Source organism: Oncorhynchus clarkii, chromosome 20 (genome assembly GCF_045791955.1).
Source record: "Oncorhynchus clarkii lewisi isolate Uvic-CL-2024 chromosome 20, UVic_Ocla_1.0, whole genome shotgun sequence".
Lineage (NCBI taxonomy): Eukaryota > Metazoa > Chordata > Actinopteri > Salmoniformes > Salmonidae > Oncorhynchus > Oncorhynchus clarkii.
In genome coordinates, this window is record NC_092166.1 from 14,822,139 (window position 1) to 14,880,077 (window position 57,939).

The 57,939-nt window shown below is 42.7% G+C and overlaps 1 protein-coding gene across 1 annotated transcript; it reads right to left on the bottom strand.

Moving 5' to 3' along the window:
- Nucleotides 1–21,056: 21,056 nt before the first annotated feature.
- LOC139377295 (phospholipid phosphatase-related protein type 4-like) lies at nt 21,057–45,686 on the bottom strand. The gene is made up of 7 exons (XM_071120310.1): nt 45,609–45,686; nt 37,912–38,097; nt 33,105–33,234; nt 32,674–32,872; nt 28,433–28,490; nt 26,564–26,737; nt 21,057–22,685 (listed from the first exon to the last, which is right to left on the bottom strand). Exons 1-7 carry the CDS (start codon nt 45,684–45,686, stop codon nt 21,057–21,059), a joined length of 2,454 nt encoding a protein of 817 aa, XP_070976411.1.
- Between the last annotated feature and the right edge of the window lie 12,253 nt (nt 45,687–57,939).

Genomic DNA, 57,939 nt, shown 5'->3' on the forward strand with positions numbered 1-57,939 from the left:
TTACGTTCCTGGATGACCTCTATGGAAGGGTTGTGCCATACAACACCGAGCGTCTCATTACGTTCCTGGATGACCTCTATGGAAGGGTTGTGCCATACAACACTGAGCGTATTTCATTCCTGGATGACCTCTATGGAAGGGTTGTGCCATACAACACCGAGCGTCTCATTACATTCCTGGATGACCTCTATGGAAGGGTTGTGCCATACAACACTGAGCGTATTTCATTCCTGGATGACCTCTATGGGAGGGTTGTGCCGTACAACACTGAGCGTATTTCATTCCTGGATGACCTCTATGGGAGGGTTGTGCCGTACAACACTGAGCGTATTTCATTCCTGAATGACCTCTATGGGAGGGTTGTGCCGTACAACACTGAGCGTATTTCATTCCTGGATGACCTCTATGGGAGGGTTGTGCCGTACAACACTGAGCGTATTTCATTCCTGGATGACCTCTATGGAAGGGTTGTGCCAGGTGAGGAAAGGGTTGCAGTGAGGCAAAATTGGCCAAAGTTTGTAATTGTATGGGACAATGTGGCATTTCACCATTCCCATGCAGTCACAGGGTTTGCTACCGATCCCAAGATGGTGTCACTTTTCCTCCATCCTTACTCTCCATTCCTCAACCTCATAGAGGAATTATTTTCCTCATGGAGGTGGAAGGTTTATGACCACCATCCACATGATCAAATGTCCCTCCTGGATGCAATGATCGCTGGATACCTGGACATATCTGCAGAAGATTGCCAGGGACGGACCAGGTATGCCAAAATATTCTTTCCTAGGTGTATTGCCATAAGATGTGATGTGGATGAGAACCTGTGGCCAAATGCAGAAAACAGGGTTGACTAGCATTGCTACTGTTTCTGTATCAGTAGATGGTGTATATACAAATTATTGCATTTTGAAATCATTCAATGCCAAAAAATGACATAAAACATATTGAAGCATATTGCATCATATCTGATTCATTCCTGTAACATATACTGTATCCTGTAGAGCACCAGGGTCCTGACATGTTCAATCAATCCCCTGTCATCTCCATCACCTTCAGCCTCGGTTACCTGCCTATAGGGGGGCATCTCCATGGGGAATTCCACCGATGCACCTCCCCCTGAGGAACTCCTGCTATGGAGCTCATCCTGTGGAGATCACCTGATTACTGAACACAAATGCTGACCTGGCTGTTTATAGTCAGCCCGTAAGCCATTGCTTTAGTTTTCCTCACTTTTCCTACTTCCAACCTGGCCATGCAGTTTGACTGGGACGAAACCAGGGTTAGTAGTAACGCCGACATACCTATTTATAGTGACAGTGTGGGAAACTGCTACTACTCACTTACCCCTATCACTTACATTCTCTTTTTCCTCTTACAGTATTATTCTAGCACTCCTGCATTGGGACAGAACTTCACTTTCACTTCAAACCGTCCCGATGCAACTTCGCCCCACAGATCCCCAGAAGCAGCTCTCCACAGGGTAGTGTTTGAATCTCTGCCAGCCTTATGTGTAATGAAGCTTGAGCATCGAACCTTCATTTTGCCCTGTGGGATGAAATTCAGCTGAGGTATTAGTTTGTGAGGGGCTGTTGAGAAAGTCACGTTGCATTACTGCGGGCAGAAGACATTCTATAGCCGTGGGAGCATTTGTGTTAATTTCATGTCTGCGGTAAAACCTGGCTGAGCGCTGAACCGTACATGAACCCGAGCGCGTTATGTCGTCACTGGTGTCTTGTGACTGCTATCGGCAGAACATGTCACTCGATATACACAGTACATTTGACATTGATGTGTGGTCACATTTCACTTGTCACCTTTCCTAACCTGTATTGTCACCGGTGATATTTGATATTGCTGTCAGTGGTGGAAAAAGTACTCAATTGTCCTACTTGAGTAAAGGTAAAGATAACTTAATAGAAAATGACTCAAGTAAAAGTGAAAGTCACCCAGTAAAACATTACTTGAGTAAACGTCTAAAAGTATTTGTTTTTAAATATACTTTTAAGGATCAAAAGTAAATGGAATTGCTAAAATGTACTTATCAAAAGTAAAAGTATAAATCATTTAAAATTCTGTATATTAAGCAAACCACAGTTTTTTTTTTATTGATGGATAGCCAGGGGCACACTCGAACACTCAGACATAATTTACCAATGAAGCGCTTGTGTTTAGTGAGTCCACCAGATCAGAGGCAGTAAGGATGACCAGGGATGTTCTCTTGATAAGTGTGTGAATTGGACCATTTTTCTGTCAAAATGGAACAAGTACTTTTGGGTGTCAGGGAAAATGTATGGAGTAAAAAGTACATTGTTTTCTTTAAAGATGTAGTGTAGTAAAAGTAAAAGTTGTCAAAAATATAAATAGTAAAGTACAGATACCCCAAAAAACTACTTAAGTAGGACTTGAAAGTATTTTTACTTAAGTATTTTACACCACTGATGGTTGTTATACTATGTAGTAACAATGCTGTTTCATAGTTGTTGAGTTGTTTTATTGTATTACATAAGGGCAATAAAGTAAGGTCTTCCAGCTTCTGGGTAGCATGTATCATTGTACTGTGCTCAAAATCAAAATGGTTCACATTCTCTCTCTGTTCTCCGAGTTGTATAACCAGTGGGAACAAGAACAGACAAACACTCAGTAATTTAACCCACAAAGGGACCAGGAACAATGATTGTAATGGCTATATTAGCGGTAATTGAAGATCAGTTAACGGATGTGCAGATTTTTCCTTCTTTCTCTACTCATTCACAGGATCTCTCTCTCATGGCCTGACCTACATTCTCTAGACCAACCCTCTTCTTCGTTTCAGAGAGAATAAGCCCCCGTGAATTTCTCTGCCAGAATAAGACATGATAGCGCTATAATAGAGATCTCAATAGGAATAGTTTTCCATTTATTTTATGGAGAACTGAAGTCTATGGGGGGGTGCTTCAGGGCAATAGAAAATATGTTTGTCACAACAATTGCTTATAACGATTGCTGTTTTATTCCACCAATACTGAATATAGACACCAGTAACACAACATCTCAGTTATAGCACCCATAACACCCCTACCTTTGACAAAATTAGGCTATAGCTCACAATGCAGCGATGATCTATCGGGTCTGTCTCAGTCTTTATTGGTAGAGAGCAACCCTTCTCTTTCTTTCTTTCTTCCTTCCCTTCTCTTTCTCGCTCTTTCTTTCCCTCTCTTTCTCTCTTTCTTTCCCTCTCTCTCTCTCTCTCTCTTTCTCTTTCTCTTTCCCTTTCTTTCTCTTTCTCTCTCTCTTTCTCTCTTTCTCTCTCTTTCTCTCTTTCTGTCTCTTTTACTGTCTCTCTCTTTTACTGTCTCTCTTTTTGTGTCTCTCTCTTTCTCTCTTTCTCTTTCTCTTTCTCTGTCTCTTTCTCTTTCTCTCTCTTTCTCTCTTTCTCTTTCTCTTTCTCTCTCTTTCTCTCTCTTTTTCTGTCTCTCTTTTTCTGTCTCTCTCTCAATTCAATTCAAGGGGCTCCATTGGCATGGGAAACACATGTTAACATTTCCAAAGCAAGTGAAGTAGATAATATACAAAAGTGAAATAAGCAATAAAAATGAACAGTAAACATTGCACTCACAGAAGTTCCAAAATAATAAAGACATTACAAATGTCCAATTATGTATACATACAGTGTTGTAACGATGTGCAAATGGTTAAAGTATAAAAGGGAAAATATATAAACATAAATATGGGTTGTATCTTCCCACAGGGCCGTGGGGTGATATAGGGATGCAGCTTAACCCCCACCCTCTCCAACATATGTATCAACGAATTGGCGAGGGCACTAGAAAACTCTGCAGCACCCGGCATCACCAAATGTCTACTGTTTGCTGATGATCTTGTGCTTCTGTCACTAACCAAGGAGGCCCTACAGCAGCACCTAGATCTTCTGCACAGATTCTTCCAGATATGGGCACTGACAGTAAATCTCAGTAAGACCAAAATAATGATGTTCCAAAAAAGGTCCAGTCGCCAAGACCACAAATACAAATTCCATCTAGACACAGTTGCCTTAGAGCACACAAAAAACGATACATACCCTGCCCTAACCATCAGCGCCACAGGTATCTTCCACAAAGCTGTGAACGATCTGACAAGGTAAGAAGGGTGTTTTATGCCATCAAAGGGAACATGTAATTCGACATATCAATTAGGATCTGGCTAAAAATACTTGAATCAGTTATAGAACCCATTGCCCTTTACGGTTGTGAGGTCTGGGGTCTGAGGTCTGCTCACCAACCAACAATTCACCAAATTGAGACTCTGCATGCAGACTCTGCATGCAGAATATCCTCCGTGTACCACGTAAAACACCAATTACCAAATGCATGCAGAGCAGAATTAGGCGAATCCCCTCTAATTATCAAAATCCAGAAAAAAGCCGTTAAATTCTACAACCACCTAAAAGGAAGCAATTCCCAAACCTTCCATAACAAAGCCATCACCTACAGAGAGATTAACATGGAGAAGAGTCCCCTAAGCAAGCTGGTCCTGGGGCTCTGTTCACAAACACAAACAGACCACACAGATCCCCAGCACAGCAACACAATTAGACCCAACCAAATCATGAGAAAACAAAAGGATAATTACTTAACACATTGGAAAGAATTAACAAAAAAACAGAGCAAACTAGAATGCTATTTGGCCCTAAACAGAGACTACACAGTGGCAGAATACCTGCCCACTGTGACTGACCCAAAGTTAAGGAAAGCTTTGACTATGTACAGACTCAGTGAGCATAGCCTTGCTATTGGGAAAGTAGGCAGATCTGGCTCTCAAGAGAAGACAGGATATGTGCACACTGCCCACAAAATGAGGTGGAAACTGAGCTGCACTTCCTAACCTGCTGCCAAATGTATGACCATATTAGAGACACATATTTCCTCAGATTACACAGATCAACAAAGAATTCGAAAAAACAAATCGAATTTTACTAAACTCCCACTGTGAAATACCACAGTGTGCCATCACAGCAGCAAGATTTGTGACCTGTTGCCACAAGAAAAGGGCAACCAGAGAAGAACAAACACCATTTAGAAGAAATGTTTGTGCCTATTTTGCCTATTTTAACCACACAAATGTGTGTTTGTGTACAAGGATTTTATAATGTCGTATGTTTTTCCCCCAACACCACTTTCTATCAGTTTGTATAGCAGACTTTTGATTTTCTAACCAAATGTAAAATGTTCCTGTTTTGATTCATTTAATGGATTGAGTTAGGTCTGCTCTATACCAAATTAGCATACCCCCTGAGCCTCTTCCCTGTTTCACACCTGATAGTTTGGTGGATGGGACTACCAGCTCTCTGTAACCTAGAGGGCAGCCTGTGGGTCCGTCTCCTTTATACCAGGTTTCTTGTAGGATGACAATGTCTGTATTTCCAATTTCTTTGATGACGTCTGGGTTCCTGCTCTTTAGGCCAAAGATAAAAACGTTGTGTTCCATAGTGTCTAGTGTTGTTTTTGTGTGCTTTAGGCCTGGACCATCACTGTAGGTGTGAGCAGAGCATGTTGAGCATCTGATACATACCTCTTAGGTCGCAGGATAGGGCTTGGGCGGGTGTAATAGTATGGGTTGGGCCTGTTTCTCTGCACTCTCTCTCTCCAGCAAGTCAGAGTTGAGCTTGATTGACGTCTGATAGAGTGTGCCACTTCATTACTGACTCAGTCTGAGGCTAAACAACAGAGGACTGGACTCTGAGGCCCTTATCTCTTATAGACCTCACTAAACAACAGAGGACTGGACTCTGAGACACTTATCTCTTATAGACCTCACTAAACAACAGAGGACTGGACTCTGAGACACTTATCTCTTATAGACACCACTAAACAACAGAGGACTGGACTCTGAGACTGAAATGGCTCCACATAAAGTGTCAGACAAGTTCAGGCAATGATGTAATGTGTGTGTGTGTGTGTGTGTGTGTGTGTGTGTGTGTGTGTGTGTGTGTGTGTGTGTGTGTGTGTGTGTGTGTGTGTGTGTGTGTGTGTGTGTGTGTGTGTGTGTGTGTGTGTGTGTGTGTGTTTCTGTAAAATGCATGCAGAGTGGACTGTATTTAGGGGTCAGCAGACACCTGCCTTCTGTAAATTTATATTGTGGATTGGGGGTTAAGAGGTGGCAGACATGGTGCCACACGTCTGCCCAGAGGGGAGCCATCTTGGAAGTGGAAGGATCATATTCTCAGTCATGTCTGTGTTGATGACCTCACACTGAGAGGGGAATAAAAAACCTGGTCTTACAAGAAGCTAGAATGACTACGCATGCGGAGGATTCCACACTCTACATGTCAGCACCCAAAGCCAATGAGCTCACTGAAATTCTAAGTAAGAAGTAACAGTCAGTATCAGAATAGGTGATTAATAACAAACTGGTCTTAAATACATCTAAAATGAAAAGCATATAGCCAAGAGCAGCAAAGAAAGCTCAAAACAAAGCAGCACATCTTGCCCTTAACTTCACATATAGAACTAACATCAACAACATGCCAGTCTTTCCTGGTTGAGGATTGACGAGAGATGAACTGCTTCTCTTTTAGTTTTTATGATAAATATTACTGTGATAAAAATTACAGATTGTCTGCATAATCAAATAACATTCACCCGTAAATACCCCACCAGACATGCCACCAGGGGTCTCTTCACAGTCCCCAAATCCAAAACGAATTCACGTCATGTCTTGGAAATTCGAACCAAAAGGAAGAGATACTGTAGATTCTTCAAATAACAACTTTATTATAATATTTCCAAATCTGGAGCAGTTAACAATCACTCAATCACACAATCACAGAGTTGATACATGGGATTTAAAGAGCCTTTCAAGAAACCCAAGGACACTCTACAGCACATATGTCAGAGTCAAGGCCCGCGGGCCACATCCGGCCCGCAAGAAGGTTTTTTACGGCCCCTGGGATGATCTTGATTTATTATTAGAACCGGCCCGCAGCAAGCCGGCAGCCCGCAGATCTTTTACACGCACCAATACTACATTTCCCACAATGCAAAGGTGACGCACCGAGCAGTAGGCTGCTTCATTTCAATATTTATTGGCACAGCAGTCGTCAGCATCACAGTAAAATTAACTTTCAGATACCCATCAAAAATGGCAAAACGGAAGGTGGATACTGAGAACCGGGGGTTTCAAACAAGGTGGGAGTCGGAGTATATGTTCACGAAGGTAGCTGGAAAACCTGTGTGTCTTCTGTGTGGAGAAAGTGTGGCGGTACTGAAAGAGTATAATCTGAGACGACATTATGAAACGAAACACGCGGACAAAAACAAGAATATGGACATGGAACAAAGGCTACAAAAGGCAGAGGAATTAAAACGAGGCCTCAAATCTCGACAGGCTCTGTTCAAAAAAGCCAAATCACAAGGCCAGGCTGCTGTCAAGGCCAGTTTTATTTTGGCAGAAGAGATCGCTAAATCAGCCCGGCCATTTACGGAGGGGGATTTCATCAAAAACTGCATGATTAAAGTTTGTGACGAAGTTTGCCCAGAAAAAAGGCAACTCTTTTTAAATGTGAGTCTGAGCAGAAACACCATTGCCGAGAGAGTAGACCAGTTGTCCATCAATCTAAAAGAGCAGCTTGTGAAAAAGGGAAAAGATTTTATTGCATATTCCTTGGCTGTGGATGAGAGCACCGACATTTCTGACATTGCCCAGTTGTCAATTTTCATCCGCGGAGTGGACTCCAACCTAAGCGTGACAGAGGAGTTTTTGGCTTTACGTCCTATGCATGGCACAACTACGGGGCATGATTTGTATGAAGAGGTGTCAAGATGTGTAAATGAGATGGAGCTGCCTTGGGAAAAACTCGTGGGTTTGACAACCGACGGAGCACCTGCGATGTGTGGACACAGGAGCGGACTGGTGGCGAAGATACGGGAAAAGATGCAAGAGGAAAACGCGACAGGTGAGCTGACAGCTTATCATTGTATCATACACCAGGAAGCGTTGTGCGGTAAAGCCTTGAAAATGGAGCATGTAATGAGCATCATCACGCGCACAGTTAACTTTATCAGAGCCAAAGGTTTGAATCACCGCCAGTTCAAGGCATTTCTGACGGAGTTAGAAACGGAGCATGGTGATTTGCCTTATCACACAGAGGTGCGATGGCTAAGCCAGGGAAAGGTGCTTCAAAGATGTTTCGAGCTTCGTGAGGAGATTTGTCTGTTCTTGGACAGCAAAGGGAAAGACACAACACAACTCCGAGACGAAATGTTTCTGTGTGAAATGGCTTTTCTGTGTGACATTACGAGTCATCTGAATGCAATAAACTTGCAGCTGCAGGGTCGGGATCGTGTCATCTCTGATATGTACAGTACAGTGAAGGCATTTAAAACCAAACTGACTCTGTGGGAGACGCAGATGCGGAAAGAAAATTTGAGCCACTTTCCCAGCTGCCAGACCATGAAAGAGAAGCTCTCTACCAGTGCGTTCCCGAGCACACAGTTGGCTGATAAAATAGGTATGCTTGCCGCTGACTTTCGACGCCGATTTGCTGACTTTGAAGCACAAAAAAGCAGGTTGGAACTGCTCGGTAACCCATTTGCTGTTGACGTGGAAAGCTCACCACCAAACCTCCAAATGGAGTTGATTGACCTCCAATGCAATGATGCACTGAGGGCAAAATATGCGGCAGTGGGTGCTGCGGAGTTCGCCCGTTTCCTCCCCGGCACAATGCCCCAGCTGCGCATCCAGGCTGCTCAAACGTTGTCTATGTTTGGCAGCACATACCTGTGTGAACAACTGTTTTCTTTGATGAACCTGAACAAAACATCACACAGAAGTCGACTTACTGCTGAACACCTCCACTCAATTCTGAGGATTTCTTCAGCTCAGAGCCTTACCCCGAACATTGATGAACTTGTGGAAAAGATGGGACACCACCAAGTATCACCCTCAACCTCAAACAAGTGAACATTACTGTGCAATCACATATTTAGAGTTTTTACTCAGTTCAAGTTTAAAAGTTAAAATTTAATATTTGTTTTCACTGCATGTTACTTCTCCTTAAACAAAGTGTTGTTTTTGATTAATAGATTTTTGCACTTTATTTTTTTGTATTTCAATCCAATTATATTTTAAAAATATTTCAGTTGAGTGGATGATAGAAAATTGCTATTATTGTTTTTTCTTTGAAGTAAATTTAGCCCACTTTTGCTAAAATAGAAAATATAGTCTACTGATGGTGCCTTGAATACCGGTTTCTTTCATTTAATGTTCATGTTATGGGGATATTTATATAAAGGAAATTTGTCTTTTGTGTCTGTTGAAAATTAAAGATTACTGACAGAGCCATAAGAAAATATTGCTTTATTTATCTGATCATATTGTAATATATTTGTTAGGTTTTCAGTAGGTTCAATTAGGTTCACTAGACTATATGCGTCATTTAAAAAATTTTCAATGAACATTCGAACAGTCCGGCCCTCGTCTTGTAGCTGATTTTTTTATTTGGCCCTCCGTCCATTTGACTTTGACACCCCTGCTCTACAGCAAGAGAGTAAAAACTAAAAAAGGATAAAACAATATAAGCGATAGCTAAGCGATAGCTGAGTAAGGTCTGAGCTAAGCTAAGAGGAGAGACAGACTGAACGGATGATGCAGTGGTGCATCAAAGTTGCAGCATAATTTAAAATTAGCAGTAAAAATCTAACAAGGACATGCATTACTTAAATACGGCTGTTAAAACCTATTCACAAAGACAACGTGCTTTATCCTAACATATTGAATTACATTTGGACCATTTTGGGGTTCCTGGACTCATAAACCTAATCCTGGGCCAAAAAGTGATTTTATTGGAGATTCTCCATTGGTTTTTAGTCAAGGATAGGCTTAATCCAGTTCTTTAAGTTCAGAGCAACATGTGTGCTAACATAAAACTGTTGAAAGCGAGTGAGTAATTAACGACCATAGAGTTGAACCTAAAGACCTTCCAGTACAGTGTCTTCAACTCTCTGACAGGAAAATATACTTTAATGGTTCTGTGTTGCACCCAGGTCACACCCATAGAATGACCCCTATTGCAGAGTTCTGATGATTTCACTCAGCTGTTCAGCAGCTCACAAGTGCAATGGCAAGGTCATAACTGCGTATCCTACACTGTAGTAAACTGATTCCACTACAGTGTGTCATGTATGAGAGAGAAATATCACACTTGTGCACTGGCTTTAATCGAAAGATGGTTCTCACCATTTCCCTGTACATTTATATTCCCACTGATCACTTAGCAATGAAAGAAATGATCCATTATTCACAAGCGTTAAGGAAAAGCTATACGATACTGACAGTGAATGCTGAGATATTTTGTTAGGCTACGTTTTGTATGTTTGTGGCCGACCTCCATCAAATTACCTTGAGGAGAACACTAGATATATTGGAAAATTATTTTGTCAGTGGAGCATAGTATTTCAATATTAGTGCCAACTCTCTACCTGGGAAGAGAAGTCTCATTGAGAAATGAGTGGCTAGATTTTTCTGACCACATTTGTTTGGCTCAGAGGTCGTGGGTGGCTAAATATAGGGATAAATAAATAAACATGTAAAGAAATAAATATTAAGAGAAATAAATAAATAATTGGGTGCATTAGCAGACCCACCCACATTAGCAGTTCCAACATGTCGACTAATTGGAACATTTGCCTTAGTGCTCCATTTGGGAATACCCGAGAGAGAGAGAGAGAGAGAGAGAGAGAGAGAGAGAGAGAGAGAGAGAGAGAGAGAGAGAGAGAGAGAGAGAGAGAGAGAGAGAGAGAGAGAGAGAGAGAGAGAGAGAGAGAGAGAGAGAGAGAGAGAGAGAGAGAGAGAGAGAGAGAGAGAGAGAGAGAGAGAGAGAGAGAGAGAGAGAGAGAGAGAGAGAGAGAGAGAGAGAGAGAGGTAGATAGAAAGATAAAGTGAAGCCTGCAGTGTCGTATCAACCATTCATTCAACATTCAAAGGAATGCCCCAGACACATAAAAGCAGTGAATGAAACAAACTAATTAGAGTAGGTTGTCATATCGACGCCCCTGGCCTTGATCTAGCCATCACTATTATGCTTTTATGACTTGTCTACGCACCAATATCCTTCTGTTTATATACCTCCCTAGGCTCCAACATTATACAGTACTTTGTAGCGGCTTGTCAAAAATTCAGAAACTAAACAACACATCCCCTCAGGAGAGATATTGGACATGGGTTTTCATTTTGTTTTCCACCTCAGGGCCAGAGAGCACATTAGAGCTCTTGGGTTGTTTTTCTCTTTTCCCTCCCTTCCCTCCCTGCCTCTGATTTTGAAAACCACATAGAGTTGGAGAATAATAAGCCACAGATGGATCAGGCTAATACAGGGATGACTGTCTGGTTCTATTTCTTGGTGACATCAGCTCAAACACACATAGCAACACAGAGAGACTGACAGCTCCCCCATCTTGAACTACAAACAACAAGATAGTCTTGGTGTTTTAATACTGTGTGTTGACGGGCATCCAGCTTTAATCACAAGGATGTAATGAAACATGATCTACTGTCAGATTGTTTTGCTTTTGGATGTGTGTGTGTGTGTGGGACTGTCTAGTCCACAATGCTGAACACTCATGCCCATCTTTTGACAAAAAGCATTGATTGGTAACGCTTACTCTCTTCTATCTGGAGAACAGGGAGTAGAGCTCCCGCTCTCGCCTCTCCGGAATTACCATGGCAACGCGGGTGAGACAGCAAAGTTGCGGTACTTCTCTCTGCACAGATTCAGAGGCTGCTGGTGATGGTTAAATAGGACACCAGCGTGTGTGTGTGTGTGTGTGTGTGTGCGTGCGTGTGTGTGTGTGTGTGTGTGTGTGTGTGTGTGTGTGTGTGTGTGTGTGTGTGTGTGTGTGTGTGTGTGTGTGTGTGTGTGTGTGTGTGCTCTGCTGGGGAGAGAAAAAAGAAAGCACACAATGCGGTGAAGAAGAGTCCTGTCCAATGGAGCTCCATGTACTGTAGATTGGGTATTAATGTTGTACATTATTACATTCATGGTTTTTCTTGTTCCTCTATGATGTAGACAGGACTAAATTGTTCCACACGGCTGATTCAGATACTGGAGCCAACTAATCATGTACTGGTCCTGACAGAATAACCCATTTGAAATCGATCTGAAATATGAATGCATGATTTAGACACAATACCCTCCCACTGGGGACACTGGTTGAATCAACGTTGTTCCAGTGTCATTTCATTGAAATTATGTTGAACCAATGTGGGATAGACGTTGAATTGACATCTGTGCCCAGTGGGTTGTGTCTATTGCAATGTTGCTGCAATCATGGAATCCCTACTGTCACGCCCTGACCTTAGAGAGCCTTTTTATGTCTCTATTTGGTTTGGTCAGGGTGTGATTTGGGTGGGCAGTCTATGTTCTTTATTTCTAGGTTTTGTGTTTCTATGTTTTGGCCGGGTATGGTTCTCAATAAGGGACAGCTGTTTATCGTTGTCTCTGATTGGGAATCATACTTAGGCAGCCTGTTTTGCCACCTTAGGTTGTGGGATGTTGTTTTTTGTTAGCTCTGTGTAGCCTTCAGAACGTGACGTTCGTTGGTCTTTTGTTGTTTTGTTTGGTGTTCGGGTTAAATAAAGAATCATGAACACGTACCACGCTGCACCTTGGTCCACTTCTTCTGACGAACGTTGCACCTACAACAGATTTGAAATAATAAAGCATTCATCTATGTTATATGATGTTGATGTGTTGAGAGGACATACCGTATGCTCTTTGCAATTGTCCTGTTGCTACGCCATTTAATGTGCCTGAGGAAAAAAGATGGCAAAAATGTTTTTAACACAAGGGCAGTTATCACTGTCTTTGGTTCCATGAGAGGACCTGCTATTGCTCTGTCACACGTTCCATGAGAGGACCTACTATTGTTCTGTCACAGAGTTCCATGAGAGGACCTACTATTGCTCTATTACATAGTTCAATCACAAGGCATGCTATCGGGCCGACTCTTTTCTCTGTATATATCAATGATGTTGCTCTTGCTGCGGGTGATTCTCTGATCCACCTCTACGCAGACGACACTATTCTGTATACTTCTGGCCCTTCCTTGGACACTGTGCTAACTAACCTCCAAACGAGCTTCAATGCCATACAACACTCCTTCCATGGCCTCTAACTGCTCTTAAAAGCAAGTAAAACCAAATGCATGCTTTTCAACCGTTCGCTGCCCGCCGGCCCGACTAGAATCACCATCCTGGGCGGTTCTGACCTAGAATATGTGGACAACTATAAATACCTAGGTGTCTGGTTAGACTGTAAACTCTCCTTCCAGACTCAAATTAAACATCTCCAATCCAAAATCAAATCTAGAATTGGCTTTCTATTCGTAACAAAGCCTCCTTCACTCATGCCGCCAAACTTACCCAAGTAAAACTGACTATCCTACCGATCCTCGACTTCGGCGATGTCATCTACAAAATAGCTTCCAATACTCTACTCAGCAAACTGGATGCAGTCTATCACAGTGCCACCAAATCACCTGATACCACACACCACTAAGACCTGTATGCTCTAGTCGGCTGGCCCTCGCTACAAATTCGTCGCCAGACCCACTGGCTCCAGGTCATCTATAAGTCTATGCTAGGTAAAGCTCTGCCTTATCTCAGTTCACTGGTCACGATAACAACCCCCACCCGTAGCACACGTTCCAGCAGGTATATCTCACTGATCATCCCCAAAGCCAACACCTCATTTGGCCGCCTTTCCTTACAGTTCTCTGTTTTTATTTACTTTTCTGCTCTTTTGAACACCAGTATCTCTACTTGCACATCATCATCTGCTCATTTATCACTTCAGTGTTAATCTGCTAAGTTGTAATTATTTGCTACTATGGCCTATTTATTGCCTACCTCCTCATGCCTTTTGCACACACTGTATATAGACTTTATTTTTTCTACTGTGTCATTGACTTGTTTATTGTGTTATTGGCTTGTTTATTCCATGTTGTTCCATGTGTAACTCTGTGTTGTTGTCTGTGTCACACTGCTTTGCTTTATCTTGGCCAGGTCGCAGTTGTAAATGAGAACTTGTTCTCAACTAGCCTACCTGGTTAAATAAAGGTGAAGTAGTTTTATTTTATTTTATTGTTCCACCACAGAACCCACTCCTTGTCCCCAAGCGCCGTTTCAGAGCCCACTACCTGTCTTGAGAGGTGGACATAGATTTATGCTTCTCTTCAAATGCATGCACATCTGTTTCACGCTGTCTCTCTTTTTCCCATAGTTGTCTATCACCAGGCTCTCTCACTCTCTCTCTCTCTCACTGTCACGTTCTGACCTTAGTTCCTTAGTGTCTTTGTGTTAGGGTGGTCAGGGCGTGAGTTGGGGTGGGTAGTCTATGTTCTTTTTTCTAGGTTGTTATATTTCTATGTGTTTGGCCTAGTATGGTTCTCAATCAGAGGCAGGTGTCGTTCGTTGTCTCTGATTGAGGACCATACTTAGGTAGCCGGTTTTCCCGACTTTGGTGGTGGGTGTTTTTTTTCCGTTTTAGTGTTTTTCACCATTCAGGACTGTTTCGTTTTTTCTTTATTTGCGTGTTCGTTTGTTTCGTTACCACGCTGCATATTGGTCCGATATTTCCTACTCCTCCTCAGAAGAGGAAGACGACAACCGTTACTCTCTCTCTCTCTCTCTCTCTCTCTCTCTCTCTCTCTGTCTCTCTCTCTCTCTCTCTCTCTCTCTCTCTCTCTCTCTGTCTCTCTCTCTCTCTCTCCTTCTCTTTCTCTCCCCTTCTCTTTCTCTTTCCTCTCTCCCTCAGCGCATTCCATTTGGTCTTCAGGGATGCTGTTTAAGCTGGAGATGAGCAGGATATCTCTCTTTCAATTTAGGTCAACTCCTTGCCCTACTTAAGACCTCCTGATGATTATTACTCCCTCTCTCTTTCTCTCTCTCTGTGCCGTGATAACAAGGCCCATTTCCACCATCACATGTCCGCACACGCATGTGTTTCATATATACAGCAATGCTATTAATTAGTCATTATAAAGAGTTGAAAATAGGATGTTAAGGGGTGAACAGTCAATATTGACTATGGGGTCATGGAGATGCAGAGGCTTGAACAAGTCATGGCAGTGAAGAGGATCACCATTGTTTATGGATGAAGCAGTGTGAAACGGGGTCAAGAACAACGCATATCATTTTCACTGTCCAATCACAAAAGCTCCACTTTCACTTAATTTTAATATGATTGTGATGCGTTCTGCAGCCATTTTGATAAGTAAATGTAGCTATACTTATTTACTATTTACTATTTACTATCCTCCATCTGAGGACAAAAACCGGACAAAAAAAACACAATACTTTCATCTGTGCGAATACACTAGTCAACTGAAGCCACAAACTCTACAGTTGGAAGGGCAGCAAAATAAGTGTCTATTTTCATTGCTTTTCTATTGCCATTTAATTAGATATAGCTATCCATGATAATAATATTGTTGCATGATTTTGTCTGGATAAGAAAAGTTTGTCTCGTCCGTGCACAGCATTCTCCGTAGATGGGCAAGACCGCATTTCAAAAGTGAGAAATTGTTTCCGAGGTCAGAAAGGCAGACAGCAAGGTTTACAAACCTTCACTGTTGGAAATAAAATGCTAGGCTAGAAGCAAGAGGACATCATTTGTTAATAAATGCCTTACTTATAACATTGGTCGCATGGCAGAGATAGATTGTTGGTCGCATATTGTGTTTGTCCGTTAGCCCAGGGCTTTGGAATACAAGTGTGAATCCTTAGCCTAGGGCTAAAGCTTAGCGCCAGGTTAACAAATGCTTGTGTGAACACAGGATAAGCTAGCCCAGGACCAGTCTTAGCCTGGGGCTAAGAACAATGCAGTGTGAAAAGGCCTTACATGTCAACATACTGTCTGTGCTTCTGTGTCACAGGGACCTGAAAGTTTGAAATGCCTGTGTGACAGAGATACATTACATTATGATGTGCCTCTGCGACACAGAGACATCATATCACAATGTACCATGACACAGTGATGTCATAATTCGGTCCTGCTGTTACACAGAGAAATCACATCACAAAGAATTTGATTCTGTGACACAGAAAATTTACATCACAAAATGTTACTGTGATGCAGAGATATACCATTACACCACAATGTATACCTGTGAGACAAAATTATATTATATCACTATGCATCTCTGTGACACAGAGGAAGACAGAAAAATACATCACCATCAACAAACTTTTCTCTAGTTTGATATCAAACATTTATTTCAATATTTAGACATAGTCGACCTCATAGAATGGTGAAATACAGAGTGACTTCTGACTGAGACGTCTGTTTCGTTAGCAACCACGCTATCCACCAATCACCACGTCTATTCTGAATGCACACAGGCCAATCTTACAGATGTATAATAAAGCCAACTGACCTAGCAACCATGGAAATATAATGACTAGATTATATTTCTATAAATTCTATTTCTATGCTCTCAACTCTATACAAATACATCCTCTGCCTAAACGTCAAACATCTTCTTCTGCCAAACCTGATTTCTTTCTGTAGATATGTTGTCCTACCTACTCTACACTGTAACAGCATTGTCTGCATGGCAAAGTTACAAAGATTGTATTTACAGTGATAGAAAGAATGAAGAGTTAATCAATTGGTTGATTGATTGATGAATTGAGTAGGTATAAATCAAGGTACCAGCCATAACTTTCAAAAGGTGTCATATACAGAAAATAAGCCTTTAGATACAGTACATATCAAATTACCATGCAGATATGACCACAGTTTAAAGCCATCATGGAAGGTACAAGTATACAGGAAAATATACACATTTTTCCCTTCAGTTGTCGCTGCTAATATACCCGTTGAGAAGTAAAAAATATGTGTAATATTTATATAATATCAATTCAGTTTCAATGGAAAAAAAAGAAAACCTTGATTATTTATAGAAATGTTCAACAATATCTAAAATGTATACATCCAGTCTTACTTTTGTATTATTGTGTACAAACCAGGAGTTGGAACCAGCTCAGGGAACAGAACCAAAAACTGGAAATAAACAACATTTTTCAAGGAACAGAATCAGAACCGGGAATGAAAGTGATTTATACTGTTCTGGAACATAACTATTATTTTAAAAGGATGGGAACAATTTAATAACGTTATTTTATGCTCCAGGCATGTTTTTTTCTGTCCCACAAAAAAATGCTACAAAGTGCCTATACAAAGCCCTCACTCTGTCACTCAGAAACACATTCCAGTGTCTGCCTGACTGCCAGCTGAAAGTCTTACATTTTATTTTTTTTACTTTGTGGTATCCAATTAGTAGTTACAGTCTTGTCTCATCGCTGCAACTCTTGTACGGACACGAAAGAGGCGAAGGTCGAGAGCCGTGCGTCCTCCGAAACACAACAAAGCCGCACTGCTTCTTGACACAATGCCCACTTAACCCGGAAACCAGCCGCACCAATGTGTCGGAGGAAACACCGTACACCTGGTGACTGTGTCAGCGTGCACTGCGCCCGGCCTGCCACAGGAGTTGCTAGTGCGTGATGGGACAAGGATATCCCGGCCAAACCCTTCCCTAACTCGGACGACGCCGGGCCAATTGTGCACCGCCCTATGGGTCTGGAGCCTGGACTCAAACTCAGAATCTCTAGTGGCACAGCTAGCACTGCAGTGCCTTAGACCACCATGCCATCGGGAGACACAGCTGAAAATCTTTGTCTGTGTGTGTACGTGTGTAGGCTACCTGCCCCTCCCATCTGAAGCATAGGCTACTGCAGCCTACTTACATTACTAGCGTGATTCATAAATTAGGGAGAAACATTTTTAATTGGAGAAGAATGGATTCACCTCCATAGAAGCCCCTCCTACAATTCTGTAGGCCTAATTCAGATCATGCATGTCATAACAAGATGCCCAGTGTTTCAAGCCAAGCCACCTCCACCCTCTCTCGTTCTCTCCCCACCTGCAAAATTTCTGTCACATCTCGCAACCTACAGTTGTCTGTCCAATGTAAACACCTATAGCTCCATAGCAAACTGCTCTATCCACTGATTGATTAAGTCATTTAAATATATATATATTTTTAACTTTGATTTCAGAGGTTTAAAAAGGAACAGAAACGATATTAACCATTTTTGGGGTTCGAACCGTTTCAGAACTTTATTTAGCTGGTCGGAACAGTGTAAAGGAACAACAAAAAAAGAATGGTTGGTACTGTTCAGAACGAAACGATTGGAAAAGAATTTCAGTTCCAACCTCTGGTACAAACACAAACAAGCTCAATACATGAATTATATTGGTAATCCAAATGCAACTGGCATATTATGACCACTGTAAAAACGAGTGTAAACACTATTGTAGCTATCTCAGGTGTCATGAGTAAAGCTAGTGTTCTATGCACATAGCACTGTATATCAGGGATCTCAAACTGACGGCCCGCAGGCCTCATTAAAGACAAAATGTCTTTGAGACCCCTGATGTATATGAACAGTAAGTTCTTGGCAGTTTTATAAAGGTATCAGCGTATCAGAGGCTGGTGGGAGGAGCTATATGAGGACGGGCTCATTGTAATGGCTGGAATGAAAAAAATGGTTTCCATATGCTTCCGTATGTTTGATGTGTTTGATACCATTCCATTTATTCTATTCCAGTCATTACAATGAGCACATCCTCCTATAGCTCCTCCCACCAGCTTCCTCTGCAGCATAGTATACTATACAGGTCGCAATTGTAAATTAGAACTTGTTCTCAACTTGCCTACCTGGTTAAATAAAGGTGAAATAAATAAAAAATAAATACATATGTACTGTAAAAGCCACACTTTCATTCATGTATTGTTGATTGGCCCTACCTTTGCACAACAAACGGGATAAAAATCATTGAAAGGTTTTCATTGAACAATTATATTGTTCAATGGCAGCATATAACACACATAGAGTAATGTTAGAATTACAGTGCCACTAATCAATGGTAGTGTTTGTAATGTTATTTTTGCACTTACATAGTTTGGATACTGAGTATGACTCACTTGTTTACTGTTCTCTTGTGGGAGGGAGAGGGATGCTATTGCCATTATACAACCTCTCCTCAGTCCTAAATCGTGCATGGTTCATTATCGCCCAAGGAACACTAATGTATGATTGATTTTAATCTAACAGCATAACCAAAGTTCCCAGCACAGGCTCTGCTGCCACATTGTCCAATTGGGAAAATCAAACTGGACAATTAAATCAATTATTGTGCACATATCAATGTACCAGGAAGAGCAGCCTCTACCGAGAGTGGTTTCCCTTTTATGTCACTCATCAATAGATACATTTACTTAAAAAATATTTGAGTAGCATTAAAAACTTGTACAGCTGTTAAACATTTTGCAGAAAAAAACTATCATTTTCTTAAACTACCATACAGGTTGCTAATAGGAAAAAGGTCACTGTATGTATCAAAAAACAGCGAATACTTGTTAGTATACTTCGTCAAAGGCAATACAGGATGCAAAGTGTAAAGTCCCTCTTGAATTTCCAGTCTTTAAGCAAAACTAATTTGATTAAGGTACTGTATCCACTGCTCCTGGTAAGTAATTATCTTACATAGTTAATCCACTGCTCCTAGAAATATATTGTCTTACATACTGTATCCACTGCCTCTATTAACATACTTCATTTGCTGCCCTTGTAAACTAAGAAAAGCATGTTATACTGTTCGAGGGATACAATGTGTGGCTAAAGCACAGGGAAAGACTGGTGTGTTCACAGCGAAATGATGTTCATTTCCCCAAAATTCCCAGGTTTTACAGAAATTCCAGTTGGAAGAACCCTGGAGTCGTGAGGGAATTCAACCAGGATTTCTGGACAACCAGGAAATTTGTGGAAAGTTAACGGAATTTTGCAACCCATGGATAATATTTGGTGATTTCTTAAAACATTGCTCTGTTGTAAATCACCTGCCAAACCAATTCATATCCCGCAAAAGTTCTAAAAACAACAACATTGAATAAACCCATATTTGTTAAAATAGACTATCAATAATTAGTAATAAGCCAATGAAGACATCTGAATATTGTTGCAGATCAATCGGGGGAACTATAAATATGTACATAGCAAAAAATATAAAAATGTATTTTCACAATTGTCATGGTACTGTATGTCGTCTTATGAAAAGCCCCTCCAGCGTTGCTATGCAGTGCAACACCCAATCACGGTCACATTACACAAGGACATTTATATGTTGCTGAGAAAGCGCACAGTACATCAATGGAAAAGGCCTACAAAACATCATGTCCATCAACTTAATACATAACCTGCATGGTTCATTGCCATCAAAGCCTCTTGCAATTTGATAACAAATAGTATCAAATTCGAAGTTAAAACCACTATAGCCATTGTATTAAGAGTTAGTACTTGTGCTTGTCAAATGGAAGTTTACGTTATGAAATAAGGTTTGAAAGGTGTGCGCAAAATGACTTTGTGGCGATTATTCCAGCATCTCCTGCATTCTTAAAGGACCATTGTGTGTGATAGTGTTTCATTTTCAAATCAAAAAAGAACCATGGTGCTTGGCTGGTGCGTAAAAACCACGAATTCAGACAAACAAAGAGGTGTAATGGGTCTGCACTCAAAAATCTGTCACATAAAGCTTACTTCATTATTTAATGTTTAAAATATATATATTTTTACTGCATTTCTCAAAGAACACACACCAATACATTTAATCCGGTCCTATCAAACCAAGTCTAACAATAAACTGCTGAAAACAACAAAAAAAACGGATTTTTGCAGAATGGAAAAACACTGTAGTGGCCTTCCTGTACTAGACACACTGAGCTAGCTAATGAACTATGACCTTCAGAATGGCACTGGAAAAGGTAAGCCAGCCCAGTTAACACCACTGAATCCATGATGGGTTTGATAATATACAGTCGTAGCTGAATGTGTTCAATGGTCCTATTGTGGGTTCCAGACTAGACCCAGTGTAGAAGGCCACTCATGGGGGGACAGATAGGCCACCACATGGGCGGTAAGGGGGAATGGTAAGGGTAAGGGATGACTGGGGCAGCTGTTCACTCTCTATAGGCCAGTCCCAGGGTGGGGGGCGGTGTGGGGGAGGTCCCTTTGAAATAGTTCCTGGAGTTGTCTGGACTCTGACCTCTATCCGGGAGCAGGATGATGTTGCCTTTTCTCCGCAGGGTGGACTCCCTGCTGGAGGCGATGGAGAGGGTCTCGGAGGCGGCCTCACTTCCCCCTCCTAGTCCCTCCACAGGGGTCACACGGATGGTGGTGATGCCTTGGTGGGGGTGGTGGTGGTGGTGGTAGTGAGGGTGGTGCACGTGTGGGTGACCGCCTCCCCCACTGCCACCGCCATGCTCGCTGCCGGTGTCGGTGCCTGTCTGGCTCCTCCTGCCATCGAAGGAGCCGTAGCCGTCCTTGAGCGAGTCGCAGCTCTCCGTGTCGCGGTTGAGGTCGTTGAGCTCGAAGGCCTGGCGGATGCTGCCACGCTGCTCCTGGGGCTTCCACCTCCAGGAGCCACTGCCGTCCGGAGGCTTGATCACAGGCTTGTTCTCTGGATGGGCCTCCACCCTCACGATCCCCTGGCCGGCCTCCTGGTCCATCAGGGCCTTGTACTGGATGGAGCCTGTGCAGCTGACCACGCTGCCGTCCTCAGAGCTCTTGGGGCTGCCGTGCTGGAGCAGACCCTGCTGCTTGGACATGGTGATGACCTGCATGATGCGTGGCTGGTTAGTTAGACTGTTAGTCCTGCAGGGGGCGCCCTCCTTCAGCCACATGGAGCGAACCGAGCCTCCCCCACCAGGAATCCCACCGCCGCCATAGTTATCCTCCCTGTCGTCATCATCCTCGTCCTCCCTACTGGAGGTGCCGCTGTTGACGTGCTCCTGCGTCTCCTCTGGGATGTGGACGAGCTGGGAGGAGCCTGGCCGGGACTGGATGGACACGCGGGCCCCCCCTGCCAGGCCGCTGCTGCCCCCGTTGTGGGGGAGGTGGTTGGACAGTGGCACGGTGCTGGCTGCCAGCTTCATGTACTGGGTGGGGATGTGTCCCTGAGCACGAAGCTCTGCCTCCAGGCCCATGGCGGATGGCTCAGAGCTGCACCTCAGCTCCATGGTCCTCTGAGGCGAGGAGGAGGAGGATGTTGAATGGTGGCGTCCCACAACCACCCCGCTGTCCATCACCTGAAGAGAGAGCTTCCGGTTCTCGTTCTTGCTCTTCCACTGAGACAGCAGCTGCTTGGAGCGCGTGGAGTCCATGGAGGAGTGGATGCTGGCGTGGCGGCGAGGGACGCGGTGCTCCTCGGGTAGTGAGCCACCATGTGACCTGGGTAACGTGCTACTGTTAAAGGTCACCAGACAGTCCTGTTTACCCATGGGACTCGGCGGGGTGATGCACTCCAAATCGGCGCTGGCCCTCTTCAGATTATTCAGGGAGCTGGACTCGCGGCAGGAGGGCACCCGGGTCAGGATGGTCTCGGGGTGGGCCGCGGTGAGGCCGTCCGCTGTGCTCACACTATTTAGGCTGTTCATGCTGTTGAGGCTGTTGGGCTGCAGGTGGCGACCTGCATTCTGGCTGACGTTGGGCACAGTGTTGCTCCTGGGGGGCTCTCGGAGCGGGGGAGGCTGGGGTTGCTGTCTGGATGTGTCCTCACTGGGCTGGAAGTTACCCACTGCATACAGACCCTGAGAAGAGGAGAGACCATGACAGCATTCATTATTGGTTCAACTTATCTATAACCTAAATCTACCTCTACCTACTGTATCTATCTACCTACAACTGTCTAAAATAAGTCTATTTTGGGAAGACAGCATTCATTATAGGTTGAATGACCTATCCTGAACTCCCTCTACCTACCTTTCCATTCCTACTATGTCTATATCTACCTATAACAAAATGGTCTTAGGCGTCTCAAGACAGACATTAGTATAAAATTCCAGGATTCCATGACGTTTTTTCAAGCACTATTGAAGCACAGTGAATATACAGTATCTGACACAATAAGACATAAATAGCCTAACCAAGAGCCAAGAGACATTTGTTCAACAGCAAGATTGTGACAGTGGATTTGTCTTGGTCATTGAGTCAGATAGAATGCAGCAGTCCAAACTAAACTGCATTACTGTTGGGGTAAATTACCAGTAGCACGATCATAGCCTCAAGCACCTCTGATTGAAGAATATTAAATGTGAGGATATTGCATGGGTTTGTGTAGGCGGTGTGTGTGTGTGTGGGATGTGCATATGTGATATTTATAACTTGCTATGATTCAGTACAGTCAAAGATGGAAGTGGATTTTACAGCACATTGCTGAAATGGACAGTATCTTTCCCAATCGTAATCATGTTATGTATCTGCACATTAAGCTAATTCAATGCACATTTTATTTTCTCACATAACCATTACCGTATTGCCTACTTACCATATAGCCTACAATATTGAAATAATGTTCAAACATTGATAAAGTCATAAACTCAGCAAAAAAAGAAACGTCCCTTTTTCAGGACCCTGTCTTTCAAAGATAATTCGTAAAAATGCAAATAACTTCACAGATCTTCATTGTGAAGGGTTTGTTATAAAGGGTTTCCCATGCTTGTTCAATGAACCATAAACAACTAATGAACATGCACCTGTGGAACGGTCGTTAAGACACTAACAGCTTACAGACGGTAGGCAATTAAGGTCACAGTTATGAAAACTTAGGACACTAAAGAGGCCTTTCTACTGACTCCGAAAAACACAGAAAGAAAGATGCCCAGGGTCCCTTCTCACCCGCCTGAACGTGCCTTAGACATGCTGCGAGGCATGAGGACTGCAGATGTGGCCAGGGCAATAAATTACAATGTGTGTACTGTGAGATGCCTAAGACAGCGCTACAGGCAGACAGGGCGGACAACTGATTGTCCTCGCAGTGGCAGACCACGTGTAACAACACCTGCCCAGGATCGGTACATCCGAATATCACACCTGCGGGACAGGTACAGGAGGGCAACAACAACTGCTCGAGTTACACCAGGAACACACAATCCCTTCATCACTGCTCACACTGTCCGCATTAGGCTGACAGAGGCTGGACTGAGGGCTTGTAGGCCTGTTGTAAGGCAGGTCCTCACCAGACATCCCTGGCAACATAGTTGCCTATGGGCACAAACCCACCATCGCTGGACTGGCAAACCTCAATGAAGAGTTGCGGTTTGTCTCACCAGGGGATTTGCGTTTATTGTCACCGAGCGGGATCGATTTGGAGGTGGAGGGTCCATCATGGTCTGGGGTGGTGTGTCACAGCATCATCGGATGGAGCTTGTTGTCATTGCCGGCAATCTCAAAATCAAATTTATTTGTCACATACACATGGTTAGCAGATGTTAATGCGAGTGTAGCGAAATGCTTGTGATTCTAGTTCCGACAATGCAGTAATAACCAACAAGTAATCTAACTAACAATTCCAAAACTACTGTCTTATACACAGTGTAAGGGGATAAAGAATATGTACATAAAGATATATGGATGAGTGATGGTACAGAGCAGCATAGGCAAGATACAGTAGATGGTATTGAGTACAGTATATACATATGAGATGAGTATGTAAACAAAGTGGCATAGTTAAAGTGGCTAGTGATACATGTATTACATAAGGATGCAGTAGATGATATAGAGTACAGTATATACGTATACATATGAGATGAATAATGTAGGGTATGTAAACATTATATTAGGTAGCATTGTTTAAAGTGGCTAGTGATATATTTTACATCATTTCCCATCAATTCCCATTATTAAAGTGGCTGGAGTTGAGTCAGTGTGTTGGCAGCAGCCACTCAATGTTAGTGGTGGCTGTTTAACAGTCTGATGGCCTTGAGATATAAGCTGTTTTTCAGTCTCTTGGTCCCAACATTGATGCACCTGTACTGACCTCGCCTTCTGGATGATGACGGGGTGAACAGGCAGTGACTCGGGTGGTTGATGTCCTTGATGATCTTTTTGACCTTCCTGTGACATCGGGTGCTGTAGATGTCCTGGAGGGTAGGTAGTGTGCCCCCGGTGATGCGTTGGGAAGACCGTACTACCCTCTGGAGAGCCCAGCACTTGCAGGCTGTGCAGCTGCCGTACCAGGCAGTGATTCAGCCCAACAGGATGTTCTCAATGGTGCATCAGTAGAAGTTTGTGAGGGTCTTAGGGGCCAAGCCGAATTTCTTCATTCTCCTGAGGTTGAAGAGCCGCTGTTGTACCTTCTTCACCACACTGTCTTTGTGGGTGGACCATTTGAGATTGTCAGTGAAGTGTACACAGAGTAACTTGAAGCTTTTCACCTACTGCACTGTGGCCCCGTGGATGTATATAGGGGTGTTCTCCCTCTGCTGTCCCCCAAAGTCCACGATCAGTTCCTTCGTTTGAATGGTTTCAATAAGATTAATATTTAGATTAGTGCTCTCCAATCCTGGTCCTAGTAACCTATCAGGTATGCAGGCTTTTGTTCTATCCCAGTACTAACACACCTAATTCAATGAATCAATTTGACCTGTTATTTCATTGACTAGATGAATCAGCGAGGTATGTTACAACATGGACTAGAACAAAAACCTGCACCTCCTGTCGGTCTCCAGGACCAGGATTGAAGAGCCTAGGGATGTGTCCGAAATGTCACCATTTCCCTTATAGTGCACTTCTTTTGACCAGAAAACATAGTGCCCTTTATAGGGGCTACGGTGCTACTGGCAGAGCATCCTATATCTACAATAGTACAATAGTATCACCAGGTAGTGTCTATGGACCAAGACCTAGAAGATCAGTGATCTAATAGAGATATGCTAGATTTACTTGAGATGTACTGCAGATGCTGTATCTTAATTTGACCCAGTTTCTAACAAAAGGAAAATAATCCTGTAGATTATAAATGAATTATAATTAATGGAATTTTTTTGGGGGGGGTTGATAAAATATTTGTTAGGGCTAATCAAGTCTGACATTTTTATTTTAACAATTTTTTTTTTTACCCAATTTCGTGGTATCCAATTGTTACTAGTTACTGTCTTGTCTCATCGCTACAACAGGTCAAGAGTCCTCCGAAACACAACCCAACCAAGCCGCACTGCTTCTTAACACAGCGCGCATCCAATCCGGAAGCCAGCCGCACCAATGTGTAGGAGGAAACACCGTACACCTGGCGACCTGGTCAGTGTGCACTGCGCCCGGCCCGCCACACGAGTCGCTAGTGCGCTATGAGACAAGGATGTCCCTACTGGCCAAACCCTCCCTAAGCCGGACAACGCTAGGCCGTGCGTCGCCCCGTGGACCTCCCGGTCGCGGCCGGCTGCGACTGAGCCTGGGCTCGAACCCAGAGTCTCTGGCGGCACAGCTAGCACTGCAATGCAGTGCACTGCAATGCACTGCGCCACCCGGGAGGCCAAGTCTGACATTTTTAAGGGGAAATTAGCCTTTTTATACCTCAAATGGACTACAAATTTGCATTTCCTGCTGTGCAGGTAAATTCCTGTAACAACAGCATGATCAAATTAAGATACGGCATCTGTAGCTCTACTAGAGATCTACTGGAGCATCTCACCAGGTAGACGGCGATCCCTCCTCCGATGAGGAAGCCACAGTAGACGTCGATGGCGTGGTTCTTGAACTGGATGATGCGGGTCAGCCCACAGATGATGCCACCCATGATGAAGGAGAAGACCAACAAGGGCTTCAGCAGCTTGGAGGATTCTGTCAACGTCGCGTTGAAGTACATCTGGAGAAGAGAGGAGCGATACACTCCGGCATCCATATCAGGAAGTCACCAACTAACTAACTAAAGACTTCCTAGTATGGATTGCATACAGCTAATAATTCAGCTGTCTTCTCTACAGTTATCTATAGACATTGTATATCCAGTTTAATTAAGGATTCTACTCTGAACAAATTGTTCTTGTCTGTAGAGAGGCATGGAATCAATATACTATAAACAAAGGACTTTTAACTTCAAACGGAGGTAGCCCCTTGTTCGAAACTTGATTTGGATTACGACTGCAGTCCAATTCAATCATTACAAGGATGACTCATGTTTTGGAAAAAATTACAACCTTTTACTGCAGTGGGCTGAATCAGCGTCACATGGAGTGTTTCTTGGTAGTCTTAAACCAATCTACTTTTTTAAAAAAAGTATAGACCTCACACACATGGTTATGGGCTTGTACCATGTCAGATATAGAGTTGAAATGTACTCCATTTTGAGTTTGCATCCCAATATTACACTTTATATACACCATATATATAAAATGTATGTATGTAGACACCCCTTCAAATGAGTGGATTTGGCTATTTCAGCCACACCCATGCTGACAAGCGAGCACACCGCCATGCAATCTCCATAGACAAACATTGGCAGTAGAATGGCCTTACTGAAGAGCTCAGTGACGTTCAACGTGGCACCGTCATAGGATGCCACCTTTCCAGCAAGTCAGTTTCTCAAATTTCTGCCCTGCTAGAGAATGGCCCCTGTCAACTCTAAGTGCTGTTATTGTGAAGTGGAAACGTCTCAAAGCAACATTGGCTCAGCCGGAGAGCGCTACCTGCCTCAATGCATAGTGCCAACTGTAACGTTTGGTGGAGAAGGAACAATGGTCTTGAGCTGTTTTCTATTGATCGGGCTAGGCCCCTTAATTCAAGCGAAGAGAAATCTTAATGCTACAGCATACAATGACATTCTAGACAATTCTGTGCTTCCAACTTTGTGGCAACAGTTTGGGGAAGGTGCTTTGCTGTTTCAGCATGACAATGCGCAAAGAGAGGTCCATATAGAAATGGTTTGTTGAGATCGGGGTGGAAGAACATGACTGGCCTCTACAGAGTCCTGACCTCAACCTCATCGAACACCTTCGGGATGAATTGGAACGCCGACTGCGAGCCAGGTCTAATCGGCCAACATCAGTGCCCGACCTAACTAATGCTCTTGTGGCTGAATGGAAGCAAGTCCCCGCAGCAATGTTCCAACATCTAGAGGAAAACCTTCACAGAAGCGTGGAGGCTGTTAAAGCAGCAAAAGGGGGACCAACTCCATATTAATGCCCATGATTTTGGAATGAGACGAGCAGGTGTCCACATACTTTTGGTAATGTAGTGTACATCACAGAAGAATTAAATATAACAAAACCATTTTACATAAACACCAGATTTCCTGCATTTTCTTATTTTTATAATGTTATTTAATTAGGAAATTATGCCCATGAGGCCTCTAGAGGGTGATTTTGTTATTTGACTGCAGGAAGCACAGTGAAAATCATCATAGAGCAGCATCCAGTGCACTTGATGAGAACCAGTTATACCAGATTGCTGTGAGGCAGTAGACAGAGGAGGTATGTGTGTGTGTGTTTCTGTGTGTGTGTATGCGTGTGTACCCCTACAGTATGTGTGTGTGTGCGTGTGTGCTTGAAGCTGGATTACTTACAGAGATATAGACAGCAGCGAAGGCAGCCAGAGTAGCATGCTGCGAGGGAAAGGACTTCCTAGAACGACAGTGGAGGGAGACAGACATTTTAATCTTCTGCTTGAGAGATAGTGAGACAGACTCTGAAAGGAAATCCACCGTGAAGGGTACAACCCATGATCGCATTGCCACAGCAGTGAGTTGGTTTTATTTGCCCCTCAAATCACTGACCATATTATAAGCAGTTTTAGCACATACGCATAGCAGGCTTTTGTTATATACCAAGCCTGAGCTAGCTTTCCAGCAAGGAATAAAGTCAACAAATAGGCCTTTATGTACTTTAATAATAAAATGACAGCCAATCTGATTTCAGGGCTGTGCTGTAGCCACCATTTGTCTATGGTCCAGACCCACTTGTCTACTAGAGTTTTCCAAACCCTACATAATTTGTACAATACAAAAACAGCACCCTTAAAGGACTTAAAAGCGAGTTTTGTCTGACAACTGAGGGACTTTCTAATATTGATGCCGTAGTTAGGGCAAATGTTAACAGGCCAACTTCCCTTCATGAGAGGCTGGACAGAACAGAAGACACACAGTATACATTCCGCATATTGATGAGTAACAGGAAGTGGCAGCCGTGGTAAGATCTGAAAATGATAGCTGTGAAACGCTCAGCTGCCTGGGCTGTGTGTGGGTGCAGGCAGGTCTGCCACAACATTCCCTGTTTCGTAAGTGCACGGGGGATGAACTGAGTGGGTTGTAGAAACACCATCTTCAGTTTTCCTCGCTCTCTTCTCATTGCGGTACCAGCAGACCGTAGCTAGGACTGCTACATTGTTCAGTGAGTCAGACACAGTATTCATTAGGTTAAGCCAGTGACTTGGTAGAGAGTGGAGACATTAAGTGCCTTTAACAAACTAATGTCTCTGAGACTGGTAGTGAGTCACTCCTGAGGTAGAGGCTACTATGGGTGTTTTTCTGCAAGCTAGCGCTGTTATTAACATGACACTGTTGTTAACATTACACTGTTATTAACATTACACTGTTATTAACATTACGCTGTTATTAACATTACACTGTTATTAACATTACGCTGTTATTAACATTACGATGTTATTAACATTACGCTGTTATTAACATTACACTGTTGTTAACATTACACTGTTATTAACATTACACTGTTATTAACATTACGCTGTTATTAACATTACGATGTTATTAACATGACACTGTGACACACATGACACTGTTAACATGACACTGTTGTTAACCTCTTGAACCTCTGGGGGCAGTATTGTGTTTTAAACAAGATATTTTGTCATGAAAAGATGCTCGACTATGCATATAATTGACAGCTTTGGAAAGAAAACACTCTGACGTTTCCAAAACTGCAAAGATATTGTCTGTAAGTGCCACAGAACTAATGCTACAGGCGAAACCAAGATGAAATTTCATACAGGAAGTGAGCCAGATTTCGAATGCGCTGTGTTCCAATGTCTCCTTATATGGCTGTGAATGCACAAGGAATGAGCCTACACTTTCTGTCGTTTCCCCAAGGTGTTTGCAGCATTGTGACGTATTTGTAGGCATATCATTGGAAAATTGACCATAAGAGACTACATTTACCAGGTGTCCGTTCGGTGTCCTAAGTTGAAACTATTGCGTAATCTCCAGGTGCGTGCATTTTTCCATTTTGAACAGAGGAGAAACAAAACTGCCACGAGTGATTTATCATCGAATAGAAAAACACCTTGAGGATTGATTCTAAACAACGTTTGCCATGTTTCTGTCGATATTATGGAGTTAATTTTGAAAAAAGTTTGCGTTGTAATGACTGAATTTTCGGGGTTTTTTCTTAGCCAAACGTGATGAACAAAACGGAGCGATTTCTCCTACACAAATAATATTTTTGGAAAAACTGAACATTTGCTATCTAACTGAGAGTCTCCTCATTGAAAACATCCGAAGTTCTTCAAAGGTAAATTATTTTATTTGAATGCTTTTCTTGTTTTTGTGAAAATGTTGCCTGCTGAATGCTAGGCTTAATGCTATGCTAGCTATCAATACTCTTACACAAATGCTTGTGTAGCTATGGTTGAAAAGCATTTTTTTAAAATCTGAGATGACAGTGTTGTTAACAAAAGGCTAAGCTTGTGAGCCAATATATTTATTTCATTTCATTTGCGATTTTCATGAATAGTTAACCTTGCGTTATGGTAATGAGCTTGAGGCTATAATTACGCTCCCGGATACGTGATTGCTCGTCGCAACAGGTTAACATTACACTGTTATTAACATTACGCTGTTATTAACATTACGCTCTTATTAACATTACACTGTTATTAACATTACACTGTTGTTAACATTACGCTGTTGTTAACATTACGGTGTTGTTAACATTACGCTGTTGTTAACATTACACTGTTGTTAACATTACGCTGTTGTTAACGTTACGCTGTTGTTAACATTACGCTGTTGTTAACTTTACGCTGTTGTTAACATTACGCTGTTGTTAACATTACACTGTTGTTAACATTACGATGTTGTTAACATTACACTGTTGTTAACATTACGCTGTTGTTAACATTACGCTGTTGTTAACATTACACTGTTGTTAACATTACACTGTTGTTAACATTGCTAATGAGCATTTTGTAACATCCCACCGGGCAAAAATTGGTTGAATCAACGTTGTTTCCACGTCACCCCTCATGCTTTAGTATTCACTTTTGTTTTTTTTGCAGAATGAAGTCTACAATATTTACTGTAGTATACTGTAGTATTACAGTTTACTATAGTATAAGTACTGTAGTTAAAGAAATTGTAGTGTATACTATAGAAATGACTGTCGTGTTTTTGCACACTTTAGTATACTGTAATATTTACTATAGTGTTTTGCGGACTGTAGTATACTGTAGTATTTATTGTTGTGTTTTTGCGGACTGTAGTACAGTATACTGTGCTATTTACTTTAGTGTTTTTGGGGACATTACTGTAGTATTTACTAGTGTTTTTGTTTTATTATCTTCGGCATAGAAGTGAGGGGGGTGCTTTCTCCTTGAGGAAACCTAGTGAAGAAATACAAAAAGAGCAAATCTTCCATAAACAGTTGTTCTGAATGGATAGTTCGTAGATTCTGCTCTTTTCTATAACCTGTAGGGAACACAATATATTGTCTATACTTGGCATGCAGGCTTCTCATCTACGGATGGCACAAATTGGGATATGGGAGAGTGGAATGAGCATGGTATATGCAATATAAATACTAGTATTTACTATAGTCTTTCAGTGTTTTTGTGGACTGTAGTGTTTTTGCAGATATTTTATTTTGTGGATAATACTGTAGTGTTTAGTATTTTACAGTATAATACAACATTCTATAATGAGTACAACACATGATCGAGGGATACTACAGTATGTAGTAAAGTATCCTACCGTATACTACAGTTTCTGTATACTACTACAATATTTTTTACTTTCTGAAGGCACTGTATACTGTTTCAAACTTTACTACATTACAGAGGTATGCTAATGACCATATGTGGTAACCCACTAGAGATGACCTTGCAGGCCAAGCTCCAAGGTTAAGTTTGCCCTAGGTTCTAATCTAGGATCAGCTTCCCCTCCACTAGTCCTAATCGTAACCATTAGTGGGGAAAATGCAAAACTGTCTAGGGCAGGGGTGGGCAAATGTTTTGGCTGAAGAGGCCACATCAGGATTTCAAAATTTAGCGGAGGGCCGCACAGATTTATATTTGGGCTGATTTGTTCATCAAAAGCAATTTGCGTGCCAGAAAAAGGGCAGTTATTTTAAAATATACAGGTCCATTATAATTTCTGTCAAGTTTTAGACATTCAAGAGTGGCCTGGAGTGTTTTTCTAATAATACCTCCCCCTTCAAATAAAAATAGTCATACTTCCCGCGGGCCGTATTTTGCCCACCCCTGGTCTAGGTGCAACTTCACCCTACACCTGTTTCCACAGACACAGTGGAGATTATTCATAAATGCTGACTGCCATGGTCAACCACATGTTCTACCAACCATCTAGTTTCTCCTTAGGGTGATGGTGCATGCGTCATTCAAACCTCTATGCATATTTTAAATACATTTTCAGAACAGTCTGGTTTACTGGGCCCGTATCCATAAACTGTCCAAGGGTAGGAATTCTGATCTAGGATCAGATTTCCCTGTCCATGTACTCTTATTTATTATTACTTGTTTATTAATGCAAAAATGATCCTAGATCAGCACTCTAACCTGCCAGAGGTGATGACGGCTGGGTCTGCTCCATCAGAACAGATGTCCTCTATGATGAAGGAGCTGTCGTCACAGGTCATGTTGAGTATGGTGTAGTTGGGTTTACACACTGTCAGGAAGTAGGGGGCATGGTAACCTGTCGACAGCTGGATGATGTCAGTGATGAGAGCCGTGATGCATAAGCCAAATACATGGACTCCTGGTAGAGAGAGATGGGAGGAAGAGGGGAGAGACAACCCGCAAAGGTGGGGACAGAAAGAGGGAAAGCAAGGGAGATATTACTCAGCTAATCACCAAAAGACAAGACAAAACACTATACAAAACATGTGGCTGTTCACTACACAGCTAGGTCCCACAGAGTTTATGTTTTGTGAAGTGAGATACACCATATGTTTTCAAATTGTCCTGATTGAGAAAATATCAAAACTTACCAACAAACCGAACAGCTCGCCGTATATACGAGTTGAAATTGCAGCCGGCTGCGTTGATATTGGCCTCTGTTTTGACCCCACTCTTTTTCCTGGACAGACAGCAATACAGGATACCTTCTCCTATCATTATCTATGGAGAGATTTGACAGAAAGGACAGACAGAGTGAGGGTTTAATTCCTGTATGTTGAATAATTGGACCAAATAATTTATTAATAGGAGTGCAATTCCATTCCTGAATTGACTGGAATTTAAATGGCAATGACACTAACTGACAGATAAGTTATTCATAATCTCAGTTATGAGTTGCCTGTGGATAGCAGCAGCTGTTAGGGAAGGAGAGATAGCTAAAGTCAATGCAGGGCTGCTCCACCACCTAAGCCTTCTGTTGTGAATCAGCTAAAACAACTACAGTATGTGCCTATGACAGCCTGACAATGAGGCAGCTACACTAACTGTCTGCATGTGGGGCAGCTACGCTAACTGCCTGCCTGTGGGCCAGCTACACTAACTGCCTTCCTGTGGGGCAGCTACACTAACTGTCTGCCTGTGACACCTGACGCCATGCTGAGGTAGAGATCTGTTACAACAGGACGGCAGCTGCGACAAACCTTAGACAGCTAGCACGTACCATCTCACCTGCTGGGGAGAAACAACTGACCTGTGTGGAAACACTAAACATCTCGGTCGAACCATCTAACCAGCGTGTGAGATTTCCCTTGGCACATTTTTTAAAATATTTTTTTTTAATTTCACCTTTATTTAACCAGAAAGGCGGCCAAATGAGGTGTTGGCTTTGGGGATGATCAGTGAGATATACCTGCTGGAACGTGGGTGTTGTTTTCATGACCAGTGAATTGAGATAAGGCGTAGCTTTACCTAGCATAGACTTTTTTTTTATATATATTTTTTAAAATTGTTACCCCTTTTTCTCCCCAATTTCGTGGTATCCAATTGTTTAGTGGCTACTATCTTGTCTCATCGCTACAACTCCCGTACGGGCTCGGGAGAGACGAAAGTTGAAATTCATGCGTCCTCTGATACACAACCCAACCCAACCAAGCCGCACTGCTTCTTAACACAGCGCGCATCCAACCCGCCAGCCGCCCCAATGTGTCGGAGGAAACATTGTGCACCTGGCAACCTTGGTTAGCGTGCACTGCGCCCGGCCCACCACAGGAGTTGCTGGTGCACGATGAGACAAGAATTTCCCTACTGGCCAAACCCTCCCTAACCCGGACAACGCTAGGCCAATTGTGAGTCGCCCCACGGACCTCCCGGTCGCGGCCGGTTACGACAGAGCCTGGGCGCGAACCCAGAGTCTCTGGTGGCACAGCTGGCGCTGCAGTACAGCATAGACTTATAGATGACCTGGAGCTAGTGAGTCTGGCGACGAATATGTAGCGAGGGCAAGCCGACTAGAGCATACAGGTCGCAGTGGTGGGTGGTATAAGGTGATTTGGTAACAAAACAGATGGCATTGTGATAGACTGCATCCAGTTTGCTGAGTAGAGTGTTGGAAGCTATTTTGTAGATGACATCGCCGAAGTCGTGGATCTGTAGGATAGTCAGTTTTACTAGGGTAAGTTTGGCGGCGTGAGTGAAGGAGGCTTTGTTGCGAAATAGAAAGCAGATTCTAGATTTGATTTTTGATTGGAGATGTTTAATATGAGTCTGGAAGGACAGTTTACAGTCTAGCCAGACACCTAGGTATTTATAGTTGTCCACATATTCTAGGTCGGAACCGTCCATGGGTGGTGATGCTAGTCGGGCGGGCGCAGGCAGCGAACGGTTGAAAAGCATGCATTTGGTTTTACTAGCGTTTAAGAGCAGTTGGAGGCCACGGAAGGAGTATTGTATGGCATTTAAGCTCGTTTGGAGGTTAGTTAACACAGTGTCCAAGGAAGGGCCAGGAGTATACAGACGGTACACATAGGCACGCCCTTGCTGAACAACTTAGTATTCATTGTCAAATTTTGTTACTGTTCTTTAACAGCCTATGTTTTTTATTTTGATTCTAGGATAAATTACTACTGTATAGCCTATACTGTACAGAAAAACATGTGCGTTCGGCACAGTAGGAGGCACATGACATTTAATAGGGCATTTCCTGCATTTACTTTAATGATGAGAGGATCAGTGAGTGGGAACAAATTAAACAGGCAGTATATATAGTCAAGGCAATCATATCTCCTGCTGCAGTGTAGTGATGTTATATAGATGATACTGCATTTCTTAAAGAAGGGACCCAATATGAAGTTAATGACTCAAGGAGAGCGATAGGAGTTGCATTAACCATCATAGAACATGTTGCTAGGGGCAAAGCCATTATACTGAAAGGTTTTTAGTATGGCTTTGTATTATATGGCTGTCTGTAGTTTTTGTGTGTAATACTAAAGATGACCTAGTGACCTATTTCTTCTCAACGAAAGGAATTAGATTACAAGTTGCAGCTAAATATCTGAACCGTATCCAAGTTGCCTGCGAAGCCAGTGTCATAGTGCGATAACGTTGTCATAGCAAAAGTCAAAGAAAGCAACATAGAGAAACCAAGTGTAATCTGTGTGTTTCGACCAAACATCAAAACCAAGCCATTCAAGCATAAACAAAAACAAGAAAACCCTTCACTGGGAAGCTGTTTTATAAGTCATAAAATCTGTCTGTCTGTCTTTCTGTCTGTCTGTCCCTCTGTCTGCCTGTGTTGATGTTCTGACAGTGGCCCTAGGTGGGCGGCAGTCCAATTGAAGCTGACAGCGCCAGCCAAACTGTACGGGCCTGAAAGACAAGGCATGACACTGCAAGAAGCACCAACCCGCAGGTTGCCTAGGTGATAACAGTCGAAGGAGAGAAAGAGAATGTGTCGCCGAGCGAGACGCAGTCAGGGGAATATTTGCTGAGGAGCATTGAGAGAGAGCAGCAGCAGAGTGATGCTAAGAATTGTACAAATATAACATGTCCAATTAATGGAAAATTGTATGAATATAACACGTCAAATTAATGGAGAATTGTATGAATATAACACGTCAAATTAATGGAGAATTGTATGAATATAACACGTCAAATTAATGGAAAATTGTATGAATGTAACATGTCAAATTAATGAAGATTTGGGGTGATCATCAATCAGCAAAATCAGGACATTATATTTTAGGCCAACACTTTTCATAAAAGTCCATGGGAAACTGTCTCGCAGACACCTTAAGGTTTGCTGTTTTCTCACATTACTAGTGTTTAGAATACAGAAGACACCATAGACAGAACAACATAGAGATGTTATCTTTATAGAAGATTACAAAACTATGACCTTTAGCAAAATGATGACACTTGACCCCTACACCCAAGAGCAGAACACTTCTGGAAGAGTGAGATATTAAATATTAAAACAATGAAAACCTATTCTTAACTAGACCCTAAAAGCGGAACCACTCTACAAGAAAAAACTCTAGGGAGCATACACTTCCCTTAGAAGTGATCCCATTGCCTATGAGCGAATTCATCTGCATGAGTAAACACATCTGAGCATACTTTAGGGAGAAAACCCTTCTGATTAATCCAGGAAAATGAGAATGCTAAATTATTAAATGTGATACTTTTTGGAATGAACCCCAGACATTGTAAGCAAACCCTTCTCCCTGGACCCTTAGGAGTGAACTCTCATTCAGCATGAATAAACCATAAGATGTGAGCACTGATAAGTGGATGAACCCTTTGGAAGGAACACACTGAGTATAAGGACATGCTGGCCGTGAGTAACCCTTAGAAGTGAAATATGAAGAGTGAATTTTGCTGGTACACTAAATATAGAACCCTTAGAGGGGGACTATCCACACTCACAGAGAGTAAACCAGGACTGAGTGAGTTTGCCAGCAAACAGGTCCTAAAGCATTAGATGTGATCCCTTGGTAGTGCAATTAGGGTCCCTTAAGAGTAAGAGCACACTGCTGTTATGAATTTAAGATGTTGACACTATTCTCAGCATGCTCTGGTGAATGGAGAGGGTGAACTCTGATCCGGAGAGTAAAACTGATCCTAATCTATTTGATCTATTGGAATCATGATGCTTGTCTTGGGTCATGTTCATTTGGCACCAACGGAATACATTTAACTTAAACCAGGAGTCACTATCTGGATTTGTCCAACAAGATATGCTAATTTCTGTTTCTGGGATGGAAATAGCTATTTCCACCATGCTGATCCATTAGAGTGTGCTAGATAACTAAAGCTTATTTTATTAAACTCCATTGTTGCATGCACTGCATTATGCATTAAATATGTGCTTTTCACTGTCTATGAAGATATAGCTTTGAACCTCATAATCTGTATGCATCTTATGTTTTTCTTCATGGGTTCGTGCAGGTGACTGTGCATCATGACCTCCCCAGACAAATTGGTAGAATAGTTAGAATATGTGTTGGGGGTTGAAATGGGAGACAGTGCTACATTTCTTGGGAGGAGGCTGAGCCAGTGCTATAGCAGCTGGTCACATGCAGGAACACATGCAATGAGTTATTGCTTTTATGCTTCTTGTTTTATGAAGAATGTATGCATTTTCTACATGTGAGTTAAAATTCTTAAATCCATTCCATACATCTGTTGTTTGTCATCCAGGAGGATGGATTTTGCTATAAAATGCTGTGGCTCAAATCCCATCGTTGAGTTCTCAGTGATCACCTCCAGGGGTGTTTACCGACCAGCTCCATTACTGCACTAATTAAATAATAAAGTTTGATTGTTTTGAAGAAATCTAAAAGTCTCTCCTTTTGATTACAATAATTCCACCACAGGAATGAGGTTTGTGGTTACACTGACCGTGGCTGCAGGTCCAGCGAAGGCCAGACTGAAGAGAATGAGGAAGGGGATGGCCTCCTGAGCGGGCTCGATGTAGGGCATGCTCAGACTTCGGTCATTGCAGCTGTAACCTGACCGCACCGGTTTGAACACATCTGTCAGCTCCAGAAAATACAGACTGACCACAGAGGAGGCCAGGATAGGAAGCTAGAGAGAGAGAGAGAGAGAGAGAGAGAGAGATGAGAGAGAGAGAGAGAGAGAGAGAGAGAGAGAGAGAGAGAGAGAGAAAGAGAGATAGAGAGAGAGAGAGATGGGAGAGAGAGAGATAGAGAGAGCGAGAGAGAGAGAGAGAGAGCGAGAGAGAGAAATGAGAGACAAAGAGGGGGAAAGGTTAGAAGCTGTCTTAAGAACATATGGCAAGCAGCAGACCGAAAACAGACTAGCATTAGAGCACTGTCAGACAAGCCATCCAAAAGACAACCCACTATTCTTCAAAATGACATCCTTACCGAGTAACTCTCATCTTTTCTGAGTGATCCTCATCCTCCCTGTGTGATCCTCATCCTTCCTGAGTAATCCTCATCCTTCCTGAGTAATCTTCATCCTTCCTGATTGATCCTTATCTTGACCTGAGTAATCCTAATCCTTCCAGAATGATACTCACCCTTCCTGAGTAATTCTCATCCTTCCTGAGTAATCCTCATCCTTCCTCAGTAATCCTCATCCTTCCTGAGTGATCCTCATCCTTCCTGAGTAATCCTCATTCTCCCTGAGTAATCCTCATCCTTCTTGAGTGATCATAATCTTTCCTGAGTTATCCTCATCCTTTCTGAGTAATTCTCATCCTTCCTGAGTAATCATCATCCTTCCTCAGTAATCCTCATCCTTCCTGAGTGATCCTCATCCTTCCTGAGTAATCCTCATTCTCCCTGAGTAATCCTCATCCTTCTTGAGTGATCATAATCTTTCCTGAGTTATCCTCATCCTTTCTGAGTGATCCTCATACTTCCTGAGTGATCCTCATCCTTCCTGAGTGCTGAGGACTTTTAAACTATAATTATCTTTCCAGACAGGGCCACAAAGGATCAGAAAATGCTTCCATTCAGTGATTTAATAACTTGAACTACAATTTAATTTGGCAAACTAAAAAACATAAAGGATACAATAGGAATAAGTGGTTCTATATTATACACAATTGTGGTAAGAGTGATTGGACCCCAATTATACTTGTAATGGCTAACATAACAGAATGGAAGTCTCTATATAAAAGATTTACCCCTAGCACCTGTTGATGACCAACTGAGTTACTTAATGTTTGTACTCTTATCTTTTATTATTGTTGTTGCATTGTCGAGAAGGAACCTGCAAGTAAGCATTTCATTGGACGGTGTATACCATGTGTCTCAAGTACATACCACTAATAAAACTTGAAACTTGAAACTGTTACCAAAGCACAAAAACATGACCTGAACATAGAGAACATACAATGGCTTACAGTGGCTTATGAAAGCACAGTGGTTACACAGGGTGGATTTTCCATTCATTCTCCATTTATAGTTCTCTCTACCTCAGCAAAGAAAAGCAATTATCTGAGTGTTCTGTGAGAACTGAATTTCTACAGCAATTACACAGACAGTTTCCATATGCCTCTTGCCAATGGTGATTACAAATGATTACAACAGCAACAGAACGGGATAGCATACGATCTGTTGAGGATCAGTATGGGCAAGCGATCAAAAACGATGGAAATGTAACATTTGAAGGGAAATGTTATCTTACTACAGCTGACCAAAGGCATCTTCAGGAGCTACATTTACAGATCTTACATGAGTGAGATCAATGTTCTCTGTTGGGGACGGGGGTTACAGTACGGAACTCTTTAAAGTAAATGTACACAAATGGGACTTTCTCGCACCAGGAGTTTCTCGCACCAGGTCACAAGGTAAGGAAAAACTCCTGGCCCTATACAACTCCTCCCTCCTGAGGCTTTCTCCATCATGCACTGAATGATGGAGACTAAGGGTTCAATTCAATCAGATCTGCTTTAGCCGATATCCACATGTCGGAGGTGGAACTGCGTTAGAGATGGCAAATCCACAAGGGGCTCTCGGCAAACTAGAATTTGAGATGTATTCTACACTTCCAATAGGCTGATAGAAATCCTAATTATTTCATTGAATGATTTGATCTTCGTTATTAGAGCTCCCGAGTGGCGTACCGGTCTAAGGCACTGCATCTCATGCATCTCAGTGCAAGGGGTGTCACTACAGTCCCTGGTTTGAATCCAGGCTGTTTCACATCCCATCGTGATTGGAAGTCCCATAGGGCAGCGCACAATTGGCCCAGCGTCGTCCGGGTTTGGCCGGAGTAGGTCGTCATTGTAAATAAGAATTTGTTCTTAACTGACTTGCCTAGTTAAACAAAGGTTAAATAAATAACTATTTCTATATAGCCTAAACTTTCTCTTTCTGAACTTGTAACGCGTTTACACGCAGTTACACCTCTGACACCGCCAAAACATCAGCTATGTAGGTGTCGCCTACTGCCCGTTAAATTTTGATCTGATTGAATCACTAGTTCTAAATTAGACTAATTCAGGTCATTTAAGACTCCAACCAGAAGGAATTTGGAGCCAACCCAGTATGGGTCAATGGGTTATTTCTTCATGCAGTTTCCAACCTGCTAATATACCAGCGCTATAAACGATAAGGTCTTGCTTAAAATTATACTGGCATTAACAAAATAATGAAGAGGATCATCATGATTGATATAATGCTACAATAACTGGTTCAACTAATGACCACAACAGCTGACAATGCTACTACTACTACTATACTACTACTAGTACTATTAATACTATACTACTACAACTACTATACTACTACTAATACTACTACTGATGCTAATAATGCTACTACTATACTACTACTACTACTACTACTATACTATACTACTGCTACTACTATACCACTACTACTACTACTACTACTAAAACAACCAAAACCAGAATTTTGACCTACTATTTATGAGCAAAAGAATAAACGGACATAAACAATGGCATCAAAATAATGCCTAGCAAACTATTGGTATGAACCTAATCACAAACAAACACCTTAGAAGCTGTGCTACATGGATGCTGCCTGGTTGCCCACCACACTGATAGCACTTTGCAACCTTGTGCTCGTTTAATAAGAGCTTATCATGCAAGTCTGTTCCTGCATCTGTTTGATTACTGACATCCAGGTTGTGTAGGCTTTCTGCTTGTTGTGATGACACTAGTTAATTTACTATATAATTGAGCTCCATGAAGCAAATAACTGAATGATGATCTGCACGACCATCTTGCCTGTCACTAAGCAGTTGTAAAGGAACATCTATCTGAATAGGCTGAAGGTAAGGAGGAACAGTAGGTTGTCCCCCACCAAAGGGCAAATTACAAAAATGCAATTCCAATAAATCTGGAAGGCTCTGTTTGAGCAACCATTGTATTAGCCACTTCTGCTGTAGTTATGTAGCAAAAGTCGAATACTAACCATAACCATAGAAATAGGAATCCCCATTCAAGTCAATAACGCCATGATGGATGGCATTCTAGCGATTCTATTTCTATGACCATACACTATTTTTAAGTTATTCAACATAACTTGAGTTCATGGTTTCCAGAGATAATGTTTTGTATTTCATTGCAATCCTATGATAGAAGAGACTGGGCCACCAGGGCAGCTCGCAAGATCAAGTGGCTAGCGAGGCCAGTGATTTAGGTCCCAGGGTTTCACACTTTTATAATCCAATGATCCCTCATACTCTCCCTAGATGGAGTCTCTCTCTCTCTCTCTCTCTCTCTCTCTCTCTCTCTCTCTCTCTCTCTCTCTCTCTCTCTCTCTCTCTCTCTCTCTCTCTCTCTCTCTCTCTCTCTCTCTCTCTCTCTCTCTCTCTCTCTCTCTCTCTCTCTCTCTCTCTCTCTCTCTCTCTCTCTCTCTTTCTCTCTCTCTCTCTCTCCCTCTCTCCCTCTCTCTCTCTCTCTCTCTCTCTCTCTCTCTCTCTTTCTCTCTCTCTCTCTCTCCCTCTCTCTCTCTCTCTCTCGCTCTCTCTCTCTCTCTCTCTCTCTCTCTCTCTCTCTCTCTCAGGGAGCAGATCCATTGTCTACCAAGGGCTATCCTTCTTGTTGATGTCACACTTAGACAGAGAGTTAGCCTGCATTCATGTCCTGTTGAGGTTCTTTATGTTTACTGAAGCATAGCAAACACAGTCGACATATTCAGCTAAAGAGGGTAGAGGAAGAAGTAGAGGATGGAGCAGAGAACGCTGCTTGGTGCTCAAATTAGACATCGTGCACCACTGTGTGGTTTCTCCATTTTCATTACTCGTATCTTGTTTTCCTCTCACTCACAAGTTAGCATGACATTTGTGTTGTTATCGAGCAGCATTGACCTTGCTGATAGCTGCTTTATTGATGAACAGTTCTACTTACTATGACTGATATCTTGTTGTCTTACCTAGCTACAGTTGAAGTGGGAAGTTTACATACACTTAGGTTGGAGTTATTTATACTCGTTTTTCAACCACTCCACAAGTTCCTTGTTAACAAACAATAGTTTTGTCAAGTCGGGTTAGGACATCTACTTTGTGCATGACACAAGTAATTTTTCCAACAATTGTTAACATACAGATTATTTCACTTATAATTCCAGTGGGTCAGAAGTTAACATACACTAAGTTGACTGTGCCTTTAAACAGCTTGGAAAATTCCAGAAAATGATGTCATGGCTTTAGAAGCTTCTGATAGGCTAATTGACATAATTTGAGTTAATTGGAGGTGTACCTATGGATGTATTTCAAGGACTACCTTCAGACTCAGTGCCTCTTTGCTTGACATAATAAGACAATCAAAAGAAATCAGCCAAGACCTCTGAAAAATAATTGTAGACCTCCACAAGTCTGGTTCATCCTTGGGAGCAATTTCCAAACGCCTGAAGGTACTACGTTCATCTGTACAAACAATAGTACGCAAGTATAAACACCATGGGACCACGCAGCCGTCATACCGCTCCAGAAAGGAGACGCGTTCTGTCTCCTAGAGATTAACGTACTTTGGTGCGAAAAGTGCAAATCAATCCCAGAACAACAGCAAAGGACCTTGTGAGGATGCTGGAGGAAACAAGTACAAAAGTATCTATATCCACAGTAAAACGAGTCCTATATCGACATAACCTGAAAGGCCTCTCAGCAAGGAAGAAGCCACTGCTCCAAAACCGCCATAAAAAGCCAGACTACGGTTTGCAACTGCACATGGGGACAAAGATCGTACTTTTTGGAGAAATGTCCTCTGGTCTGATGAAACAAAAATAGAACTGTTTGGCCATAATGACCATCAATATGTTTGGAGGAAAAGGGGGAGGCTTGTGTAACCAATGTGAAATGGCTAGTTAGTTAGCGGGGTGCGCACTAATAGCATTTCAATCTGTGATGACACTCGCTCTGAGACCTTGAAGTAGTTGTTCCCCTTGCTCTGCAAGGGCCGCGGCTATTGTGGAGTGATGGGTAACGATGCTTCGTGGGTGTCAGTTGTTGATGTGTGCAGAGGGTCCCTGGTTTGAGCCCAGGTAGGGGTGAGGAAAGGGACAGAAGCTAAAACTGTTACATTAATGCTGTTGACCCGGATCACTGGCTGCTGCAGAAAAGGAGGAGGTCAAAAGGGGGGTGAGTGTAACCGATGTGAAATGGCTAGGTAGTTAGCTGGGTGTGCGCTAATAGCATTTCAATCGGTGACGTCACTTGCTCTGAGGCCTTGAAGTAGTTGTTCCCCTTGCTCTGCCACGGCTTTTGTGGAGCGATTGGTAACGATGCTTTGTGGGTGTCAGTTGTTGATGTGTGCGGAGGGTCCCTGGTTCGAGGCCAGGTAGGGGTGAGGAGAGGGACAGAAATTATACTGTTACACTTGCAAGCCGAATAACACCTTCCCAACCATGAAGCACGGGGTGGCTTTTCTGGGGGTGCTTTGCTGCAAGAGGGACCGGTGCACTTCACAAAATAGATTGCATCATGAGGGAGGAAAATAATGTGGATAAATTGAAGCTTCAGTCAGGAAGTTAAAGCTTGGTCGCAAATGGGTCTTCCAAATGGACAATGTGCCCAAGCATACTTCCAACGTCATGGAAAATGGCTGAAGGACAACAAAGTCAAGGTATTGGAGTGGCCATCACAAAGCCCTGACCTCAATCCTATAGAAAATTTGTGGGCAGAACTGAAAAAGCAGGTGTGAGCAAGGAGGCCTACAAACCTGACATTTCACATTCTTAAAATAGAGTGGTGATCCTAACTGACCTAAGACAGGGAATTTTTACGAGGATCAAATGTCAGGAATTGTGAAAAACTGAGTTTAAATGTATTTGGCTAAGGTGTATGTAAACTTCTGACTTCAACTGTACCGTAAAATGAATGCACAAACTGTAAGTCTCTCTGGATAAGAGCGTTTGCTAAATGACAAAAAATGTAAATGTAAAACCAAAAGAGTCAGCGTTAACAGACAAAGAAGAGAGGACCTCTGCTTGTCAATGACATAGGTTTGCATTGCAACCCTCCTTACCTGCACTATAGAAGCCCCATGAGAATGCTTGTCCTACTTAATATGGGCATCGTGCCCCTCTCCCATGTGTACATCCAAGAACCAGGCCATATAGCCTTCAATGGCTGCATTTACACAGGCAGCCCAATTCAGATCTTTTTCAGAGCTGATTGGTCAAAAGATCAATTTGTGTAAAAAATATCAGAATTAGGCCTGTGTAAATGTAGCCTATGTAGGGGAAAACATTAGACCCACCCGATGCTCTTTCAGGTAATCATCTATGGTTAATCTTCACTTGATCTATAATGAATGGTAAAACCTACATATTTGTTGGAGCATCATCAAACTCATAATAATGCATTGAAACCACGCAGCAGTCTTCAGTACTATGGAGAGCTCCCAGATTCAGCAGATGACATTACTGTCTTTGTCAGTTAGGCCTCTAGTCACAAAAAATGCTAATGCATGTATTAATCCATTGGCTGTATAGGCTTATGTCATTTTACATAGGCGTCACATGCTGTATAACAGAGTAATCCTGCATAAACTAGCATGGCATATCAATATTCATGATTTGCAGTTTCATTATAATCACTGCGTGGGAGAAAACTAACAGGGCTAAATATTTTTCCTTCCTGTTTTTTCTTCAACGCACCCTTGGGAGTCATTTTTGCATAATCCAACTAGTTTTGGACGAACATTCTCTAAATTATGTGGGTGTTGAGTTATATGATCGATAAAATAGAGATTAAACAAGAGAGATGTGAATATTCGAGTCACAAGATTAAAATGATTTATTCTCTATCATGTTCACCACTTTACATCATCGCTACTGTATGAATCTGTGATATGACACAAATGACAGAAAGACATGAGGAGAGCTCGTTAACCTTGAATAAGTAGCTTTATGGCAACCTCATCATTAATCCTAGCTTTGATCGTGACTGCCATACCAATGCACAGCGCCGTGACTGAAAATTACGCACATTTTGCGCGGCTACCTGTAGGCAATGAGATGCATACAATAAGATACAGCTGCATTTTGTTGCATTTCCGCTGTCAGTGACCGCATATTCATTCAAAACCATAGATATTCTATTAAATTATATTATTATTATAGTGTTCTAATTCCTAATTGTACTAACTCACCTACCTCAACGAAATAGAAACATGGCAGTAAGGTAACGCTGTCTTTGGTCATCTTCCCTTTTAATCTCTCTTTTGCAGACATGATGAACCTCCTGTCTCTCCTTTGAGAGGCCGGAGACAGAGAGTTGTATTTAATTCCGCCCGTAATTTTGGCAATGTAAGAGATTATGCTTCTGTAGCTGGTGGTTTCTGCTCCATCGCCAAGTGTCGCGTTTGTGTTGAAGGAACCGCTCCACTGCAGTCAGTCACTCGCGCAAAAAATCACTGTATCGAAACCAGCCACAAAACCAAATGATACAATTCAAAACATTGTGCGTATTTAGATATCTAGAGGGCAGAAACATGTTCCAAATATTACATTACATTCCTTTTGAGTATTTAGTATTTGCAGGTGACAACGATGTGGAACGACTCGAGAAGGAAAATGCTAAAAAGATCGATACAAGTGACGTCAGAACAAATGTACTTAAAACCTATTTTTCGTACGGGTGGCGCGCATTAGAGTGCGCGCATACCCGAATGAATACTGGGTGCTTGTATGTGTTTGTATGTGTTTGTATGTGTTACACATATAACTATTGTAGAGTCGACACTCTAGTGTTGCACCACTAATTGTTAATTTTCATGTCAACACAAAATCAATTTTGCCTTTGTAGCCTAAGTGTCTAGATCAGAGAGCTGCAGGCAGAGAGCTGGATGCAGAGGACACACACACACACACACACACACACACACACACACACACACACACACACACACACACACACACACACACACACACACACACACACAAATACCCACCTCCAACTTCATTGCTGTACAACACAAACACATCCTCGACTTCCCTCTGGTTTTCCCCTTTTTACAGAATGCTTTCCAATCCAGTTTTGCTGGTTTTCTCTTGCTCTCTGTGTTATTCCACACATGTCTTTAAGTGTGAAAATCCTGCCATCTTCCACCTCTTCTTATGACAACCTAGTGAATACTGAGACAGTTAGTTGAAATGTGTCACCCCATCTGGGATTAAAACTCTCAGCTCAACCACAGTGTCTGTTAACTCCTTCATGTGGTCAGTGAGTTCACTTCATGTTCTTATGTGGTGGTGGCAGTTGCATCATCATGGTATTGTGACTGTCATTTCAGCTTTATTCATTATCTGGAAGGCATTTGGGAATTTCAGAGCACACCATCAGTTGCCCTCTCCTTCCAATAAACACTGGACAATTAGCTTATTTATAACCCACAGTAGCTTCATGCAGACAGAAATGGAAACCCCCCACACGTTCATCTCCAGTTTAACTCTCTCTTGAATTACTTCAGATATGAGATAAAAAAGCGCTTGGGGATTAACCATTGCTGTAGTGTAGGCTGTAGAAAAGTTTGATGAGATGTGTTTCACCTCAGGTGTCCAGAAGTCAAAGCAGATAACTGCTGCCATCTAATGGTAGAGCTTTAATATTACAATAGAAGGGAAGACAGCATCCCAATTGTTTTGAAAAGCTTCCTTTCCTTTTTACCTTAGTACTGTACCTTGACGACCAATTATCTTCAAGGACCTGATAAAACAATGCCCTGAGTTCTTCTGAGACATGTGAGCTGACCAGACAAACTGTCCTTGTGATAGAGTACAACTACTGCATAACACAGAGTTTTTCCTGGTCAAGTAACATGGTCAGGAAGAATCCAGGGGCTCTAACTGAAAGTATTATTGAAAAGATTCATTCCAGACATTTCAACTGTCGGTGATTAACTAGGAAATAGTGCTATTATATAGTACTGGAATATTGCTAATGGTGTGCTATAAAACATGTAAGGTCCTTAAAACCCACAAATTCATAGCTCAGAATAACCACATCAGTCAGTCAGTCAGTCAGGCAGGCAGGCAGGCAGGCAGGCAGGCAGGCAGGCAGGCAGGCAGGCAGGCAGGCAGGCAGGCAGGCAGGCGCACGTCTCTTCAACTCCCTCTGTTAGGGGAGAATCTCAATTGCATTCCTTGATTATTTGCATCAAGGGGAGTGACCCCTGACCTTCTCATCCAATGGGTTATGAGAAGAAGAAGAGGAGATGAGGATGCAACGAATCAAGGAAATGTAATTGAGATAATCTTCCAAGGACAGAAAAAGAAAGTATTTGACAGCTATTACATTTTTTTATTTGACAGCTATTACAGACTGCCTGACTGGCTGAGCAATCACAATACACATGGCCTGTCCAGAAACAACCCCTAGTCCTTACTGCCAAGAGTATAGACATTTGTGGAGATCTGAGAGGAATTGATGGGTGGTGACATGGTGGGACCTCCACCTTACCCTCTAATTCTCCGTGTACACTAGCACACGATGCCGCGCAGTGAAACACCACTTCCCATTCATTTTCAATGGAAGGATAGCGGTGAGGAGCGGAGAGGGCGTGGGACCGTTGGGCGGTGCGAACGTGGGACGGCTCATTTTTATTTTTTTATTTCACCTTTATTTAACCAGGTAGGCCAGTTGAGAGCAAGTCCTCATTTACAACTGCAACCTGGCCAAGATAAAGCAAAGCAGTGCAACACAAACAACAACACAGAGTTACACATGAGATAAACAAACGTACAGTCGATAACACAATGGAGAAATCAACTCGTAGCACTCACGTCTGTAGCCATGAAGTGCTTTGAAAGGCTGGTCATGGCTCACATCAACACCATTATCCCAGAAACCCTAGACCCACTCCAATTCGCATACCACCCTAACAGATCCACAGATGATGCAATCTCTATTGCACTCCACACTGCCCCTTCCCACCTGGACAAAAGTAACACCTATGTGAGAATGATATTCAGTGACTACAGCTCAGCGTTCAACAACATAGTGCCTTCAAAGCTCATCGATAAGCTAAGGACCCTGGGACTAAACATATCCCTCTGCAACTTGATCCTGGACTTCCTGACGGGCCGCCCTCAGGTGGTAAGGATAGGTAACAACGCATCCGCCACACTGATCCTCAACACAGGGGCCCCTCAGGGGTGTGTGCTCAGTACCCTCCTGTACTCCCTGTTCACTCTTGACTGCACGGCCAGGAACGACTGCAACACCATAATTAAGTTTGCCGATGACACAACAGTGGTAGGCCTGATCACCGACAACGACGAGACAGCCTATAGGGATGAGGTCACAGACCTGTCCGTGTGGTGCCAAAATTCAGGGGGTCGGGGGGGGGGGGGGGGGGGGGGCTAGCCCAGGAGCCATACAAGCTAGAACCGCCACTGTTCCTACAGATACCTTGTAACTGGAGATTCCTTCAAAACGATTGTCTAGAGTTACCGTGTAGGGCACTGCAAGGTTGGGTGACCTGGGACATCTGGAACTGCCTCCTGGGGGAATTCAGGCCTGTGAAGGTTACCTGTCAAAGACTTCAGCAACCCTAGTCACATACTGTTCTCTCTGTTCTCTTGGTACCGGAGCACCAAGTCTAGGTCCAAGAGGCTTCTTAACAGCTTCTACCCCCAAGCCATAAGACTCCTGAATACCTGATTAAATGGCTACCCAGACTATTTGCATTGCCCCCCTTCCTTTTACACCGCTGCTACTCTCTGTTGTTATCATCTATGCATAGTCACTTTAATAACTCTACCTACATGTACATATTACCTCAACTAACCGGTGCCCCCGCACATTGACTCTGTACCGGTACCCCCCTGTATATAGTCTCGCTATTGTTATTTTACTGATGCTCTTTAATTACTTGGTACTTTTATTTCTTACTCTTATCCGTATTTTTTTTTACTGTATTGTTGGTTAGGTAAGTAAGTAATCATTTCACTGTAAGGTCTGCACCTGTTGTATTCGGTGCATGTGACTAATACAATTTGATTTGATTTGATACCTGTGTCCTGCATGCATTAACTTCATGAGGATGGAAACGAGGACCAGGAGGGGATCTGCAGCTCGACGCCGTGTGCCAGAGGAGAAGTCTGCTGCTCAGCAGGATGTTTCAAGGATGGGGTCCAACAACACAGCAAGATAGGCAATCCGTGTACGGGAGATCTTTACCTCCTACTTCTTCGAAGATAATGCTGTTCCCTGGCAACACCATAGACTACACTATACACAACCAAAGGCTCTTTTAAGAGCCATCCATATTGCAATAAGAGTATTCTTCCATTTCAACTGCAGTTATTCAATTTCCAGTTTTTCTCCCTTTGATTTCTACTTCTCAGGTGAGGGTGTTGTGTAGGTAAGGGTGTGATGTCTGTACAAAAACAAAACAGGCTATTTTAAGTCACCCATATTGAAACAATGTAGAACAATTAGACACCCTATAACCCACACCTACACACTCATGTATCAATCTGATTGATGGATTGTGTTGTGCAATAAGCAGGATCAGGTGTATAACTGTGGCTCCTTCCACCTTCAAAGAACGGCAAGAGTGCTAACCATGGAGAATAGTAAGACACTTCATTATTTCTATAACTACGCTATATTGCTTGTCCTTGTGTCTGTTCATGTTTTTCAGCATAAAGTACTCTGCAGCCAATTAGTGTGGACACCAGGTGAGGCCACACACACATATTCCTGTTGAACATTGTCTCTTTACTACCTAATTTTCTCAATAACAGTCTCTATCCTTCACTTTATCTCTCTCTCCCCTTCTCCCTAAATCCTTTAGGTTATATCAGCTGTGTCAGTGAACCCCTCCCCCATTTGAACTGGCTACATAGAGGTCACAACATGATCAGAGGTGAGAGGTCACTTGGTCGAGTCAACAGGAAGTATTATTAAAGAGATGTTTTACATAGAAATACAGATAGAGATGTTGTAGTCTCAGAGTTAATGATCCAAGGTCAGTTTTGCACTTCACCTCCTGATGATTATGATGACTGCCCGTGTTAGAATACAAAAAACACAAGGCTAAATCATGCTCTCTCTCTCTCTCTCTCTCTCTCTCCATCTGTCTCTAAACTGCAGGTATGTTTTGGTGTGAGAGAGGATGCCAACCACCGACCAGCTATAGCTAGGGGATATCTCTAGTCTTTCTTAGATTTTTTTGGGGGGGTATATGTTTTGGTAACTTTTTACCCATTGTTTCTCCACAATTTCGTTATATCCAATTGGTAGTTACTGTAGTTGAGGACTTGGTGGACTGTATATTCTGTAGGGTTAGGTTTACTTGTTCTCTTCCAGGCGCTTGTAAGGGCACAGATGACAGACCGGTAGGAATCTAGTTGAGGTTGTTTAATGACGCTGATTGACATATCGTAGTAAATGGCACAGCACAGCACAGCACAGTGCATGGCTTGACAATTGTGTTAACCAAGAGTGTGTGTGATTCTGAAAAGGGAGAAATTAAGTACAATAGTAAATGGAAGGTATAGGCTTAATACAACCTGCAATTACATAAGCTATAAATAATATGGCTACAATAGGTTATCTGCTGCACAGGGCAATACAACCTAACACCATAGCTGTGACTTCACTAATGAATGATCAGAGGAGTGAAACTACACAGCAGTACTGAGGAGCACCATCATCCTCACACAGCTGCATGAATTTGAATGTATAATGCATCCACAAGGTCATTGCTAACAAAATACCCACACAATCTATAAAGTATAAATCCATACAGCCACAGGGAATATACGACTAGACACTGATATGCTAAATGTCTCAAATTGGATGACAGAAACAAGAGCAAGCTTAGAGTTACTAGCTTGCGGTAAAAATGCAAATTAGCATGAATTGTAAGAATATGAACTCACATTTATGAAGGATGCACACTAGCCTTGGCTAGGTAATCATACGAGATGGATGGAACTTATCAAGGCTTGTGTACTTTCTCTAGTTTCTTCCTTTTCATTAGTTAGAGATCGGGGAGAAAAAGGCATTAAAAAATATATTACCCATATGCGTCCTCTGAAACAAGACCCTGCCAAGCCGCACTGCTTCTTGACACACTGCTCGCTTAAGTCAGCCGAACAATGTGTCGGAGGAAACACTGCACAACTCTCAGCGTGCATGCACCAGGATTGCCACAAGGAGTCGCTAAAGTGCGATGTAACAAGGACATCCTGGCCAGCCAAACCCTCCCCTAACCCAGACAACACTGTGCCAATTGTGCGCCGCCTCATGGGTTTCCCGGTCGCGGCCGGGGTCGAACCCGGATCTGTAGTGACACCTCAAGCACAGCGATGCAGTGCCTTCAGACTGCTGTGTCACTCGGGAGGTCCCTGATATCTCTAGTCTAGCAATAGATGCTGTTGTTTTGTCTGTATAGCCTCATTTAATAAGATTATCAATAGTTAGCGAGGTAGCTAGGATATATCAGTCAGCTAACCATTGACAGTAACTGCAGTTCATTACTAAGTCAATTAGCACTAAATCATATGCAGCAATTGAGAAATCTTACCTCATCTTGGAACTTTGACAATTAATTAAATTACATGTTTCACAAAAAAATATGTATACAGTATATGAGTAGTGCAAATATGTATGAATCTGATAAGTCATTTTTTTTGTTTTACAGTTGAAGTCGGAAGTTTACATACACCTAGCCAAATACATTTAAACTCAGTTTTTCACAATTCTTGACATTTAATCCTTGTAAAAATGTCCCGTCTTAGGTCAGTTAGGATCACCACTTTATTTTAAGAATGTGAAACGTGAGAATAATAGTAGAGAGAATTATTTCTATCAGCTTTTATTTCTTTCATCACATTCCCAGTGGGTCAGAAGTTTACATACACTAAATTAGCATTTGGTAGCATTGCCTTTAAATTGTTCAACTTGGGCCAAACGTCTCGGGAAGCCTTCCACAAGCTTCCCACAATAAGTTGGGTGAATTTTGGCCAATCCTCCTGACACAGCTGTGTAACTGAGTCAGGTTTGTAGGCCTCCTTGCTCACACATCCTTTTTCAGTTCTGCCCACAAATGTTCTATAAGATTGAGGTCAGGGTTTGTGATGGCCACTCCAATACCTTGACTTTGTTGTCCTTAAGCCATTTTTCCACAGCTTTGGAAGTATGCTTGGGGTCATTGACCATTTGGAAGACCCATTTGCGACCAAGCTTTAACTTCATGACTGATGTCTTGAGATGTTGCTTCAATAAATCCACATAATTTTCCTCACAAGGTCCATCTTCACAAGGTCCTTTGCTGTTGTTCTGGGATTGATTTGCACTTTTCGCACCAAAGTACGTTAATCTCTAGGAGACAGAACGCGTCTCCTTCCTGAGCGGTATGACGGCTGCATGGTCCCATTGTGTTTATACTTGCGTACTATTGTTTGTACAGATGAACGTGGTACCTTCAGACATTTGGAAATTGCTCCCAAGGATGAACCAGACTTGTGGAGGTCTACAATTATTTTTCTGAGGTCTTGGCTGATTTCTTTTGATTTTCCCATGATGTCAAGCAAAGAGGCACTGAGTTTGAAGGTTGGCCTCGAAATACATCCACAGGTACACCTCCAATTGACTCAAATAATGTCAATTAGTCTGTCAGACGCTTCTAAAACCATGACATAATTTTCTGGAATATTCCAAGCTGTTTAAAGGCACAGTCAACTTAGTGTTTGTAAACTTCTGACCCACTGGAATTGTGAATTATAAGTGAAATAATCTGTCTGAGAACAATTGTTGGAAAAAATGACTTGTGTCATGCACAAAGTAGATGTCCTAACCGACTTGTCAAAACTATAGTTTGTTAACAAGACATTTGTGGAGTGGTTGAAAAATGAGTTTTAATGACTCCAACGTAAGTGTATGTAAACTTCCGACTTCAACTGTAAGTTTCATCACTAAAGTCATGTTCACTGGATATGTTGCTGAACAATTCAACCATTTTGTTAGTGTCATTGATATATGGAAATTCACATACAAATATTCAGTTCATAAGCATTGACTGTAATACCTCTAGGGTCCTGTGGTGAAAGACTGCAGTGAAAGGTATTGGTCAATATCTGTTTCAGTATTATATGTTGGATAAAGGAATAAAGACAGACACCAAATTTCAAGTTCAATAGCCTTGTTCATGCATTGTACAAGTCCCTACACTCGGAGTCCGGGGAACAGTCCAGCTAGTCGATTACCTATCAACTAGACTCCGTAACATCATCATTTTCAATAGAAAGTGCAAACATAACGGCATAACATTAAGTTCTTAACAGTCAAGTCATAACAATTGAAAAAGCATTACATTTTCTTTTTACTTCAGTTGTCATCTTCCTCTTTTTTAAATATTTTTTTTATAAACAGAGGACAAGTTAAAACTTCTTATGGCTGAGATCCCGCTAACGGGATCGATATGACAACAGCCAGTGAAAGTGCAGGGCGCCAAATTCAAAACAACAGAAATCTCATAATTAAAATTCCTCAGACATACAAGTACTTCACACCATTTTAAAGATACACTTCTTGTTAATCCCACCACAGTGTCCGATTTCAAATAGGCTTTACGGCAAAAGCACCACAAACGATTATGTTAGGTCAGAGCCAAGTCACAGAAAAACACAGCCATTTTCCCAGCCAAAGAGAAGAGTCACAAAAATCAGAAATAGAGATATAATTCATCACTAACCTTTGATGATCTTCATCAGATGACACTCAAAGGACTTCATGGTACACAATACGTGTATGTTTTGTTCGATAAAGTTCATATAAAAAAATCTCAGTATACATTAACGCATTATGTTCAGTAGTTCCAAAAACATCCAGTGATTTTGCAGAGAGCCACATCAATTTACAGAAATACTCATTATACATGTTGATGAAAATACAAGTGTTATACAAGGAACTTTAAATACACTTCTCCTTAATGCAACCGCTGTGTCAGATTTCAAAAAAGCTTTACGGAAAAAGCAAACCATGCAATAATCTGAGTATGGCGCTCAGATACCAAACATGCCAAACATATATCCGCCATATTGTGCAGTCAACAGAAGTCCATCATTTATGTCCAAATTCCTCCTTGTTGTTAGCGCGTTCAGCCCAGTAATCCAACTTCATGACGCACGAGCAGACGAAAAGTCCAAAAGTTCCGTTAAAGTCCGTAGAAACGTGTCAAACGAAATATATAATCAATCTTTAGGATGTTTTTAACATACATCTTCAACAATGTTCCAACCCGGAGAATTCCTTTGTCTGTAGAATTGCGATGGAACAGAGCCCGCTCTCACGTGAACGAGCGTCATGAGCTCAAGGCATTCTGACAGACTTCTGACTCATTCCCCTCTCATTCGCCCCCACTTCACAGTAGAAGCACCAAACAAGGTTCTAAAGACTGTTGACATCTAGTGGAAGCCTTAGGGAGTGCAACATGACTAATATCCCACTGTATCTTCAATAGGGAATGAGTTGAAAAACGACCAACCTCAGATTTCCCACTTCCTGGTTGGATTTTTTCTCAGGTTTTTGCCTGCCATATGAGTTCTATCCAAATATACTAAGTTTACTCTGGGCACCTCTGGAAACCTTATTCATCCAAGCTACTCAATACTGCCCCCAGCCATAGGAAGTTAACGCAGTCTCTAGCTTACAGAGTAAGCCTGTCCGGTGGCTTGCACAGCCGACCCACCCGTGAGTAAGTATTGTTTCTGACAGGGGTAGGATTAGGGCCACGAGCTGGAGAACTTGGTGGGGTAGAAGCCTCACCTTCAGTTGGCTCATGTCTCAATTATGCGTCCCTTACCCTTAGGCCTGGACTGTGATCCAGCTCATCTAGGTGAGTGTATGGTGTGTTCTGGTTTGTCTGCTCTGCTACGCGCAGATCCACCCGATTGCGACGATGGAGGGAACCACCAACATCCACCAGGTAAGAACGTGGTGCAACTTTCTGTAGGCACGTGCCCAGCCTCCAAAGTCCTGTGTGGTCTCCCGGCAGCGGTTTCATCCTTATCGTTTCACCCACCTCCAGGACTGGTAGGTCGCGAGCAGTCCGGTCGTAGAAGCTGCTTTCTGTGGCGCAGTTTGTCCGTGACGCCAACCATGACGCAGGGCTCAAGTAGCTTGTTAGCTACAGGGATGGTTGTGCTGGGCTGCTGTTCATGTTTTCGGTGGGTGTATTCCTCCACTGTAAGATCGCTTTCCACGGGTCGTTGCTGTCACGCAAGGCCCTGCTTAACAGGTTTTTTGCAATCTTGACAGCTGACTCTGCCTTGCCATTTGCTTTTGGGTGTCTTGGAGAGGAGGTCACGTGGCCAAACTCCCCTTCTGAGGCGAAACGCTTGAACTGTGCAGTGAATTGTGGGCCATTGTTCGTGATGGACTTGTCAGGCTGACCTTGCCTTGCAAACTGTGCCTTGCATCCATGACCATCTCTGCAGACAAGTCAGGGAGCAGTTCAATTTCCCAAAAGTCAGAGTAGTGATCAACAATGAGAAGATAGTCCTTATGTCTGTGGCTGAATAAGTCCATGCTGACGATTTGCCAGGCCCTTGTGGGCAGTTTGTGTGACATAATGGTTTCCTTTTTGCTGTTCATGAGCGTACTTGTTGCATGTGGTACAGCTGCTGACAAAGTCTTTAATTTCTGCTTCCATGTTTGGCCAGTATAATGTTTCACGAGCCTGGCGGTAGCATGCGTCACCTCCAACGTGACTCCAACGTGATTTGGGAATAATGACCTTTTGACCTCTGAATAAGACGCCATTTTGCACGCTGATCTCATCTCGAAAGGTCCAGTATTCTCTCACTGTGAAAGGTGTCTCCTCTTTCAGGTATGGCCAACCTGCAAGAGCCATGGACTTCAGTGACTGTAGGTGTTCATCCTTGTCAGTGTGTTGCCTGATCTGGGCTAGGCGGTGATCTGTGTGTTTAAGTAGTCTGCCTGATTGATCTGTTGAACATCTTGTTGTTCCTGCTGTAGCAAACAGATGGCATGCCACCGATAGGCAGTGCCTCTGCCTGTACATTGTGCTGTTGCCCTGCTCAGTGTGTTGCTGATGTACATCTCTGGTTCTGGCTTGTAAATGACCTTCAGGCTGTAGTTTTTTTCAGGCTGTAGTCAGGAGCATGCTTTGAAGCCTCTAGGGCATGTTGAGGAGAGGTTTACTGAATATGACAATGAGTGGTTTGTGGTCAGTTTCAGCGGTGACCAGCTCTCGACCATATAAGTAGTGATGGAAGCGCTGGCAGGAGAAGACGATGCTGAGGCACTCTTTCTCAATTTGTGCATAGTTTTGTTCGGTGGGGGTGAGCGCTCTTGAGGCAAACGCAACGGGCTGGCCTTCCTGCATAAGGCAGCATCCAAGTCCCCTTTGGCTGGAGTCACTCTGGATTGTGACAGGCTTCATGACGTCATAGTAGCGCAACACTGGCATGGATGAAGCCAGAGATTTAAACTCCTGCACTGCGGCCTTGTGCTTGGGTAGCCAGTGCCATGGTGTGTCTTTGTCCAGCAACCGGTTCAGAGGCTCACAGACTGCTGATAGTGTGGCATGAACTTTGCAAGATAGTTTGCAAAGCCGATGAGATGCTGTACTCCTTTTGCATCAGGGTTTGGCATGTCGAGGATCGCTCTGACCTTGTCTGGGTCCGGCTTCAGGCCTTTTGATGAGAGAATGTGGCCATGGAAGTGGACGTCTTTCACCTTGAACTGCAGCTTCTTCAGGCCAGGACGAAGCTTAGCCGATCGGCAGCGCTCCATCAGTGCCAGGAGCTTCACACCGTGGTCGCGTTCTGCTTCTTCGTCTGTGTCACCACAGCCTACGATCAGGACATCATCGGCGATGGGTTCAATGCCCTTGAGCCCAACCAGTAACTCGTGCTGCTTGCATTGGTATACCTCAGGTGCCACTGAGACACCAAATGGGATCTTGAGCCAGCGTTTCTGACCCCAGCGGGTCCAGAAGGTAGTCATGAAGCTGCTTTCTTCATCCAGGTTGCATTGAAGGAATGCATCTTGGCCTTGGGAAGCTCGTATAGGACATCCTCTAGTGTCGACATGATGTAGTGGGATCGTTTCAGTGCTTGGTTCAGATGCTTTGGGTCGATGCAGACCCTCAGCTTCTCTGTTTTTTTCACTATGACCATATTGCTGATCCAGTCAGTTGGTTCAGTCACAGATGTCATGTGGCCATCGGCCTCATACTTGTCCAGCTGGGCCTTCGCAGCCACTTTCATTGCAATGGGCACATTGCGAGGAGCACACTGGACTGGAGTGACGCTCTCATCCAATTCAAAGTGTACCTCCCCAGGCACTGATTCAACGGGACTGTTGAATACATTGTCATATCTGCTGAGTAGTTGTTCTTTGGACAGGGGTCCATGCTGGACATGCTCTACAATGTGCAGGTCCTTTGGTACAGTGAACTGCATCAGTCCCAGGCGTTCACATGTAGAGCCTGAGAGGAGAGGATGT

Bases quoted from the DNA above. Each gene is read 5' to 3' on its own strand.
- LOC139377295 (XM_071120310.1), bottom strand. From the start codon at position 45,686: ATGTCTGCAAAAGAGAGATTAAAAGGGAAGATGACCAAAGACAGCGTT. The intron at 33,235-37,911 runs GTCAGTGTAACC...ATCTCTCCATAG, and splicing joins TCGCTGGACCTGCAGCCACG to ATAATGATAGGAGAAGGTAT. The intron at 26,738-28,432 runs GTAAGTAATCCA...TCTCTTCTCCAG, and splicing joins TCGCTGCTGTCTATATCTCT to ATGTACTTCAACGCGACGTT.